Source organism: Lonchura striata, chromosome 3 (genome assembly GCF_046129695.1).
Source record: "Lonchura striata isolate bLonStr1 chromosome 3, bLonStr1.mat, whole genome shotgun sequence".
Lineage (NCBI taxonomy): Eukaryota > Metazoa > Chordata > Aves > Passeriformes > Estrildidae > Lonchura > Lonchura striata.
In genome coordinates, this window is record NC_134605.1 from 27,016,215 (window position 1) to 27,086,017 (window position 69,803).

General features: G+C 42.1%; 3 protein-coding genes across 5 annotated transcripts; 2 read left to right on the top strand and 1 right to left on the bottom strand.

Moving 5' to 3' along the window:
* The first annotated feature begins 6,439 nt into the window (after window positions 1–6,439).
* On the top strand, window positions 6,440–22,025 carry PNPT1 (polyribonucleotide nucleotidyltransferase 1). 2 transcript variants are annotated; one of them, XM_021527534.2, is made up of 29 exons: window positions 6,440–6,624; window positions 8,061–8,121; window positions 8,435–8,509; window positions 8,959–9,064; window positions 9,361–9,410; window positions 9,873–9,936; window positions 10,022–10,069; window positions 10,778–10,891; window positions 11,108–11,294; window positions 11,465–11,516; window positions 12,225–12,282; window positions 12,431–12,527; window positions 12,622–12,724; window positions 13,547–13,617; window positions 14,235–14,271; window positions 15,022–15,088; window positions 15,190–15,279; window positions 15,572–15,625; window positions 15,732–15,838; window positions 16,404–16,475; window positions 16,572–16,635; window positions 17,177–17,260; window positions 17,741–17,824; window positions 18,471–18,577; window positions 18,671–18,726; window positions 19,278–19,356; window positions 19,732–19,779; window positions 20,129–20,287; window positions 21,020–22,025. In XM_021527534.2, the coding sequence occupies exons 1-28, from the start codon at window positions 6,440–6,442 to the stop codon at window positions 20,282–20,284; spliced, it is 2,376 nt and encodes a 791-aa protein (XP_021383209.2). In that variant the 3' UTR covers window positions 20,285–20,287; window positions 21,020–22,025. The 2 variants fall into 2 exon arrangements, with proteins under 2 accessions (XP_021383209.2, XP_077638117.1); XM_077781991.1 differs by having other exon boundaries at window positions 6,585–6,624; window positions 8,065–8,121.
* Window positions 22,026–25,362: 3,337 nt separating this feature from the next.
* On the top strand, window positions 25,363–45,172 carry PPP4R3B (protein phosphatase 4 regulatory subunit 3B). 2 transcript variants are annotated; one of them, XM_021527524.2, is made up of 16 exons: window positions 25,363–25,753; window positions 27,065–27,120; window positions 32,836–32,934; window positions 33,437–34,057; window positions 37,072–37,149; window positions 37,352–37,468; window positions 38,090–38,206; window positions 38,563–38,694; window positions 39,111–39,213; window positions 39,896–39,937; window positions 40,201–40,359; window positions 40,577–40,746; window positions 41,322–41,461; window positions 41,938–42,122; window positions 42,636–42,760; window positions 43,473–45,172. In XM_021527524.2, the coding sequence occupies exons 1-16, from the start codon at window positions 25,612–25,614 to the stop codon at window positions 43,566–43,568; spliced, it is 2,382 nt and encodes a 793-aa protein (XP_021383199.1). In that variant the 5' UTR covers window positions 25,363–25,611; the 3' UTR covers window positions 43,569–45,172. The 2 variants fall into 2 exon arrangements, with proteins under 2 accessions (XP_021383199.1, XP_021383198.1); XM_021527523.3 differs by having other exon boundaries at window positions 25,364–25,753; window positions 42,558–42,760.
* A 1,222-nt stretch (window positions 45,173–46,394) lies between these two features.
* Window positions 46,395–57,950, bottom strand: CFAP36 (cilia and flagella associated protein 36). Its single transcript, XM_021527525.3, has 10 exons — window positions 57,785–57,950; window positions 54,204–54,268; window positions 53,207–53,308; window positions 51,301–51,415; window positions 50,285–50,372; window positions 49,600–49,651; window positions 48,597–48,723; window positions 48,183–48,349; window positions 47,618–47,770; window positions 46,395–46,918 (listed from the first exon to the last, which is right to left on the bottom strand). The coding sequence occupies exons 1-10, from the start codon at window positions 57,897–57,899 to the stop codon at window positions 46,832–46,834; spliced, it is 1,071 nt and encodes a 356-aa protein (XP_021383200.2). The 5' UTR covers window positions 57,900–57,950; the 3' UTR covers window positions 46,395–46,831.
* Window positions 57,951–69,803: the final 11,853 nt, after the last annotated feature.

Genomic DNA, 69,803 nt, shown 5'->3' on the forward strand with positions numbered 1-69,803 from the left:
GCTACAAGGCTGCTGCATTATTTCAAGTGTGCTGTCCACCACACTCTGCACTGCTGCAATTAAAAACAAAAACAAAAAAAACCCAACCAACCAACCAACCAAACAAACAAACAAAAAAAAAAAAATTTCAGTGGCTGAGATGATGCTTTAACTATGGACAAGTTGTGGTCAAATAAACCTCTCCTGTCTTTCTCCACTATCTGGACCTTTCTGCTTGGCACCTCCAGCAACTTGGTGGTTTCCAGAGCTTTGTTCTTTGTTAGAGAGGCTCTGTGAATCAGTGTCTTGCTTTTGCTTCTCTTACTTGAAAATGCCTCTTAAAATTAACACACTAAGTTTAAAAAAAAAGCCCAAGCAACCACTAAATTTCAAAATGTTGCATTCACAGGTAAATAATCACAACTTTTCAACTTGGGGTTTGAAGAGCCCCAAATTCACCTTTTTGGACTGATTTTGTGCCATCACCCAACACACACCACAGATCAATCACACTTTGCCCTTCAATCACTCAAGGAATTCAGGGCCTTGGGTCATTTCAGACCTTCTTATATTCCTTGGTATTTGTCATAATTCCCATCATATGCATTTAATGGAGCTCTGTCTCTTCACAGCCAACAAAGATCAGGGTGACACAGAGAGGAGCCTGGAGCAGTGCTGAGCCCTCAAATGGATTTTTGGAGTGTTTTCTAGACTGCAAATCATTTTAACTAGGGCACCCAAAAACTGATTTGACAGAAAACAAGCACACACATCAGGAAGTTTTGTGCATTACACATGATGTTCACTCATAGTTTTTACACTACAAGTCAAAGTCATTTGTAGTGTTAGAAGTGGTGCTAATTTAGTTTAGAATAGAGGAATCTGAACATTACCCCACACATACAGAGTGTTCTTGCATCTAGCTTTGCTCAACTCCTTTGTTAAAGGCACAGCATTGAATGATCAGTGTTCACAGAAATGCTTAAAAAGGCTTAAAAATCGCACCTCTAGGTGCTCCTCTTTAATTCATTAATTTAGGGTCTCTTCACTCTCCACTCTCATTGCAGACAAAAAGGAAGAGCACTGACCATAGTAAATTCTGTACATTTTTACTATTTCTGTAGATCTGTCTCTTTGCTTCTGTCTCTTTAGTTCTGTGCCGGTCACTCGCCCATGCAAATTAAGAACTGACATGAAAACCAAACCGTTGTTTTCTATTACTCCCTCAATATTCAGGGTAACCTTGGAAGTTTCCAAGCGAGCCACGGAGGAGTTGCGTGGGCAGAAGCTGCGCCCTGCAGGCACCACCAGGAAACAGCCAGAACGAAGCCGGGACCGCGGCGGGCGCAGCACAGCCCGGGCTCAGCTCACCAGTGCCACCGTATGGCACAGGCTTATTTTCAATAAAGACACACCAAATCACACATTTTAAGGTTTTACTCTGCCCAGAGAGCGTCCTGGCAACAACGTGGGCACGGTATTCTCAATTTCTGTACTACAGAAAAGCCAGGGCATGGTGAAGACCCCCCGAGAAAAGGGGAGAATTAAAATGTGTTGTTTCACACTGCCTTGAACACTTGTTTTTCTGTGAATTGGCTGGGAAAAAAAAAAAAAAAAAGTAACTCTCACTGTGGTTGCTCATCCCTCTGATTTTCTGGTGAAGCCAGTGTTCCAGGCCCATCTACTAATTTCTTCCCTCTGTCCAATGCTAGGAGCAGCCCCCAGCACACACCTGACCTCCAGCTCAACACCCACTGCCAAAGTATATTAACCACTTCAAATAAAACATTTATTTCAAAAACATGCTGCAAATAAAAAACACTTGCAGAATCTCACATATTACAACAAACAGGTCTATGTATTTAACAAGTAAATATATACAAGCAGAACATCCACATGGTAGCTGACTTGGAACATTCCTGGTTCCTGGGGAGTTGGTGAAAGAGAAAGCAGCTCAATAAAGAGGTATCAAATTCAAAGGTAACACCTTTAAAAGGACTGAGTTTGTTAGAGGGAAGAGTTTTCCTTTCGTTAGATAGAAATACACATTAATACAATCTTGCAGCACATGTACATAATTATTTCAGCACAATCCAGACTGAGCAAGGGAATTCAAGTGGTTGTAATTGTCAAAGAACCCAAATCCACAGCTCCCAGAAAACAGAGTATGTGGTCAAGGACACTTAAAACTCCTGGAAAGAAGAACAATATAGAGGCTGTGTATCTGAGTAATATGGGGGGGTTCCAGTTAGACTATAAAACTGCTACCCACTACCCTGTAGAACTGCCCTTGCCAGCTCACAGAACAGGTTTGAGTCAAATCCCCAGCACAGCTACAAGGTCCCTGCAGCTGAATACAGAAATTCCCACTACAACCCCTCAGTTTCAGAGGCTGCTCCCACCCTTTGCATCTGCTGAGCGTGTTTTGACCTGCCAAAAGTTCCAATTGCCCTGGTCTAGGTTTTTCCTTCATGTGAAACCCCTAAAATCTGGCCTATGGAGACACATTACATCCCATACACCAGCAGGAAGGCTTCGTTTAACCCAGTTTATTGATTTATAAGATGCTTTAACTCTCAATTTAAGATAATAAATAGGACAAAAGAGAAGTCAAAAAAACATGAAGGAGTTGACTCTACAAGTTCAAGTAAGGAGCTCATATTTTCTTTAGTGTTATACTTCTGTGGTCTCCTACCACAAGGAGGAAAAAAAAAAAGCAACCACTTTCCTGAAGTCCTTCACTAAGTTTAGGCTGCACAGCAATAAAAATTAGGACTCAAATGGTTTCAAAGTTTGCTGCTGAAGCAAAAAAAAAAAGATGACACCTTATGTATCTATTACACTGTGGGCATGAAACACAGGCTTTATATACACATGCACTTTGACTACTGACACATCCAAATAAATCTTCTGGAAAATAAAAGTTTGCTCTGACAATTATTCAACCCTCTACCTTACTTGCTCCTTATAGAGTGCAAAAATAAAACATAAAATAACCCCAACACACCAGATCACTTTAGAAAACACAGCACTGATTTGGGAAAGGGAATTTGCATTTTCATCTCTTTCACATGTGTTCAAGCAGTCCCATAAGACAAATGGTTGTAGAAATCTCCAACTTGCTTGCTAGGGCAGCACAGCTTGGGATGAGCACAGGCTTCAGTTTACTCACCTACACCTTCTGCTTAAATCCACCTTCCATTCCCAGGGAATACTGCAATTTCACATCTGCTCAGGGAGCAGAGCAGCACAGAGCCCTCAGGAACTTGGGAGAGAAAGGAAGGAGGGGTGGTGCTGCTCTAAAATAGGATGAGACACAGACCAGACATTTTGATTGCAAAGTTCATCCACCTGAGTTTTCTGAAGAACACTGAGACACTGGAGTTATACCAGCTAAGGAAATCTAGTGGCATCTGAAAGCCATCACAAGAGATACAGCAGGAAATTAAATCAAAGTAGAGCTAAACAGAACAAGAATGAGGAAAGAAAGCCAAGTGAAAACAAGTCGCTTTAAAGTAATGCAATTTCAGTGGATTCTCCTAAGGCTTCTTTAGAAAGTTAGGATGAGAGATCTGTATCCTGCTAAAACATTTTTATCAGCTCCAAAGAACTTACTTGCTCAGGTGCAGCATCCAGGGTTTTCAGGAATATTTAATGATGCCATAATTGTTCTTCACAGTTTGCAATAAATCCAGAATAGGATGCCCCACCTGGGCATGGTGGAATGGCTGGAACACCACTAGGAATCTTTCCTGGAACAGCTGTAGATACAATTTCTTATCAGCATTGTCTTTGTTGGCAATGATGGAAAAAAGGAGGAAATAAATCACTGTCAGGCTGTTTGTTGGGTTTGTTTTTAATTTAAATTCTATATTGAGCTGCTTTTATAGGGCTAGGTCTGTACAATGGCTGTCTCTTTAAAAAAAAATCTAATAAATCAAATAATAAAAGTGTAGAGCTTTATGACAAAATATGTAAGGGGCTCAATTTAATCTTGTTTATGAGCCCAGGAAAAAATAGAGCCATGAGAAGCCATCCAGTGGAGGAGTGCATGGAAAATGCCTCTTCCTAGGGCAGTTGGTTGCATGTTTACTGTTCCTTAAAATAGCCACACATCATTTTTTAACAAGTGTCTGTAGCACTTGAAGCAAGAGATTTACTGAGCCGCAGGATGGGGATGGATAAAATTGGATAATCAGCTACAGATGGACCCTGACCAAATAAATAAATGGCTTAATAAATGGCAAAATAAAGAAGTGGCTTGAGACTATGTGGATCATAACTAATTCCCTCAAGGAACTTGTCAAACTTCAAAGCAGAAGAGCTCTCTGCTGCACCAGCACACCCAGTGAGCTGGACAGGAGGGGGCACAGACAAAGTGGCCAAAAGGGAGCTGCTTAAGCTGCTCCTAAATAAAACCCCTACTTTTATTAGCAATCAGTAGGGCCCATACAGCATAAAACCATGAAATAATGTCACAGGGTGGTATTAAACATGTTTCAGTGTGGCAGAGGCTGCTAGAAAAGGCTCAAAAATTATTGCTGCTCTCCAAAAAGCTTTAATCATGATCCGATTTTGTGCCTTGTCTGGGGGTTTTTGTTTGAATTTTCAACAGTGGAATTAAAAAAAAAAAACAAAAAAAAAACCAAAGAAAACCCCACAACAAAAAAAAACCCCAATAAACAAACAAAACAAAACAAACAAAAAACCAAAACCAAAACAAAAACAAAAAACAAACAGAGGTAATGAAGAGGGAAATGAAGTGCAAATCTTTCTTAATAGATGAACCATAGTTTTGGTTTCTTTCATGATGTTAAACATTCATTTTGTTTGCTGCCTAGTATCTTGAATGAAATCCAAGCTCTGGTATCTTTTTCCTATGACAGTGATATGGCCATAGTTTGTCAGTCCATGACAGTGATGAAATATTCCCTTACCATCTTGGTATGAGAATAGCAATCGTAATAATTACACAAAAAACATTCCAAATAATTGTCTGTTTGTCAGCAGCAAAGTGAATGTGAATTCAAGAGACTATGGGGGACATTTCTGCTTTGCCAGCTAATACATTCTTGTACCAAAAAAACTGTACCAATAAGTAGTAAATCTGGATAAAGTTAACAGTCCTTTTGCCCAGGCCAAATCCCAAGTTCAGATCATTTTACTTCTTTCTTTTGTGTCTTGCCAAAAAGATAAAAAACATGTTGGCACAAAAGAAAAATTATTGCTTGGACTATTCTCCCAGTCTTGAATCTGTTTCCAATAAAAGCAGCTTGGGCAGAAAACTCCAGTTAAGTAAACAAACATCAAAATAGCTTTAGAAATAAAATAGTAGTAAATTGTTAAGATTTTTAATAATTAGTTGCTAAATTTAAATTGTTAAATCCAGATTGCAGATGAGTTTAAGGTGATGCGTGACAGATACATGTGGGATTCAATGAATATAAACTATCTCATTTTTGATGCAATCAGATCTCCATAATCACATTATTGTTTGCTCACCTCATTGACGTAAGTAACACTAATTACTAATCTATTTTGCATTACACTGAGGAATAATTAATAAAGTAACAAAACCACTGTCCCGAGTGACATTCTGATGCACTCTGAGCATGTAAGAGCACATGAAGTTTGTGATAAGCAATATCTGTGTTCTATTCTTCTTGCACAGTACAGATTATTTTGGTATTCCTGGTTTAAAATTATGTTTTGGTTGGTTTTTGGTTGTTTATTTGGGGTTTTGGTGGTTTGTTTTTTGGTATTAGGGGTTATTTTGGGGGGTTTTTTTGTGTGTGGTTGGTTGGTTGGTTGGTTGGTTGGTTTTGGTTTTTATGGGGTTTTTTGGGTTTTTTTTTGTTGTTTTTTTTTTTTTTTTTTGTCGTTGTTGTTGGTCGGGGTTTTTTTGGTGGTATTTTTTTTCTTCGTTTTTTGGGTTCTGTTGTTGGGGTTTTGGTTTTTTTTTTTTTTTTAATTTTGGTGGCTGTGTTACAGAACAAGGTCTGCGGAATAAATTAATTGCAAAGGCCCATATTTTTCTCTTCCTGAACTGAAGGTGGCTTTCGGGCCTGTCCCCAAACAGGGTCGGGGCCAGCCCGGCAGGCGCCACCCGGCCTCCTGAGGCGCCAGGGCGGGAAGAGACGGCAGCCCGGTGCCCCTGTCCTCTTCCTCGCTCCAAGCCCCTGTTCGAGCGGGTTCTCCTCAGATTCCAGACCGAGGTGGCTCCAAGGCCGCCACAAGCGGCGCCACGGACCTTTATCTGCCGCCTTTTACCCCAGAATTCGAGAGTGGCGGAGCAGCCGCATTCGCGCGCTCTGCGCTGCCTGACCCTCCTCAGCCGCTATAGCGCCCGTACGGAACCGAAACCGGCGCGGCGACGCCTCAGCCAATCCGCTCCGCTCTTACTGCGCGGCGCCGCTCCCCCGAGCCAATCGCGCGGCCGCCCTTTCCTGCCTGGGGCGCTATGGCGGCCGCCAGGAGCTGCGGCCGCGCCGCGCTGGGCGCGCTGTCCCGGGATGGCGGCGGGGCCGCGGCGCGGTGGCGGCGGGTCCTGCCCCCGGGCCGCCCCGTCCTGCCCTGGGTGCCAGCCCGCGGCGCCTCGGCGGGGCACAAGCCCGGGCGGGCCGTGACGGTGGAGGTGGGCGGCAGGTGAGCGGCTCTGAGGGGTGTGGGGGGGCGGCAGGGCAGAGCGCTGTCCAGGCTGGAGGGTAAGGCAAACGCGAGGAAAAACTGGTGTAAAGTGCGTTGAGGCACGTGTTGAGGTTATTCTCAATCAGGACGTTCTTTGATATCGGATCTTGGTGTGCTGGCAAGCCTAATCAGCAAGAAGGGAGCCCGGAGCAGTGGAATCAGCCTTGTCGTCGCTGAGTCAGGGACATCAGGCTCTGAGGAGCCCTACGGATGTAATAAATCAAGTTGCTGATGGATGTCTATGTGTACATTGCCAACTTAGCAAAATATTCCAGGCCACCAAGTTGATCAGAGGGATGGAGACCTATCGGGTGAGGAAAGACTCAGAGAATGGGGATTGTTCCGCCTGGAGAAAAAAAGCTTTGGGGTGACCTAATTATGGCCTTCCAGGACCTGAAGGGAGCTGCCTAGAAAGATGAAGAGACTATTTGTGAGGGTGTGCAGTGACAGGACAAGGGAGAACGGGTTAAAAATGAAAGGTAGTAAGTTTAGATGAGACATTAGGGGAAAAATCTTCCCTGTGAGGTCCCTCTGAGCTCTCCTGCCTGGAGAAGCTGTGGCTGCCCCATCCCTGGATGTGTTTAAAGCCAGGTTGGATGGGGCTTGGAACAACCTGAGATGGTGGAGGTGTGGAACTCGGTGATCTTCAGGGTCCCTTCCCACCCAAAGTGTTCTGTGATTCTGTAGCTGAACTGTGTTCATTATAACAGTGAAAATCACACCTACAAGTCATAAGGGCCTTGCCCAGGTGTTCTCCTGAGCATGTGAACAAGTTACCTGGGATAACTTGTATAGAAACTACTAACTAATCATAATAGAGGGGCTGTGCTTGGGAAGGGACCAGCTCTGCATTTCTGTGTATAAATAAAAGTATGGAAAGTTAGGAGGGTGTGCGGGGCTTGTGCAATAGCACCCAGCACAGCCCTAGAATAAATAATCCATATCTCACTCTCGAGTGTGCCCTCATTGCCTTGTTGCCCTCCATCCTCTGCCACAAAGGAAGGAGTATTCTGCAGATGTGGTGGGATGTGTGCAAGCAGCTCCCCTTGCCCTTGAGGGTGTTTTCCAGTGGCTAAACCCCAGCTGGAACAGGTGATGATTCACCTTTGTGATAGAGATAGCTGATGTGCTCCAAGGCTTTGCTTCAAAGTAAAGGAAACAGGACACTTAAGTCTGAAGCAGGACACTTGAGACTAAAGCAGTTGAAATTTAAGTGGGTTTGTTCATTTTTGCTCGAAGAGTTTCAATTTTTATATCTATGAAGAATTTTTATATCTCTTGTGAAGCATAGCCTTTATTCTGTGCAGTTGAGGCTACAGGTGAATGCAGAAATTGCTGGGAAATGTAGATGGATTCACTATAAGCTTATGTAACAGATTGTTTCTTTCCTTTAGAAAGATGGAGCTGTCTTCTGGAAAACTTGCTAAGTTTGCTGATGGCTCTGCTGTTGTTCAGGTAAAAAAACAAAAAAAAAGTCAAGATTTGTCCAGCTTCAAAATTTCTGAAACTTGAAAGTCATTGTGTGGGCATCAGAGCCTGTGGGATATAGAGCCTCAAGTGGCAATTTCATCCCTAACAAAGGGACAGCTGTATTGTATAGGAAAAATTGTTTGAAAAGCAAAGACAGCAGTGTGAACTGTGGATTTATGCAGTGGTTTTCTGCAAGGTATAATTCTTAAGAATTACTGGTTTGTGAATTAAGTTTAGAACATTGGAAGTTATTTTCTTTTCTGGTAACTTCAGTTTTCACCTGTTTTTCTTAACACAGCTAGGTGACACAGCAGTGATGGTCACAGCAGTCAGCAAAACCAAGCCTTCTCCATCTCAGTTTATGCCATTAGTGGTAAGTACTAATGACAGAATTAGTTTTGTGCTAATCAGTGATCAATTTAGCAGTCATGGTCCTTAAACAGTGGAGTTCAGGATGCTGGGGAGAGTGAGGAATGCAAACAGTAGACGACAGACCCTGGACTTGAGATATGCAGTTGATGATAAAATCCAGGATCCTTGTGTGGGTGAGGGATGAGCCCTGGCTGTTGCCTGCCTTGGATTTAGTAAGGCTGTCTTCAAAGCCCTTGCGAACTTTGCCGTATCATCCAAGCTCTGGTATCTGGGTTTGGTTGTGTGGAAAGCTGGTTGGATTGTGAGGCTCAAAGGGCTGTGATTGTTAAGGGTGGGAAGTAGATAATTGGGGTTAGAACTGGATGATCCCAAGGGTCCCTTGTGGGGGTTTCTGTGGCTCTGCAGTAAATAATCAGTTGTCATTAATAATCCCTGAATTTTCTTTGGAAGGTTGACTACCGGCAGAAAGCTGCTGCAGCAGGAAGAATTCCTACAAACTATCTCAGAAGAGAGCTTGGTTCCACTGATAAAGAAATTCTTACAAGCAGAGTAATAGGTAGGCTGAAACCTTTTATTTACAATGTACTTCAAAAATGTTGTCATTTTCTTGTGCTTGTTTGAAAATACAGCCATTTATAATGTGTCAGAAACAAACATGTAATTTATTTATCAATGTGATTGAAATTTTAAGGTTACATGTGTCATGCTGAATACATTTTCTATAGTATTGTCTCTTTTTTTTTCCATTTTTGTCAGTTTCTTGTGGGGTCATTGCAGTACAAACTGATTATTAACTACTGAAACCAAATTCTTATGAACTTTTTATTAAAAGTTTGATTATTTTCTTTGCAGATCGGTCAATCAGACCACTCTTCCCTGCAGGCTACTTTTATGATACACAGGTAGGTCATGCTACCTTCAAAACAGAAAACTTGAATATGGCCAAGGAAAATTTCATTACCCAGGCCCTGTTTGAAGAAAAACTATTTTTATTGACATCAAGGAGGGGTTTGTACTTCACAAACAAGTGTAATGTTGCTTTTAATCTGTTTTATCTTCTTGTCTTACAATATTATTTCATCCTACTTTCCAAATTTTGTTGTCAATATGCAGGAGCAAAATTAAAATCTCTGTACAACAGGGGAAAGATGCTAACAGTAAATATTTTATTTGTGATGTGATACAATAGTATCCATTAATGGGGCTTTATTTTCAGCTTTCTATATTAAATACCTGAAAAAAATTTCCATGTGAAACATAGACTTGTGTAGATTCATGGGGTTTTTTAGTGTCCTTAGCTTTGTATTGACAGTTAATAAAAATGTATAGGTCAAAATTATTCATTGTCTTTTATCTTATGCCAGATCCTTTGTAATCTTTTAGCAGTAGATGGTGTCAATGATCCTGATATTCTGGCAATTAATGGAGGTAAGAAGGCTGTGAGAAATTGGTGCTTTGGTGGGACTTAATGAGATCAGTTTTTTTCTAATCCAGGTATTTATCTTCTTTTCAGCTTCTGCAGCGCTTGCCTTGTCTGATATCCCCTGGAATGGTCCTATTGGTAAGTAAACATTTTGAAATGATGTGTAATTTTAATGTAATGGAACACTTAGACCACAAGTGGTACTTTGTTTTTTAAAGCAGAAGCTGAATCTAAACATTAAATTTCAAGCCCTGGAAATAATTTTGCAATGGAGAGGATTATTGCACTTCAAGGGATTACTTTTTTCTTTACAAAATGCTCTTCTGAGAGGAAATACAATATAGAAATAATGTACTATAGAAACCAATAAATTAATTTTCTCTTAAGAGAAACATATTTATTGAAAAGCATAATTTGGAAAATAGCTGGTTCAGAATACTTTTCCTCAAGGAACTCAGAAAGAGATCTATTTTATTGTGAGTATTTTCTGGGAAGAGAAAAGATCTGCCCCAGAACAAATATTGAACAAGTATCTTCCTTTTAGCTGCCTGTTTTTTTCTAGAAAACATGTGCTGAAATGACAAATACTCCCATTACACTCACAGCATTGTGTGTAATACTGGCATTATTTGCCCTATCCAGTAATAGTACTCAAAAGTGCCCATTCTTAGAATGGGTAGTCTTGTCTTCTAGATTTGTTCTTAATATCTAGTCAACATGCTGATATTTTAAAATTAGTCTGTAGCTTTAAATATTGTTATTAGCTGTTTAACTTTCAAAGTAAAGTGATGCCTTAAAGAGCTTCCTTATTATAATAATAAATGACTTTCTGGAGTTTCTTTGCAGGTGCAGTGAGGGTGGGGCTGGTGGATGGAGAGACTGTTATCAATCCAACTCGGAAAGAGATGTCTTCTAGTGCTCTAAATTTAGTTGTTGCTGGAGCTCCACACAGTCAAGTTGGTAAGTAGGTTAATTGTTGTCTGTTGAGGGCTTGGAAATCTTTGCAGATGTTTACCTTATCTTTGAAATGTGGGTTTTTATACAATAGTGGGAGCAAACAACAGTGATAAGTAATTTTTGGTTAAGTAAATTTTCTCATATTTATGCAGTTTAATGTTAGATTGCTATTGAACAATAAAACAGGAATTCACTGAATTTTTATCTTTCCATTGCCAGTTATGTTGGAAGCAACTGCTGAGAACATCTTGCAGCAAGACTTCTGCCATGCCATCAAAGTGGGGGTGAAGCAGACCCAGCAGATCATCCAGGCCATTCAGCAGCTGGTGAAAGAGCAGGGTGTGGTCAAGAGAACTGTCCAGAAATTATTTATTGCTCCTGAAGAGATTGTGGAACTTGCAAAGAAGTAAGTTCAGAACAAATAATGCAGTTCTAGGAATGTTTATGAGTCTGATACTTTCACCAGACTAGTATTTCACCAAATATTTTTCAAATATTTAGTCCTCAAAAAACCTCCTAATTATAAAAGTGGTTTTTAAGCTGTGTTTTCAAAAATTCTTCCTTTTCTCCCTAAAGACTTGCTTCTAACAAGATCTATGCAGTGTTCACAGATTCAAGCCATGATAAAGTAAGTAATCAGTTGTGATACAATTATTTTTTAAATTAAAATAATAATGAAACTGTAGTAGGATAGAATTCTTTAAGCTTTTTAAGCTTTTTTCCTTTATAAGGAAAGACTGGATGGTCTGGTGCCATGGTCTGGTGGACAAGATGGTGATCATAGGTTGGACTTGATGATGTCAGGGGTCTTTTCTAACCTCAGTGATACTGTAATTTAACCTTGCCTCCTTCCCTGCATCTATTTGTAATAATAAATTGTTGTCTAAGTTCTTAACCTGACCAGAATATTTGCTTGTATTATGTGGAGGTGGAAACTCCCTTTTCCCAAGGAGTCTCATGAAAAGGATGAGGGGGAAATGGGTGCAGGTTACTCTTGAAAGGTTCTGGTTGGGCACAAGAGCAATGTTGTCCTTTGGAAAAATTATCAGTCACTGAGATAATCTTCCCAGGGAAGTGGTAGATTGCCCAATGTGGGACATTTTTAGGATTCAGATGGGGAGGGTGTGGGGCCATCTTGTCTAGACTGCTTTTGCTAGGAAGGATTGGACCACACAACCCTTGAGGTCTCTTCCAGCCTCATTATTGGTTTTTGAATTTGTGTGATACTTCTGTTTCTTATTCCTTAAATTTTTGCCGGTCTTTAAACCAAACAGCCCCAAATCTCTGTTGTTGTTCTGCCCTGTAGAGTTAACTGGTTGCAAATCCTGTGTTCTAGATTTCAAGAGATGAGGCAATCAACAAAATAAGGCTTGAAACAGAAGAACAGCTGAAAGGTATTATTTTTGTTAATATTTTGAGAATGCTTCAATGGAGGTAGCACTGCTTGGAGTTAGAGTATCCTCTTTGTTGGAAGCTATTTTAGTAAAAGTTCTATAAGATTAATTTCCCAACTTCAGATGCAATTTTTTTTTCTATATCTAGAAAAATTTCCGGAGGCTGAGCCTTATGAAATCATGGAATCTTTCAATGTGGTTTCAAAGGATATTTTTAGAAATCTAGTGCTAAATGAATATAGAAGGTGGGTGTATCAAACTCCTACTGATAAGATTTCTGTCAGCTTTTAATCCAATACTGTAGTTTAACTGATCTCTTAATTTCTCTTTGTCACTTAGGTGTGATGGGAGAGATTTGACTTCCCTCAGAGACATTAAATGTGAAGTGAACATGTTCAGAATGCTTCATGGATCAGCCTTATTTCAAAGAGGTCAAACACAGGTAGTGTCACTTCAACATCAGAAATTATCAATGAATTATCAAAAGCTGAAAGATTTGGGTCTTTCATTTAAATGCCAGGTTTTCTTTTTCTTCACATTTAAATAGTAATAAGCAGAAGTGGTGTGTAGGTTGGTAAGTACATTGGTGTGTTGTAGGTCACTGCTAAATTGGGCACATCATGAGAAATCTTTTAAAAGCAACTTCATATACAACCTGAACCAACTAAGGAAATTTTACCCAAAAAATTGAAATAATGAGGTGATTTTTTTTCTCTTCTTTGCCAAAAGTGTCAGCTGTTGGGTGGATGGAATTAACATCGTACTCGAGATTTGATCTTCTGTACTTTCATAGCTCCTTTTGCTAGAAGACTGTCAGCTATTGATCTGAGTTAGGATGGCAGTTGCAGACAGTGATTTACTCCTCAGTGTTGTCCCCTCTTATCCCACTAAAAATAACACCCACTGCAAGTCCGTGTGGGAAACAGGCACAAATAACATTGTGGCTGCAGCTGGCCCTGTCTCTTAAATGTTTCTTAGGGAGCAAACTGCTCTTGCCTCCTGCTTAAGGAGCATTAAATTAGTATTATTAGTATTTTAATTAGTAAATTAGTATTTTTAAATGGGATTGCTTATAAGAATGTATGATCTTTGCAGATTGAGTAAGTTTGTGTGATGGAGAGAAAAAGGTTCTACAAGTGGTACTGGTGGCATCTCATTTGCTGCTGAACTCACTCTTTTTGATTCTTCATAAACAGTAAAATTTGTGAAGGCTGGAACAGCTTAAGGGGGGTTTGTTTTTTATTTTAGCTCATTTTCATTTTAGGTTCTGTGTACAGTTACATTTGACTCTTTAGAATCGAGTGTAAAGTCAGATGTTATCTCCACAGCAGTGAGGTATGTATGTCTTGGTGCTCTGGCAGTAGTAACAAGAGGGAGAGCATTTAAGCACATTTGATAAAATTCTCTTGAACTTCCATGTAGATACTTTTTTAGGACTGAAGAATGTGTAAAATTAGACTTTGCAATGACCTGTTTTCCAGAGATCATGGCAGTGAGTTTGTGTTAGGGTGACATTAATTCCAGAATACACATTTGAAAGTGGAGAGTGTTCCAAGTAACATCCAGTCTGATTTAGGTATTTAAAATATTTGTGGAAAATTTAACTTAGGATGTAGCAAGCTGGTCCTTGTGCTTTGAACACTTTATTACTGAAGTGAAACTCATTCCCTTTAAAGCCACACTTCAGTGATGTCACCCCAATGATTTCATCCCAGTGTGGGAGCTTTTACATTTTAATGTCTCAGATTTACTGTAGCTAAATCTTTGTTACCCCAGAAGAGCTTGTCCACATTTTCTAATTTTGGTAACTGTGGGTGATCAGCAAATACATTGATTTGTTGGTTTTAGCTGGGTCCATTTGTAAGCATAACAATATTAGTTTGAATTGCCTGTTGTGTGTAAAACATGTTTGGTTGCTCCTGTTTTGACATGGTCTTGTTTTTAATTAATAGTGGAATTAAAGATAAAAACTTCATGCTGCATTATGAGGTGAGACTTTTCCTGTGTTACAGCTTTCTGCATGATTCACAGAAGGGCTTCATGTCTTGCTTTTAAAGGTGCAGTTGATCACTTCCAAGGTTATAAATTAGCTCTAGATTTGCCAAAATGTATTTGTGCTAATTCATGCATGAATTTATATCAGCAGAGGTACTGGTTTCCTGAAAAGCAGTAGGTAATTTGTAAATTGGCATTGTATACAGGCTTTTAAATGCCATAACATTAGGTGAGCTCCTTCAGAACAGGTTCTTACTGAAAGCAGGATTAACCTGTGCTATTATTTTTAGTAAACTCTATTGATATGTTCAGCTGATGTGACACAGCAATCGTAAATAAGTGCTTTTACTTCTTGCATCTCTCTCAGCCTTTGGAGCTTACCCAAAGTATTTCCTACAGGCAGATCTTGGGATTATTTCTGTGGCAGAAATAACATTTCTGCTAGATTGTTTGACAAGTTTGTTTGGAGGAAGCTTCTTGTGTTCTCTCTTAGGTACCTTACTACTGGTTTATTCTCTTTTGTCCTGTGGAAGTAAAACGTTTACTAAACATTACGTAAACTGGTCCTGGTTTGCAAACCGAGTGACTGATAGAAGTCACGTGGTGGTTTGGTTATTTTATTTTTAATGTATATTTATCTTGAGATGCACCAACACTTCAAAGATGGGGTTTTTTAAGTATATGTTTTAAAATGGAAAAGAAAAGCAGGTTAATTGTCTGTGTACACATTTTTTTCCTTCATAGTTTCCACCTTATGCAACCAATGAAATTGGCAAAGTTACTGGGATAAACAGAAGAGAGCTTGGACATGGTAAGTCCAGACTAGAGAAATCCTATGCTGAAAGTTCCAGTATTTTATCTCATTTTTATTGATGGATCACTTAGTGGTTGTTTTGGGTTTTTTTAAAACAGGTGCACTGGCAGAACGAGCTTTGAAACCAGTTATACCCCAGGATTTCCCATTCACAATCCGAGTTACTTCTGAAGTCTTAGAATCAAATGGTATTAGGATTTTCCTGTTTTTAACCTGGTGCTGAAGGCTAAATTTGGTTCTTAAAAAGCTTTGTTTAGACAAACTTGATTTATAGGCATGCTAAATAATAGATTTCAGTTTAAATGTTCTTAGTAACTTTTACCTGAAATAATTAAAATAAGAAGCATGTTAGTGAAGAATGGGCCTTTCTTGGTTTAATAAAATGGTATTTGGGGGCATTTTTATGCTACAGGATGAGGAAAATAACCTATCCATTTTTCAGTGTTTAATCCCTAGTTTTTTACTGTATTTCAATTCCAGGGTCTTCCTCAATGGCTTCTGCATGCGGTGGAAGTTTAGCATTAATGGATGCAGGTACAAAATAAGGCCACTTACAAGGATAAACTGCATGTGATAATGTGCTAGAGGATCTGGAAATGACTGAAGACTTCAAAAATGGGGCTTTTTTTGCCACTTCTAGGAGTTCCAGTGTCAAATGCAGTGGCAGGTGTAGCCATAGGCCTCGTTACCAAGTGCAGTCAGGGAAAAGGGGATATCGAGGACTATCGCTTGCTGACAGACATCCTGGTGAGTGCTCCTCATATTGTTATTGTTGAAAATATTGTATATTTTCAGCTTACTGCTGAAAAATACCTCTTGTGGCCTTCTGTAACCTTTTGCCCAGTCAATTCTGGAACATCACTCCTGGAAAAATTAGTTGCATCTTTTGTTTTACCTCACAAATTCCTCCCTCATTTTGAAAAATTTGTATGAAATGTCCAGTCATGTTTCTTATTTTTCATGATTTTAGTTAGTTAAGCATTCATAAGCTTTCTCATTCCAATTAATTTTGTCTTTCCTCATGGGAGAAAAAGATTAATAATTTACTGAAAGAGAGTACATATGGGTGGAGAATGAGCACTTGGAAGAGAGTCTGGGGAGGAAAATGCACAGCCACTGACAGTACTAGATCTGCTGTGGATCAGAAACTTGTCCACAAAAGCTCTTGATTTCCAAGGCAAGAAAGGTACAGTGTTAATCCTGAACAGCAAAATAAAGCTGAAGAGAACTTGGAAGTCTCAAAATTTCTCTGTACTTTTGATATAATGGGAGAAAATTATTCCAACTTGGTTTTGTGTGTCTGTGGTGGCAGGGAATTGAAGATTACTATGGAGATATGGATTTCAAGATGGCAGGCACCAATAAAGGGATAACAGCACTGCAGGTATTGTGACATGAAATTTTCCTTAAGTGAAACTCAGGGAGAGTATTAGAAGAGCTTTCCTGACATGTTGATGGCACTTCATTCTTCTCATGTCAGGTTGATCTAAAGCTGCCAGGGATACCAATAAAAATTGTGGTGGAAGCTATTCAGCAAGCTACAGGTAGGTCTGTTCTTGGACTTAGACACATTTTATTATATTAAATGATAGATGGAATTGTATGAAACTAAACAATAAACTATTTATTTCTCATTCTCATTGTGGGAAAAAACAAACCTATGTTTTATGAAATGGGTTTGGCTTAATTAATAAGCTCCAAACCAACTTGAAAGTAACTTCAGCCAGTGCATGATTTGGACTAACACACATTACATGACTTTCTTTAAATTCAGCAGGATAACATTATAAAAATAATAACAGACTTCCTCTCATTTCACATAAATTCAGCTATGTTTACAAGTGAAACTTGCTACCATCTGGATTCTTACATGTGCAGCTAACATATTCTTGAAGCACATGAGAAAATGAAGCTACATGGTTTAATTAGGATTTAGTGAGTTGGAAAACTTTCAGCTGGGCATTCTCCAGCTAAGCAGGAGACAGGTTTTGACAAGGAATGCTTTTCTACTGTATGACAAAAACTTCAGTAATTTTGTATATTATTAAAATAAATATATGGTTTTTTTATTATTATTTCCTCTAGCTGCAAAGAGGGAGATTTTACACATTATGAACCAAACACTGGCAAAACCCAGACCTAACAGAAAAGAAAGTGGACCAGTTGTAGGTAATGTTATTGTGTGAATTCATAGCTTTCATAATTACCTTTTTAACAATAAATTTCTGCTTAAAATACCTTTTTTTTTAAATGATTGATTACTATATATATTTGCCCTTGCCCTGTGGGGATAATTTGTGAAGGGATTTTGGTTATTTTTTGGTTTTTTGATGGGATTTTTATTGCCATATGGGGCAGCACTCCTATTTCAGTGTACACCAGGAAGCACAACTGGAATTTAAGTGAAGTTATGTAAAGCTTTCACAAAATCAGAATTGATGTAGATGAGAGTATCACTCTGGCTTAAGTTAATATACAGTCAGAGAGTATTCTGTGTCTTCATTTATTTCAGTTCTTACCTGTAAATACATCCCTGTTCAGCAAATACCACAGGTAGCTGTAAGAGATTAAAAGCTAAAAGAATGTGCCCTTTTGTGTGATAACTCAAGATTATTTAGCACTTCAAAGGATTTCTAAATGTTCTTTCAGAAACTATCCATGTTCCATTATCAAAAAGATTAAGATTCGTTGGTCCCGGGGCTTACAATTTGAAAAAACTTCAAGCACAGACTGGTGAGACATTCTTGATTCCTGTGATAATTTAGCCTCACGTGTTCCCTTTGTTTCAGACTTGTATGTTGAACTGTTTCAGTGCTCGGTGCAAACTGAAAATGAAAAAATTCTATATCTGTAGAGCACAGGTTGATGCTCTGCTTTGGACCTGAAACCCTTAATGCTGTGGTGAACATGATTAATGCTTCTCAGGGGATTGGGGTGGATAAAAGGAGGAAAAATCCTATTTCCCTTTGGTTGCAAACCTGTCTGGTCTGGCCACAGAATTCTAGAAGGGCAAAGAATTTTGCCATTCTGCTCCAAAACACTTTCATTTCCCTCAGCTATTAGTGCAAGTATTATTAAAAATCTCTGGGAAATTGACTCATAACCCTCAACATTTTATTCAGGATTTTTTTTTCCTGCCTTTAAAGGATTATAAAAATAATTTTGTTGTCTTTTATGGCCCTCAAGCTTTTCAAGATATTTGCAAGGAGGGGGTGGGCATATGCAGTTGTTCAATGCCTAAATTGAACAAGATTAAATAATGATTAGAAGTCTGAGGTCTTAATGAATGTGCAAAACCATTCTGCTCTGAGCATGTCTTTACTGGGTGTCACTTTTCTGCAATGTGCCCCTGACTGCTGTCCTAAATCCCCTTTTTCAGGTGTGACTGTAAGTCAGCTGGATGAAGAGACATATTCCGTGTTTGCCCCCACGCCGGGGGCAATGCACGAAGCCAGGGAATTCATTGGGGAAATCTGCAAAGATGATGTAAGGACAGACTTCTGCCTCTAACTTCTTCAGTTTGCTTTTTGTGACTTCGTGTCTTACTGGTTTCTTTTTTCTTTTTTTTTTCTTCTATAGCAAGAAGTTAATTTGGAATTTGGGGCAATTTATACAGCCACAATTACTGAAATAAGGTATAAAAAGTGCTTTGGAGTTGAAATTAACTTATTTATATAGCTATATTCCTGATACCTAATTATGATGTAAAATAATTGTATTTTTAAGAGTGCTAAACTTATGCTGGGGATATTGGCACCTGAATAATTTCTGATACTTTTTCTGGTGAAATGATTTTGTTTCCTGATGAAACTGGCTTTTTTTGCTGTTTGTTTAATGTTTAGAATGTCTCTAAATTATAAACCTTAAAGCCTTTTTCATCTTTGAATCTGAAAGTGATGGTATGAATTTGCTTTCCACTTTTCATCACAGTACTTGTCTTCTAAAAATTACATTTTGGGTGGTACCCATTATTGAAATAGTGCCCTGAAATAAGAAATTCTCATCCATTTTCAATTAAGGAAAAATGAGAGAGCATGTTATGGTGGATTAAAGATTTTTTTAAAAGGGATGAGTAAAATTTTGTTTGTGAGATGTTTATAAGTGCTTGCTTTGGGGACCATACACAGAGTGAAATGTGGCCTTTTCTTGATGCCCTTTGAAATGACTGTGCTGTTTCCTGCTGCAGAGATTCTGGAGTGATGGTAAAACTGTACCCAAACATGACCCCAGTATTACTTCATATTTCACAGCTGGATCAAAGAAAGGTAAGCCATCCTTTAACAGGTATAAAATGGGCAATTAGATTTTATTTTTAACCAGTTGTCATGGCTGCAACACACTTACTGTTGTTCCACAGTCCATTTCCAGGTTAAAAGCTGTTAATTAGCAGCACTTTTTTGTTCTAATTCTTTCTGCCCTATACTTAAAGCTGCCAAGAATCAACTGTGTCACTCCTGCAGTCATTTTTACACCAAGTTATTTGGCTCTGCAGTACCCTTTTCCATGTAATATTCAGAAGCCTATTGTTTCTAAGGTGGTGCTGAGCCATTGGGTTGAAGTGTAGCATGAAGAGGCCCTGAATAAAGGGATTTTTATAACAAACTCTGATAATTTTCTTTCTGAAAAACACTGTGTTCCAGATTAAACACCCTAGTGCCCTGGGATTAGAAGTTGGACAAGAAATTCAGGTAATTTTTTTTTTAACATTAAAATGCTAACAAAATGCTGTTTGTATTTTAAAACTTGATGTATTTTTTCTAATTATTTTTGTGTTTATGAAGAAAATATTTTTCCATATTGGATTCCCTTTCTGTGCTAGTTAAAGGCCCGATCATTCAAATTAGATTTATTTAATGTCATCCTCCTCCTATCTAGGCACCACAGTATTTGACAGCAATATAGGCTAAAGGGTGCCTATTTATTGCTTTTCTAGCATCAAATTGAAAAAACTCAAACCCAACCCCCCATCTTTTAAGGAAAATGCTATTTCCAGCTTGTGAAGTTGCTCAGTGTGAAAGCACTTTGTTTCCTTACCAGGTTAAATACTTTGGCCGTGATCCCACTGATGGCAGAATGAGGCTTTCACGTAAAATTCTGCAGTCCCCAGCCACCAGCACCCTGAAAACCCTGACAGAAAAAAACAGCATTGTCCTGGGAGGGGCTGTTTCACAGACATCCACCTCATCCCAGTGACAGGTAAGGCCAGCAGAACAGCTTCAGCTGACTCAGGGCTGCACTTGACAGCTCTGCTAAAGAATTGTGCCAGTCTGGGTTTGTACTGAGCAGTTACCCCTCAGTGCTGTGCAGGGACTACTTGGCAGCTGTGTTGGAGTTAGTTGGGACTTAACAACCAGCCCTTCACACACTGCAGTTGTAGAAGGTTTGATATTATAAAATTGGTTCAAATGCCTTGATGGTCTCTGGCAATCTGGACAGGCTTCTCTGTCCTAAACAAACTTACTTATTCAATTCCAAGATCCTTTTTCTCTACCTTTTAAAGAAAAAAGCCCAAAGAGGGCATTGGAAGAGAAGAAAAAATAAGTTGCTTTCCTGATTAAGTCAACAGTAGAGAAGATTTCAGTCAATTAATGAAATGGCCAAAGCTCTTCCTTAGAAGTAGTTTTCCAGCATGTATTTGACTGTTAGAGGGCTTATGCCTCAGCTTTTCCCAAAATTTATGTGAGTTTTCTTGTTCTTGGAAAGCTGCTAGAACAGGAAGGTGTCTGATGTTAAAATCAGGAGCAGTTAGCAAGCTTGGCAAATGCACAGTGCACCAGTAGGAACTCAAGGCAATCTGTGGCAACCTTCTAGGAATGATTGACAGCACAAAAAGAAGGGAAAATTCACTGAATCTCAGTTTTAAGGAACATCTTTGAATCTCATACCTTGATATAATGAATTGGTTACAAAGTGTTTTCTTTCTTTCAGGAAAAAAGGTGTGATGGTGAAAATACAAGTGACCTTTGCTAGAATTTCTACATGTCCTCACAAGAATCTGAAGGTGGATGGTAGTAAATCATATTTATAAAATAGATACTTATTTATGCTTAAAGGTGATGTAGAACGTCAAGGCCTTCAAGTTGATTAAAAACTTGAAAATAAAACCAGGAGCAAGCAGTGCCCTCATCTTGTGTAGCAAGGTTGAGATGAGAATACAAGAACATGGAATTCTGTAGACTGAGAAGATATTTCAGTGCTAAAGGTTATTCTCCTTTGAGTTATCCACTCAAAACTGTGAATATGAGAAGTAAGAACTGAACAACTCTTCTGTGGGAGAAAGAATTATCCTGTATGCTTGGTCAAGAGTCACACTTGGCCAAAGTTTTATTGGCTTTTCAGTGCACAAGAATGTTGAGCAAGTCATAAAGACTTAGAAGTGTCACCTTTAACATGATGGACTCTGTTTTAGATTAATACATCACTCTTAAAATGTTCAGACCTGTAGCAGAATATATCTCAGCATATGTGAGCAGAACTTGGCTGAAACATCACCCCTTATCACCTGGGTTCATTAGCACTGACTTTTAAAATGCATAATTAAAACATTAAAATTAAAATACTTTTTTTGGAATGAACAATTATGTGATAAATCTTTCCCTGAAACACTCTCATTAAGAATTTCTTAGTCCTATTAATTACATTGCATCAGTGAGTTCACTGATTTATTTTAGACTTCAAAACATTTCCCAGGGGCTCATGAGAGTGACTCGTTTTTCTACTGTGAGGTACAGACTTTGAAAATCAAACAGGGTCCTTCTGATGTTCACCAATTTGTATGCAGGACTAATAAAATCAACTTCCCACCTGGTGGCAGGTGGGCTCTGAACCACCTGAAAGAAAAAATAAAGCATGGGGGAGAGAAGTGGGAATGTACAGTAAAAAATTACTCCTTTTTTAATTCTAACTTAAATATTAAAGAAAGAAATTACTGGTATGCTGCTCTGTAGTTGTTCCTGTCTTTCATGATGTAAGATTGAAAAATAGAAAAAGTTTGGAAAGATTGACGAAAGATTTCTTTGGCAATCTTTTCTTCCTCTTTGAAGGCTGTGTCTTATTATTTCTTAGTAAGAATTCAGATGTCACTTCTTACTGTGACAGTTGACTGATACATGATTGTTACATATGAATAGTGTTAATAAAATTATGTAGGTCAATGTTAAAGTCCCTGAACAGAAACTCAGATGTTGCCATTTCTGGTGACTCTTCCCAGAAATGGACCTCCCCAATCTAAGTGGATTTCCAAGGTTTATCTCCCCTTATTGTAGACTAATTTCTGAGAGGCTGTGTTGTGGAGCTGGTCTCAGTAAAGCAGCTACTGCAGTGCTGGGGCATTGTCTGTTTGGTGGATGATGATAAAGGAGCAAAATTACCTTAATGTTGCTGTGGCAGAACCTGTACAGTCAGCCTGACTTTCTGCATCTGGAACCAGCTTTAGGCCCTGTGGGAAGGGGCGGGGGAAGAGCACACTTGGGAGCTGGCTGGGAGGAGCAGAAAGCAGCTGCTCTTACCTGAGGAGAGAAGCTCAATGGCAGCCAAGAGTTGAGTAAGCGTGTGCTGCTCTGACCCTTCCTGGAGGGAAGGACATCCCAGGCTCTCCTAGAGCCGGTGCAGGGCCGTGGCAGGAGGAGCTTGACTCTCAGGTGGGATCAGCTATGATCAGAAACCAGGTGAGTCCAGAGTGCTCAAGAGAACAAGCTCAGTGATTTATTTCTTCTTTCTTACTGCTCAACATAATTAGCTTCTGTAATGACCTGTCTTAAATGGAGCCATTGAGAGAAATTGCCTTGGAGAGAAGCTGGGCAGGTGCAGCATTGCAACAGCTCAGGAGGGCCAGAAATGCCTTTTATTTGACAAGTCTGAAATTTTCGTGCAAGTGCAAAGAGTCAGGAGCTGGTGTGTCTTCAAATGTCAACAATATATATTACAAGTACTATCATAAAAGTGTAAGAGCTGGCCTAATTGTACTTCTGGGATCACCTGCCAGAGGGAATGATACAGTCTCTTAATTTCACTCTAAGAAATTTTAAATTATTTAGGAATTAATTGCCCATCTTGCTTGGGAAAACAAAAAAAGGCATTCCACAGCTCATGTAGTGACACTTGTGAGTTGCTCTGTCTTCTGTCCACCCTAACGAAATCCTTTGCTTTGATGAAGAACAGAGAATTCTCAGCATTGATAACTTGATGGTGGTAATGGGGATGATGAGCTGCTGGCAGGTGCACTGTGGAAAATGTTGCTTTGCTTTGTCTTAAAGAGCAGAGGCTTGGATGCTTTCCTGGTCTTAGCCTGGGTTTAAATGCAGTATGTAACATTTGTTGGGGCAAGTATTGCATGTTTTGTCCAGGAAAGGCCCCCAGAATTGACTTGCTGGTTCTGGGTACCAATGGCAGGGTCATCCTGGGCTTTACAACCCCCTGGATGCTGTTTTGGGTAGAGAGAAGCCCCACATCTGAGTGAGCACAATCCCAATGACTTCTGGAGTGATATTTTCCACAGAAGTCATTGAATTCATGCCTGGAGAGATCATAGATTTATTTCACAGCTGAAGTGTAAGAAATAGTTTTTCATGCTAGTTCTGATGCGCATACCTCCTTTCTGTAATTCACCATAAGAATTTGCTCCAAAATACTATGCTGTGGTTTCTTGCTGTTTTATATATCCCGAGAAGTGCTGCATTTAGTCATTAGTAGGAGTCATGCTTTTATTTTTGTGCATTTGATTTGAAGAGCCAAAAAGCACGCACAGAAGTCATGCAGAGGGGAGAGGGAGTTCATGAGCAGCAGATGTCCTGAGGCAGAAATATGTTGTGGTCATTGGGGTTTGTGTTCCTATTTGTGTGTTTGCTTTTTATTGAGCTTTCTCCAAGGTAGAAATATGCTCAGTTTGTAATGCCTTGTGAGGAAGGCTTGTGTGGAACCTGACTGTAAACTGGTTCATGTGACTCTCAGTCCAGGATTTTGAAACCACTTAACACGGTCTTTTTATAGTTACTGACTCACTTACCCATAATGATGCACATGTCCCAAGGTGTGCTCCTATACAGCTAAACATAAATGTATATTAAAATTCTAAGAGTTGTATCTTGTATTTTCTTGGTGACTGCTACAATGAACATCAGAGCAAAAGCTGAGACTTGAATGTTACTTAGATGTTAAGTTTTTTTAATCTGCCCAGAGAATGTTTGGAAAAGCTGCAGGTAGTTACTTTGAGGACATAGTTTGGGAAGCACTTTCTTTCGCTTGCTTTGGAGCCACATTTGAATTTGAGAGCATAGAAATGCCAGTCGTGTGAATAAGGGCCATACCGGTGTAACTGCTTTCACCGTGAGGCAAGAGCCAGGAAAGTCTGACTTTGTCTGGGAATGAGGCACACCCTGCCCTCAGGAGAACTTGTCCTCCCTCCTTCCTCTTCAGAGCTTCAAGAATTTGGTTTGGAGACACACTCAAGCTTCCCCTTGTCCCCAGTTTCTCACTGTTTCACACAGCTTTACTCCTTGAAAACTTTTGGGTCGTTTTTCCTTATTCCCACGCAAGCACGGAGATGTAATTATTTATTTGTTGTACAGAGGAAACGTGTAGATGGTTTTTAGTGTGAAAAACTTAACAGGTACGGACTCCGCGATGCTTGGCAAGTGGTCTGTGTTAAACTGTATGCTGTGTATAAGAGCTAATTAAGCACGTTTCTCTCATTTTTGAAGATTCCCCAGCAGTTTAGCTTTCAAGCCTTCTGTGGAGATGTACCAAGCAGGCACAGACAGCGTGTTACAGTATGGCTGCTGCTGTAAGGAGTTGCTGCTCACTAACTTTTTGCCGTTTTGTGATGCAGGGGACACCTTTTGTTCCTAAAAATTGAAACTGTTTCAGTTCTGTGTGCTGTTTAAATTTACCCTGGTCGGGTATGGAGCGCGCCCGTCATTTTGTGTGACGGCCGTGGGTGGCACTTTCTGTGGCGTGAGGGACGGAGGCGTGTTTCGTCAGCGGTGGCGCCAGCCTTTAGACAGACTTAAAAAAAAGAAAAAGAAAAAAACGAAGAATTTTTTAAAAAAATTAGTTTTTTTCGGGGGAATATGTGAGCAATTCCCCCTTTAGGGCGTTAAAAGGCAAGTGATGCGCCCATATCCCCTGCGGCGGTCGGCAGCCGCCATTTTATCCCCACCTCCCGTTCCCGCCTCGGCGCCTGAAGGAGCGCGCGCGGCCCCGCCCCCGTGGCCGCCGTCCCGTCGGCGGCGCGGCGGCAGCGCGCGGCCGCCGTAGCCCCTGCGAGGGGAACCCGTGCCCGGGCGGGGAGGAAGAGAAAGGCGGCCCGAGCCGGGTTACAAGATGGCGGCGGCGCTGTAGTAGCTGCCGAGGCGGAGCGGCGCCAGCAAGGCCCGGGCCGGGGCGCGGCGGCGCTGACTCGCCATGGGAAGCGGCGCGTTAAAGGCCCCGCGGTGCCTCTGAGCGGCCCGGCGGCCCCGCTTGCTCTCCGCCGCCCTCGCTCCATCGCCCCCGCGGAGGCGGAGCGGGCCCGGGGCTGCACCATGTCGGACACCCGCCGGCGGGTGAAGGTCTACACGCTCAACGAGGATCGGCAATGGGACGACAGGGGCACCGGGCACGTCTCCTCCAGCTACGTGGAGCGGCTGAAGGGGATGTCGCTGCTGGTGCGCGCCGAGTCAGACGGTGAGAGCGTGGCCGGGGCTGCCCAGGCCGCTTCCCCTCGCCCCCCGCCCGGCTCGGGCCCCACCGCCGGGGCTGCCGCCCGCCATCGCCGGGCTCGGCTGATAGTGCCTTCCCTTGGATCACGCACGAGGATTACTGTTGTTGTTGTTATTATTTCTACTCTCCGTGCCTTCCCTTGTCTTGCAGCTCGCGTGAAGTTTCCTTACCACATAAGCCATAGCAGCGTTTGCTACTGTGGTCCTAGACTTTTCCCCTCCCAGTTGATAGAATTATGAGCTGGAAGGGACCCATCAGGATCATCAAAGTCCAGCTCCTGGCCCTGCACAGACCTCCCAACAATCCCACCCTGTGCCTGAGAGGGTTGTTCAGGCGCTTCTGCAGCTCTGGCAGCCTCAGGACCATTTCCTGGGGAGCCTGGGCAGTGCCTGGGCAGTGCCTGACCACCCTCTGGGGGAAGAACCTTTCCTTGATGTCCATCCTAAACCTTCCCTGACTCAGCTCCATGCAGCTCCCCAGCCTGAACAGAGATGAAGCTGTGACATGTGAGGACATTTTGTTCTCTTTCAGAGCAATAGCCTTTGCTTTTGAGGTGTTCTAGTCTTCCATTTCTTACTGCTGTGAAGAAGTTGTTTTGCTGCCCTTTTTCTCCTCAGGAATTCCCTGGTTGTATTCCAGTCGGGTGGCATCCCTTGTGTTTTATTGCACTTTAAAGTCACCTTAAAGGGTCTTTTTTTAGAGCGGGGAGGTATATGCTCCCCACTTTGTCAGCAGACAGGTGCTAATGTGCTAAATAAACCACCTAAGATTAGTATAAATTGCTCTAGAGCTGTTGCCAGGAGACATACACTACTTGCATACACAAGATGAAGTCCCTGCATTTGTAGTAGCTGGATGATTTACCTCTGAAGGGCAGCTGAAGGGAATAAAAGCAAGTGGCCCATGTGGCTTCTCTGGACAAAAGCATTTTTTATGCTGGGCAGCACATTACCTGCTGGAATTTGCATTAGTTGGCCTAAAAGACCACTAAAAAATCTGGTGCTTGCACCAGATTTCAGAAGGAAAAGAGTGCTACAGTGGATTTTGGAATAAACTAGAAGAGAAAAATGTATTTTAATAGGGATCTTCCTGTTGAATTTTGTCTTATCTGGCTTATTTTAGGAAATTATATTTAAAGGAGGTGGTTCTTACGGATTTTCTGTGAGATTTGGATTAAGCTGAGAGTCTGTTGGCTGGCACGTGGGCATTGGTGCGAGGTGTGTGGAGATGTTTGTTTTGTTGGATTCAGTAAATCTCTCTTCGTACCTTTTTCAGGTTCACTACTGTTAGAATCGAAGATAAATCCAAATACTGCATATCAAAAACAGCAGGCAAGTATTGCTAGGCTTTACTTTCTCTGGTTGCTGATGCTGAGGAATTGTTTTGTGCTCAGAGTAATTGCATTTTTTCAGGAAAAAAGGAAAAGCAGGAGGACATGCAATTGTTGATGGTAAAAAAATTGCTTAGAAGCCTGTCGGTGCTGAACACTTCACATTCTAGAAATTAATATGTGTGTCTTCTAGAAAAATACTTTTTGGACTTCAGACTTTGAAGATAATATATGCAATTTGAAGAGACATTGAAATCATTACAGGAAAGATAGTTGGAAACATGTATGTATAACTTTTGTCTCCCATGCCAGGCCTGAAATAATTAAAATTATCTGAAATAATTAAAATTAGGGAGGCAAAACTTTGACCAGCTCTGTTGAAGTGTATTTATTTATTGATTGAGTTATTTTTCTGGAAATAACATGAAGGAATTTGTCTTTGTGGGATTTCTTTCTTTGTTGTTGCTGTTTAGTTTTTATTTGAAGCCCTGAAAGCTCCTGTTGTCCTAGGTAAGGCCACAAGCCATGGTGAAAGTTACCTTTCCTAGGGGTAAACCTCCTGCAAGACAATGAAGTAAAATAGTTGAGAGCTGTGTTGATAAGTTATTTTTGTTTCATCCATTGAAAAAAAATCAGCTTACTGAATCTCTTCTGCTTTTATTGTTTTCCCTTTTTCAGCATGCATTTTTGATGGCTCTGCCTGCATTGTTCTCATGGGTTTTCTGGAATTTTTTCTCACTGTTTCTTTGCTCTACAGTAGAGTCTCAGTTCCTTCAGTGTTTGATACTTGTTCTTCATCGTTATGGTATCCAGAAGTGTTTCAGCACTGTAAAAAACAGTAATTTTGTTCTTCCCAAGTCACAGAGGGACACATCTCTGAGGATTTTGTTATAGTGACAAGTTACAGTGTAAGAATTTGAGAAAGAGACTTTTTATCTTGTAGACATTGGTTGGCTCATTTTAGGTTAGGCATGAGGTGGAGTTTTGGGCCAGTCTTTCCAGGGGGTGTTTGCTGTGGTTTCTGGTGTTCACTTGTTAGGGGTTGGTAGGTGTAGGCTTTCACTGGGGGGGGTCATGCTAAAGAAGGAGCTCTGCAGAGCTCCAGAAGCCAAGAGTCTTGAACTGCTTCCTGTTTACTAGAGGAAACCTATACACAGTGAAATACAAATGCAGATTTGTTGCTGTAAAGTTTTAAAATGCTTCCTTTCACACCCTGTTTCCTGAAACTACAACTGATTAATCGTAGGCCTTTTTTACTTAAGTGGTAGCAAAGTTTCAAGTGACTTAAGTAGCTTTTGTTACTATTTTCCTTGTGGAAAAGGTAGATCATAGTTTAGAAAAACTCAAGCTGAGGTTTATTTTGGCTGGCTTTTATTTCTGGTTCTAACGCTTTTGTGTCCATGTGGCAGAATGCTTTTGCTTCACTGTTTGCTCCATAAGGTTTGTACAACCTCGTGCAGATTTTAGTTGACACAGAGCACTGTCTTTGAGTTGATGGTCTTGGATTTGGGGAAAGCTGCAGGGTTGTGCATCTTGATGGAGTAGAAACATGCCTTGCCTACACATCTGTCGTCATGTAAATGACTTGACTAAACTTAGAGAGTACTTAACGCTTAATTGTGGTTTGCATAAGGAAACTGAGCACTGATTTTTCAGTGCATCAGTCTGTGACTTCCAGTATTACACCGTTAGTGCCAAGTCGTGCTGTAGCTATTGACTAACCCCAAACAGGATAGGCCTGTTACCTCTGTGCTCCAGTTGTGTTTGTGGTTCCTGGGGAATTCATTCTGTCCAGTTGTTGGGCACTCTGTCATCACGACTTTCCCTTTCTCAAGGGAAGTTTGGCTTGGATGGGTTGGACATAGGTGCCAGACTGCTCAGCATACAATGCAAAATTAGATGAATGCAAAGACAAGAGAGCCTGAAGAGCTTTAGGTCCCCCTGGATTTTGGGGCATAGGCTTTGAGAGTTCCACACCTCTGCTGGATGCCCCACATTAGCCAGAGGGCAGGGTCAGATATGTTCTGGAGGCTCTGGCAGGAGTAGTTTTAAATGTTGGCACTGCACCCATTTGATGTTTCAGCCTCTGCTTGAGGTTACTGTTTTCTGGCAGATTTGGCAAAAGAGCGAGTCCATGGCTGAAAGATGTGGAGCTGCTGCAGAAATCCTCACTAGGTGTACTGCCTTCTGGTGTTACCTTTGCTTTGGCTGTGCTCTGTTTGCAGCTCTGAGATGAAGATCGTGTGCAAATCCTGTCTTTTGCCCAGAATTGCCATCACTCGTGTGACAACAGAGCGCTTTGCTCGAGGCAGAATAGGAGTTCCTGATGGCCAGGATTTAACACATTTGCAGGGGTGCTGTTAAAAGCCAGCCAGAGCAGTTGCCAGGGGGCTTCTTCACTCCTGTTTCATGCCAGTAGCAGGTTGGATGTAGAACTGAGTCAGTTGAAACATGTCTTCCCGCTGGATTAAATTTTTTCCCCACGTGTTCCCCATCTGCTTCCCTGTGCAGCACATTGGTGCTGGCATGGGGACGTGGTGCAGTGCAGGACCAGGGAAGGGTGGAGTAGCAGACACTGCAGACCAGTACCAGCACTGGAGAAGGGTTTGAACTGCTCCGAGTTTCAATTTTTGTTCAGAATTAATCTTTTTTGTCTTTATTGGTGCTTGAGTGAATTAAGGAACATTGCTGTTGCTTGTGGATGGAGCAGCATGGCCTCTAAGCAGGTGGGAGTGGTAGAGCTCGGCCTGGAAGGTGTCTGTCTGCTCTTCGTGGGTTGTCTGAGGTCATGCAGGAAGTGTGTGCCAGATGAGTACGTCTTATATTGGTTTTGGACAATTATTTTCTGTTGAAACCATCTTTCAGTCTTTCTGAAATACTTTTGGAAAAGCTTATATAACTTCTGCTTTGCGTGGGCAGTACATATTGTAACGAGTACCATTCAGTAACTCGAGAATTTTCACAAATTTTTTGACTGCAGTCCCTTGGTGCCTGGAGTAATTTTAAGTTACTGCATTAATTCTCTTATTTGAATCATCCTGGGCTGTGAATAGGGCTGCTGAATGTATGTGTCCTTCTTTGTTCAGTGAAGCACCTTTGAGGCTCAGCTTACCTGGGAGTACATTGATTTTGTGTGTCAGGGCATCAGTACTTGCACGGAATGTTTCAAGATAAGCATTTCAGATTTGGAATTCTGTAGCAGCCATAAAATTGTACTTAAGAATTTTTTTTTTATTAATCTCTTAATGAGAACCAGATCAGGGAGCTGATGAGGATTTTCAGTGCATGCAGTTGATAATTATTATTTTTCTCTTGAAGCCCAGTTGAGTTGTTGACTCTGAAATGGCACACAGTAAATACACAGATCCAGATGTCCTGAGCTGGAGATGAGGAGGGACAGCTGGGAGTGAAAACCATGTTAGCTCTAAGAACTTGGACCAGTTGTGAGTCAGAGCCTGACAGCAGAGAAGCTCCCTATTAATATTTGTGTCTGTAGGAGAAAAGTGCAAGTGTAATATAGGACACTGTAATACAAATAAACAACTCACAACAGTGCTGAAACCACAGTGCATTGAACTCTGTTCTTTTCACAACAAGGAAACTTTGTTTCTCTAAAGAAATGTGTAAAAATTAATAAGAAAGGAAAAAAATGTCTGTGCAAATTCCATTGTTTTTAGTGTGGCCTGTGATTAGTTTGGGAGAAGGAAATGGATCTGTTGGTAGGCATTTGTCAATGGTGATGTTATTCTTAAATTTGTTTTCAAAATAAAAAAAAGGGCAAAGACAAAACCCTCAAGATAAACAACTCTCCATGGACATTGAGGAATTAGGATTACTGTGGAAATGAACTGAAGAATTAATGCTGTATAAGTGCTGCTGATGTTCATCCATGTTTCAGTGATAGTTGTAGCAGCTGGGGAGTTGTGTTTGTTGAGACAGATGTGTGTTTTTCAAATAAGTGCTGATGGAAGAGGGAACCTACTGTCCTATGCCAGCAGTCCTTCCCAAATGTCAGTCCCCTCACACCTGGAAGTAGATATGTGTTCCCTGACCTCTGTAAGCCCAGATAACTGCATTTACAAAGGTCTTTTTAAACCTTACTGCCCCTGAAGCTTCCTAAGGAATATCATCAGGTGTTTCTTTGGGTTTCCTTGCTGAGCTTAATATTTTGTGTTCACTAAAAGTGGCCTAAAAACCTGACCAGCCTTGATGAGTTGTGTGGTGAATATTGAATGTCATAAATGTGGGAATTAAATTACCTTACTGACCATTACGCAAAATCTTGCTAGTGTTTTAAAAACACTTCAGTATTTAAAAAGCTGTGCTAACTTCAGAAAGTCAAACTTGGAATGCTGAACAGTTTTGCTGGAGCTCATCAAATATACTGGAGAGTTAGCAGAGAACTGGTCAGTTCGGGTATTTTTATATGAAAATGTGTTTGCTGCAGGATGAGGAACTGTTCTCCTGCTTTTGTCTGGGACAGAGTTAGTTTTCATCCCAGTAGCTGGTGCAGTGCTGTGGTTGGATTTAGGATGAGAATGCCATTGCTGGCACAGGGATGCTTTAGTTGTTGCTGAGCAGTACTTACCTTCAGTCAAGGACTGATGAGTTCCCCATGCACTGGCAGTAAGGAGCTGTGAGGGAGCGTGGGCAGGACAGCTGACCTGACCAGAGGGATATTCCATACCCTGGGATAACAGGGGCAGGGGATAAACTGGAGGGGTTGGCTGGGAGGGGCTGCTCAGGTGGTGCTCAGCATCACTTCTCTGTCAGGGTTTATTCCTTTCTTCCCCTTCTTTTTTTTTTTTTTTTAATGTAACTATTATAATTGCTCAGTATATTTTATTTTATTTCATTTTTGAAGCAGTTCTTACCACAAGAACAGAACTTTCACCTTGTCCTGAGTCTCCTTCCCATCCCAGTGGTGGGAGGAAATGAGTGAGCAGCTGTGTGGTACTTTTTTGGCAGCTGGGTTAAACCACAGCTACTCTGTATTTGAATTTGAAGGCTTGCATTCCTTACAGGACAGCAGCAAGTGTCCTAATAAAACCTCTTCAAAAACCATTTTAGCCTGTTCATAAATTCCATTGAAACTTCCAGATCTGCAAGTGTACAAATTGGAGACAATAGTAACAGAGAAGAAAAACCTGGCTCAAATGGAAATAACTGGCAAGATGGTTGTAACTTTAGTAAGAACTTGGGAGTTTTGTATTATTCAGATTGTATGGCTTTTAATTCAGAAAGGAATATTTGAATGTTAGCTAGGCATTATATCTCACTTAGCTAGGGCTGTCTTAAATGCTTTCTGAGGGGAAAGCTGAAATCTTAGGGGATTTGTTTCTATCTTACTAAATATGAAAATACTTAACCTGTTACATTGTAGGTGTTCTTAATCTAGTATGTGCATTCCCATTTCAAGACTGTTGGCTCAAGAAATGTATCTTGCAGTAAAATGCCATCATGAGTGGCTTGGATATGAAAAATAGTATCTTTAAATATGTTTTGTGTAAGGTAGTTGTCATAAAATAACAAGAAAGAAAGTTGATGTATGGCAGAGCAGGTGATATAATATCTTAGTGGTTCATGCTTTTTTTGACGAGTGTAACTTTAATTTAAATTATTTATTCTTTAGACATTGGCATTAAAGGAATAGAGGTTAATATGGAGTGCAGACCTGTTTCAGAAACAATTACTTTCTTGGTTTTATCTCAAACAGGACACCCTGATTGTTTGGTCAGAAGCAGAGAACTATGATTTAGCACTGAGTTTTCAAGAAAAAGCTGGCTGTGATGAAATTTGGGAAAAAATCTGCCAGGTACAGTAAACTGAAACATGCTGGTTTTTCCAGGTGTTTTAGTGTCTTCTGTGACTTGATGTATTTGTTCATCCTTTTTAAACCTTCTTGTAAAGTAAGCAAATATTTTTTCTTTTCTGTACAAGGTTTTAAATTGTTCCTGCTTAGAGCACCAGTTGTTCTCATGATTGAATGTCGGGCTTTTGAAAAATCACTGTAATGGTGAGACTCAAGTGGTTGATGTTCTGGGGCAGTGTGATTGTGTTCATTAGAAAGGGACTGCCAGAGTTCCATGCTTTAATTATCCTTCTCCCAGTTGGCCTCAGGAAGCAGCTTATTGGAGTGCAGTGGAACTGCAAATGTGCTGTAAGGAACCAGTGAGCTCAGATCCCATTGCAGCTGCCTTGGGACACACTGGCCAGTTGAGATGTGTTGTTATTTCGGTTACTGACCTACTCATTTTTGGGAACGTTTGGGAACATCCCAAAGGATCAGACAGTAACTGTGTGCACTCTTCCCTTAGGTTCAGGGTAAGGATCCTTCAGTGGAAGTCACGCAGGACCTTATTGAATCAGAAGAGGAGCACATAGAGGAAATGCCTGAAACCAGTCCTCTGATTGACCTTCCTACTTGTGAACTCAACAAACTTGAAGAGATTGCTGACCTAGTTACCTCTGTTCTTTCCTCACCCATCCGTAGGGAAAAGCTGGCACTGGCCTTGGAGAATGAAGGCTACATTAAAAAACTGCTACAGCTTTTCCAAGTCTGTGAGAATTTAGAGAACACTGAAGGCTTGCATCATTTGTATGAAATTATTAGAGGGATTTTGTTCCTCAACAAAGCAACTCTGTTTGAGGTGATGTTCTCTGACGAGTGTATTATGGATGTAGTCGGATGCCTCGAGTATGATCCTTCTTTGTCTCAGCCAAAACGGCACAGGGAATTCTTGACCAAAACAGCAAAATTTAAGGAGGTTATTCCTATTACAGACTCTGAACTCAGGCAAAAAATCCACCAGACTTACAGGGTACAGTATATTCAGGACATCATCTTGCCGACACCATCTGTTTTTGAAGAGAATTTTCTTTCTACCCTCACTTCATTTATTTTCTTCAACAAAGTTGAGATTGTCAGTATGTTGCAGGTAAGTGGTTCTTCATATGGTCTAGATGGATTGTTTGTCGATATCTGTAGCTATAGTTTTAAAATGGATTACAGTTAATCACACACATCATTTGCACAACGTTTTGAATACTTGCCCTGCTCTCTGATACCTTTGATTTTGTATTTTGAAAAGGTACATTTCAGGTGAGTATATTAATATTTTTAATGAGTTGTAAAGCTGAAGATTTTTCTCCTTGATTCCCAAGCAACATACCATTTTTGGTCAAGTTTGCATAGGTATTTAGAGAACAGGCAATTTGCTGTATTCTGTATTAGAGACATTGAGCTGTTTTTGTAACAAATTCTGGATCTGTGATTCTAAAGAGCATGTTAAGAACCATTCTTGTTACACTACTGTTACATCATGGTACTAATTTAAAATGTTCCTGTTGTCTTAAAGATTAACTAACTAGTTGATGGGTTTTTGATGGGTTTTTGTTTTGGTTTTTTTTTTTTTTTCATACTGATATCCAGAAGTAATAATAAATAAATAACCAAGCTGTTACTTTATGAAAAACTGTCCTGCACACTTTGTAGTCAGAAGAGGCTCTGAGGTGGTTGGGACCCTGGAAGGAGCCTTAGTGAAGAGCTGTGTGAATTCATGGTGTTTTGGGGTTTTCAACTGGTGCTGTGTTGTGCAAACTCATGAGTACCCAAATGCCTTTATTATTTTTATTTGTGTCCAAAAATGGTCCATTTGTGTAGGATACATCACATACCCATACTCTTGGGGTGAGTGTGGAGAGCCTCTGTGAAGCACCAAGAGTTGAGGAAAAGAGGAAGGGAGTAAAATGTTGGAAAGAAAGAGGCACTGGAGACATAACATAGCCATATGGAATATACTAAAGAGTTCAGATATGGATGAAATGTGGTAAAGAGTTCAATAGAGGACTGGAAAATAAAACTGAGTAATTGCAGAGAATTGCATGAATATGCTGTTTGGCTTCTTTATACTATCTTTGTGGCTCAATAGCAGAAAGAAACAAAAAATTAAATCCCTCTTGCAAAATTATTAGCTTTGTGTTAAATAAAGATTTTCCTTTAAATTCTTTTGCATATATTTTCAAAAACAAAAAATAAATTTAGTATTAGCTCCTGAGGCCACAGTCCTGTTTGCATTTAGAGTAGGGATTTTGAAGTTTATAGAGTTGCGTGTTTTGTTTTTTTTTTCCATTGGGGCTCTAGAGTACTGAATATTTAATTGTACAGTAACAGAGAACTCTGATTTGCTGTTACCTCAAGTACTCCTTGCAGAAGGTTCTGAAATTCTATGACAGTTCTGTGCTGGTTCTGCCGTGGCTGCCTTTGCCATTATAAATGGAGTATGTGCACACAGGTTTTCCTGCTTATTCTAAAGCCTGTAATTGAGATGTGTGATGATTTACAGATAATGTTGATCCTTGAGAATTACAGGTTGAGAAGAAAGCACACTTGCAGATGTTATAGCACACTTAAAGAAAATTCCCACTTGAGGTCGTGGAGACCTCAGGTCCAGGGCTGCTTTTGCAGGCCTACGGTGTACATCAGCTGGTTGGCCACAAGAACTCCAAAGCTCCTTTGGGTTTGGGGAACACATGGGGCATCCTGTTACCCTAAATACACTGGCAAAGCTCCCTTGGAGAAGGCAGTTTAGAGGAGCAGCAGATTGTGTTTTCCACGGCAGCAAAGCTCCTTTCTACGTGCCATGGAGCACTAGGTCCCAGTGGAAGGACAGCCACATGGGATGGAACCTCCATCTATCCCATGCTTCAGGACACAGGACTGGGCTGAGTAGCTGCCTTAGACAAGCAGGAGGTGTTTCTGTGCTCAGGTGCTCTGCAGTAGGGATTTTCTACTACATCTGCTGTTGATTGTAGTATGGTTTGAGTTGTTGTTTTTTTTTTGTTTTTTTTTGTTTTTGTTTTTGTTTTTTTTTTGTTTGGTTTTTTTGGGGTTTTTTTGGTGGTTTTTTTTTGGTTTTTTTTTTGTAACAGGCTTAATTAAGCTGTTTAAACCAGCAAAGCTTAAAATAAACTACAAAATCTGTGTATGTTGCACTACCTGCGATGTTGATTCCAGGTATCATTTGTAAAGCTCATCTATCCCCACATCTCAAAATTGTCAGGAAAAGATTTGCCCGTCTTTGGTTAGCATTGCTGTAACTGTAAAAATCTGTATTGTTATTCTAATAAAGCAGAGAGATTTTAGTGACAGCACACAGCAAAATAGAGAGGTAAGCACACTCTGTTATTCAATGTAATGTTCATGTGTATTTATTGGAATACTGCTGTTCTGTTAATTTTTGTTCAATGCACAAGTTTATTGAGTTGAATTGGTACAGTGATGCAAAATTTTGTAAAGCTGTACCATGTTACTGTTTGCTGTCAGATTTATATTGTCTTTAAAAGGTAACAGAAACATTTGAATTTGACAGAATGCCAACACAATATTTTCAACGTGAAAGAGTGCATAATGATCAAAGGGCATAATGTGCCCAAACCCTTGAGAGATGCTGATGTTCACCCTGGTTTTTGGGTACCTATTGATCTTATGGGGTAACTGAAATGCTTTGCAAATTGGGTGTTCCTGTATATACTTAAGTATTTCTTAGTGACAGAGGATGTGAATATGAAAAGCCAGTAATAATCCATTAAGTTTCCTAGGTTGACAAAGTGGAGCACGTGCAAGTGGAAGAGGTTGTTTTATTGTGAGTAAGGTAATGGGGACATGGCTGCGAAGTTGTCCCTTGTCTGGCACTTTGGAGTTGTAGTTTTAGGGACCATCACTGAGCTCAGCTTTACCAGGCTCTGCTCTCCTGAAGCTGCTTCTGCTGCTCAGAGGGATTGCTGAAACAGTGCCCTGGTAAAGGTGCTGCTGGATGTGTACTCTGGCATTTGTCTTCTTTGGGATAAATTGGATGGAGAGCTGCGCTTTCTGCAGGTTTGGATCCTGTAGGGATGGAAGTTGTTTTCCAGAGGCGTTGTGTAAGGTGTGTTCCTTTTGTGTGTTACACAGGAAGACGAGAAGTTTTTATCAGAAGTTTTTGCACAATTGACAGATGAAGCTACAGATGATGACAAACGGTGTGAACTGGTAAGTACCAGCTCCCTCAGGTACCTCCAAGGCTTTAGGTGAGAGGGATGAAGTATAAACAGTGAAATTCTTCTGCAGTCAATGAGGGATTCCTGTAGACTCAGCCAACACACAAACTCTGCTACAAAATGTAGCTGTTTGATCCTTTCAGAGAGTTTTCTGACCCAAGTACACCTCTGATCCCTTTTTCCCTGTGTGACAGGTGAATTTCTTCAAGGAATTTTGCGCCTTTTCACAGACGTTACAACCTCAGAACAGAGATGCGTTTTTCAAAACTTTGGCAAAGTTGGGAATTCTTCCAGCTCTTGAAATTGTAATGGTGAGTGAAACTTCAAGCTCATTTTAACCAAGTAGAAGAGCTACAGCCATTGAAGCAGTTTTGGCTCTGCTGAGCCCCTCTGTGTCAGTTTTGCTGTGCTGGGAGTTGATTGGAGCGTTCCCAATGCAGAGGCTGCCCCCAGCTCTGAAGTGCCTGACCTGGCTGCTCTGGGTGTTTTTACTCTGTGTGAGCCTGTGGTCAGCATAGTCCTTGGGACAAGGGGGTGTAAAAACTGGCAGAGGCTCTTTCTGCAGCTGGATTGTTGTTGTGGTTGTTGCTGGCCCAGGGCCCAAGAAGTATTTTTAGATAATCTTGAACTGTTGGCTGGTTCCTCCCAAAAGATCCTGTAATCCTGTTGTTAGCAGATTAATCTGTCCTAACCAGCAGTGGGAAAACAGAATTTCTTTTACTCCTGTGGTTGAAGCAGCTGTTGCTGCCTGAACATTGCAATTCATTTTGCTGGTTTATTGTTGTTTTTCTGTAACCCTATTACTGTGTTTCTTATAGAAACTCTGGTAATGAGATGTTCCCAGAACTTAAAACTACCTATTACTTTCAACTTTACTTGGTAATAAATACCAGCTTAATTTGTTCTTGCTAATCAGTTTCTCTCTTTATTAGGGAATGGATGATCTGCAAGTTAGATCTGCTGCTACAGATATATTTTCTTATCTAGTAGAATTTAGCCCATCCATGGTCCGAGAATTTGTGATGCAAGAGGCCCAGCAGAGTGATGATGTAAGTTACAGTGGTTTGCAGTTAACATGTTGAGTATACCAGTCTTTGGGCAAGCAGGAAACAAACAAAACAGCAAAACAAACCTCTAGAAGTACAGGAAAAAGTAGGTTTAATATACAAACATTTCTGAGCATGTTGGTGTTGTAGGAGTTTATAGTTTTGAAAATCTGACTAACAAGGGTTGTAGGTGTAGAGGGTTGTGCTTGCCAGAATTTCTGTATACAAATGCAACTCTCAATTCTTCAATTTAATTTTAAATTGTCTTCAGAAAATTACAGAGACTTTGGAAATTACTTTCCACTCTTGAAACTGTGTCTAATTGTTTGGTGGTGGTTTTGTTTGGGATTTTTCTGCAGGACATCCTCCTCATCAACGTGGTCATCGAGCAGATGATCTGCGACACAGATCCAGAGCTCGGGGGAGCTGTTCAGTTAATGGGGCTGCTGAGAACTCTGATTGACCCAGAGAACATGCTAGCCACAGCCAATGTAAGGAGATGTGGGGGGTACAGATACTGTACTGTCCCAGCAGAGCTGAAAACCTGACATTCTCTGTGTTTGCTCTGATACTGAATTTAAGCCAAAAATAAGCTTAATGTTTCCATTTTGAGGCATTGTGCATGTGTTTTTTAAAAGTTTTGTCAAGCTTTTTGAGTTGTTGATGTTTTTTCAGAAGATGTTTGCATGGTGGGGACTCTTTGGTGATGGTGAGCTTGGTTAGTTGTCCCAAAATGCAAAAACTGATCTTCCTTGAGCAAAGACAGGCCTGCAGGCCTAACAAATACACAGACAGACCTGAAGAAGCGAGTAGAATTCTGTATGGGCAGTTTCCTATGTTACTGTTCTTTCTTATTTAAAAGCCTGTGTACAAATTCCCATGTTTAATAAAGTTACTTTCGTTTTAGAAAACAGAAAAGAGTGAATTTCTCAATTTCTTCTACAACCATTGTATGCACGTTCTCACTGCACCGCTTCTGGCCAATACATCAGAGGATAAATGTGAAAAAGGTACTGAATATTTCCACTTTCTTTTTCTTCCTTTCAGGCCTGTAATGTTTGGCAGTGACTGACAGTGGTGGTCCCAGGGATCAGCCTGTGATACCAGCTAGGAATGTGCTTGTGGAAAAGTGCTGCTCCCCCAAGGACAGGGCTTCTGTGGGCAGCAGTTCCCAGCTCTTCCCTGCAGCTGTGGATGCTGCTGTAGCTTTGTGCTGTGCTTTTTGGAAGATACACTTCCTTGATGTTAATCATGCTAATGTACAATTGTTAATTGCATTTTAAAAATAATTCCTGTAAAGCAGAGAGTGTCTCTAAGTCTCCGATTAAATATTAAGTAAAAAAAAATGTTTTGCATGTTTTATACAAAAATAAAACTTGTAAAATATCTGTAGTACTCATTTTAATGCATTATTTGAAAAATTTAGGATTGGTGCTTTTATTCTATATCATATTCCTAAGATTTAGGTTATACATTTTCACCTAGATGGATTTAAAACTTTGTAAGGTAAATTAAATACAGAAATCTCACCTGGCTAAGGTCTTACTGTGTATTTAGTCCCTGTAGCTCACAGACGTTTCATTTGACGAAAAATCTGACCACGTGGTAGAATCTATTGTTTCTCCCCATCTTTTAAATCTTGACTATGCTTTGAAAACCTTTTTCATATTTTTTTTATTTTCTCTTTATCAGATGCAGTAGTTGGATCCACTAAGAGTAATACAATTTGTCCTGGTAAGTCTTAATTGACTTTGAGTTTCGAAACTTGTCTTTTGTGCTGTGTATGGTATTCTATTACAAAAAAATAAAGTTAGGCATGTCAATATTTTATTTCTTTTAGTACTTTTTACTGAAATAGGTGCAGGCGCTTTGATTCACTTGAGATGACTGGGGAAGCTGAAGAAATTTTTTCATCTGTTTTTAAGTTAGTGAGTTGTTTTTTTTTTTTCCTAGTCAACCTTGCTACTGAAAGTTGAAATTGTTCATTTTTCTTGCAGATAATTACCAAACAGCACAACTACTTGCCTTAATTTTGGAGCTGCTTACTTTTTGTGTGGAACACCACACATACCACATCAAGAATTACATTATGAACAAAGATTTGCTAAGAAGAGTACTGGTATTGATGAATTCAAAACACACATTTCTGGCCTTGTGTGAGTATGGAGCTGTTGTGATTTCCTTCTTCCAGGCATGGTGGGACTGTGTGGAAGGTGTTCCAGTGTACACTTGAACTTGGAGTTTGTGTTAGGGGGTGTGGATGAGATTGTAATGCTCTGGGTTTGGGGCCCATCTTCCTCTGGGTAACATGAGGGGTTTCAGTTCTTTCCATGAGCATGTGGTTATTAACTCCATGAATTCTTCTTCCCACAGGTGCCCTTCGCTTTATGAGGAGGATAATTGGGCTGAAAGATGAATTCTATAACCGCTACATCACCAAGGGAAACCTCTTTGAGCCAGTTATCAATGCCCTGCTGGACAATGGCACTCGGTACAACCTGCTCAACTCTGCTGTGATTGAGCTCTTCGAGTTCATCAGAGTGGTGAGTGCAGCTCCAGCTCTTACAGGAGCACCCAGCTCCTTGGAAAACAAGGACTTGCAGCAGCTCCTGAGCCACTTGCTGCCAGTGTGTGGGAAGTTTTGCTGGGAATCTTTGTGGTTTGTGAAAGTGAAGGGCGGTTTTTAGTCATAGGATATGGTAGCTGCTGTCTTTTCCAGCAAGAAGAACATTAAGAATTGTAGGATTTGCCTGATAGAGGGGGACTGCCCAAAAGGTTCCTGGTCCCACATGAGCTGCTGTAGGTGCTGAGGACTGGGGAGAGCTGGAGCCTGTAGGGAGGACAGGGCACAGCTCTCCTACATAAAAGATCTTTGTTTAACAGAAGTGTCACAAATAAAATTGGGACACTGCTGGGTCCGTTTTCTGTTTCTGTGGGAAGCCTAATAATTATTTCTCAATCTCATATCTTTTATTAAGGATAAATTTGATTTCATGCTTCACATTTGTACAATATTGTGCAATAATGCTTTGGCTCTAGGCAAGAAATCAATTACTTTCCCAACTAAACTCAAAAGCTTTCTGAATTTCTGCTTGAGCCCTGTTTTGTTCTTCTGCAGGAAGATATTAAGTCCCTTATTGCACATATAGTTGAAAACTTCTATAATGCACTTGAATCTATTGAGTATGTTCAGACGTTCAAGGGACTGAAGACAAAATATGAGCAGGAAAAGGACCGACAAAGCCAGAAGCTGAACAGGTAGGCCCCAGTTTCTGTGTCCTGAGCCTGGCAGGGGCTGCTGCTCTGCAGGGCTGCTCCTTGCTTTTCCTTTCCCAGAGGGCAGCAGGAGCAGGAGGCTGGGACTGGGGTTGGGTTTCGTTCTCGGTGAAAACTTCTTGGATTAGAGGAAAGCCCATCTGCTTTCCTTGTGGCCAAGTGTAGAAGAGCTGATGTTGGCCAGTGGACTAAATGTTATGTTCAGGAAACTCTCTAAGACAAGGGAGAGAACTCTCTAAGAGAAGAGCAAAATGTTGCTCTGTCGCTCTGATTTAGGATTCAGTCAGGCTCGTCATCAGCTGGGGTTGTTGATGAGTCTTGGGGTGAGGGCAGAACCAGAGATGGAGCTGCATTGCTTTCTCAAATGCACTGAATTCCCTCTAAAGCCCTGGAAGGCATTTCTGATCCCGAGCCTGAAACAGCAGCCAAGCTGGAACCCCTGTGTGTGTCTCTTACAGTGTCCCATCCATATTGCGTAGCAATAGATTCCGCAGGGATGCCAGAGCCTTGGAGGAGGATGAAGAAATGTGGTTCAATGAAGATGAAGAGGAAGAAGGCGAAGCTGTTGTACCTCCAGTTGAGAAGTCAAAACAGGAGGATGATTTTCCAGATAGCTATGAAAAATTTATGGAAACTAAAAAAGGTATTTACTCTGAGCTTGTTGGCACTGGAAGTGCTCCTTGGCAGATACGTGGATTATCACCCAAACAAATCCACAGTTTGTGCTCTGTACCTCAAGCAGCAGTACAGGGTATTCCATGTAATTGAGTCATGAGATCCAAATGTGTCTTTGCAAGCCAGTTTAGGATTAAAATGAGTTTAAATGGTATTCAAAAGCAGGACTTTGAATGTGCCTGTGTGCCCTAGGTGAGCCATGTCCCCATGCCCTCAGCATCCAGGCCCTGCTCAGTTTGCTGCTGGTGGGCTCAGGATGGGCTTGGTTGGGAAACTGAGAATTGCAGCAGAATTGGAACCAAAATACCTACCTGCTGGCTCTCGCCCTACGATTGCACTGTGATGTGGATTGTACTCCTTGGTGTGCAGCTGATACCTAAGTGTGACAATGTTTGTCCTGCAGCCAAGGAGAGTGAAGACAAAGAGAATCTTCCAAAAAGGACTTCAGCTGGGGGATTCAAATTCACTTTTTCCCACTCAGCCAGCGCAGCCAACGGTGCAAATGGTGCAAACAGCAAATCCGTGGCAGCTCAGACATCACCAGCAAGCTCCAACGGCTCCTCTTCCAAGAACACGGCCCTGAGCCCGGCGGTGCCAGCCCCCAAGGTGGGAAAACTTGTGTGGGGCTGTCCTGCAGGGTAACCAGCCTGTGGGCAGCAGGGCTGAGTTTGGGATAAATTCATCCCGAGACCTCCAGTGAATCCCTCACTGCTCTGGGGAGGTCTGAGTGGGGCTGGACTCTTCTGGAATCTGGTGGGTGCAGTCTCATCCCACATCCTCTGCATCATTTCATTGTTTACGCTTTTTGTTTCTGCTCAGTTGCTGCTCTGTGTATCTGATGTACAAAGGAGACTGGAGTTTTTGGGAACTCTGTTAGTGCCTTGTTGGCCGGGGAATTACCCAGTGTTTTTGAGGAGACAAATGCAGTGAGTGACCCCTCTGTGGTGCCTGACTCAGATGAGCATTATTGGAATCCTCAGCCATCGAGCTCCTGAGCAGCTACAGAAAAGTGTAGCAGGGATTGATTGCCCACCCTAAGGCTGAGCATCCAGAGGGACGTCAACCTGCACATTGGAGTTCGTGCCTGTCCCACTGGGATGAAAGTGATTTTTAAACAATTCTCAATCCAGACCCAGGGAAGTGAGGAAGCTCCAGTACATTTTGCAGCTTGAGGTTCAAACCTATTTTCCAGACAAATAGGATTTGGAATGCCAAAGACTGGTGTGCCCTGAACAGGGTGGCTGGAGGTTTTGTTCAAAATTTGCACCTTTCTAGGTACTTCAATATAAAAACTTCTTTTCCTTTTTCTAATTGGCAGGGAAGTCTAGTTGGGCTAGTGGATTATCCTGATGATGAAGATGATGATGAAGAGGAGGAGACATCTCCAAGGAAAAGACCTCGTCTGGGTTCATAAAAGAAACCAAAACTTTGGAATAAGAACTTTTTAAATGGGGTTTCAAATGCTGCAACTGTTTTAAGAGCTAAAAGGAATCTGAATCAGAAAGCTTTCTCCCATGAGTATATAAGATAATACAAGGAGTAGCAAAAGAAACTCGGTGTATCAGCTAGAAAGGGTTAGTTCTGTAAACACAAATCTTCCAAGGAACTTAATGTCTTTCTAAAAAGTAAGGAGTCTGCCATTCAGGCTGTCAAAAAAAAAAAAAAAATTAAAAAAAAAGGTGGGTTAGTATTCTCAGAACCTGGATGATGGCTTCTCAGCAAGGAAAGTCTCAGGTGTTGGGAGGGAAAGGGGGAGGGAAAGTTATGGTAACACTTTTTTAAAAATATTGCAGGGTTTCCCCATTGTTTAACAGAACTAGGAAAAAAATTCAAGCTTAAATTTTGAACCCAGTAATCTTAATTTTGTAATGGTGCTGTCAGTTGTGTTCTTTTAGCAATGCCTCTTTTAAAAAAATTTAAGGGAAAACTAACTCTGTTTGCATAAGAACAATCCATATTTTGGGACCATTTATTACCAACTAAACTGCATTTCTCATAATTGGAGGGAGAGGGACGCTGCAGGTTTAGTGCATGTTGAGTTGTTTAAAACAGTTAAAATAAGTTTTAATTTGTATTTTCCAAGAGGAGAGAATGGAAGCTGGATTCAACATGGAAGGTTCTGCTTGTTTGGTCAGTGAAATGTCCAGAAATATCTACGCCAAGGAGCAGGGGCTTCCAAAGGGTCTGCAGGAGCTGTTTGTGTCATGGTGGGGCTGCACCCAGCACATCCCTCAGCTGTTGGCCTCGGGTTGGGAAGAGCCTGAATTCCAGCCGTGCTCCATGGTGTTCTAAGGGCTGCCTCCTCTTGGAGCAGCTGTTTACCTGTTTGGGAGCTGCATGGTTGTGGTGGGAATTTTTCATAGTGATGGACTGAGCAGCATTTTAACACCAAAGTCAGTTTGGACCAGGGTGGTATTATTGCCAGGAGAACACCTTGAGGGCTTGGAGGCAGAATCCACAAGCAGCACCTGAACCTGGGGGTGGTACAAAAGCTGCTTTTTTTAAAACACAAAAGCACATTCCACATAGGTGAGTGAACTGTGACAGGAATAGGTGAGTTCATGGCAAGGTGACAGAGGCAAACAGTACAGGTGTTATTTTCAAGAGCAGCACATGAACTGTAAATATTTTAATGTTTGCCCATATGTGATCTGAGATCATGAATAAGTGAGAAATCTCCCAGCAACTGTGTCAGAGATGTTAAAGATGGAACCAGCTGCAATCCACCACATAGATCACTCTTGTAATACGTGTTATGGGTCCATTTCTCCTGGAATAGTTTTAACTGAAGCAGTTTCTCTGTTTTGGAGATTTTTGTAGTTAGTTATAATTTTAGCTCTTGTTTGGAAAAGATGGGCTGTCTGTGTAGATATGAAGTATAGTTTTTTCCATAAAACAGAAGTTTATTTTGTATTAAAGATGCCACTGTACTTGTTTTACACCATTTGTATACATGTGGTGATATTAATGCTGAACTGTAAAATTCAGGAATTAAAATGTGACCCTGTAATTCCATAATTATTGCTTTTGTTTGGTTTGTTATACATGGAAAGTGAACTCAGACTTTTCAACGTGGCTGTTGTAGGATGTTGTTCAAGGTAAGTTATCCATGCAGGTTTCAGAAGTAACTCCATACCACTGGATGGAATCCCAGAGGGAAGGGGTGAGCTCTTCCCAGTGTTTAAGCAAGATACAGGTGCTCTGATGTACCTGGAAAGCTCCAGGCCACCCAGCACAGGACTCTGAGGGAACACTTGTCAGCTCCGGAGCCAAGGAAGTGTTTGCTGGTAAAGAGAAGCTGCAGCACCATCCTCATGTGCTTGCTCTCGAGCTTCCCAGTGGGTCTTTCCATCAGTAAAGATTCACAGGCCATGAAAGCAGCAGGTACCTGGGATGTGCCTTCACTCACCTGAGGAGCAGAAGTGGCATCACCTGGAGCATGTACCCGTTCCCAATTCTCTTCAACAGCTTCCCAAGCCAAGTTCTCCACAGGAATCCCAAGGAGCGTCAGTCCTTGCTCTGCTCCTCACCACACCAACACCTGCTGCAGTATAGCAGGAGCTTTAAAAACACACTCAAATAGGAGGTTGCTTCACAGCAAAACCAAGGATGTAATGAATTTTTATAGTTCCTAGGAAAGGACTGGGTGAAGTGGCAGTAGATACCCTGTCAAACACCAGCCTGCACTCCCGGGAAAAGGTGACACCCAGGGCTCTCTGGCTTTTCCCTAGGGCTTTCACCTCTCGGTGCTGGTTCCCAGTCTGCCCTTGTAGGCAGCTGCATTTGTTCTCCTGCCTGGGCCTTTCCACTGCCACTTCTGGGGAAAGAAGAGAACATCGGCTAACATGTACCAGTTCTAAATGCTATTTTAATAAAAATTCCATGAAACTAGAAGGGGTGTGTGTGTGTTTGTCTCTTACGAGTAGCTGTAGCAGGTCATGGCTAAGGGCGACCTCTCAATGAGGCCAATGCCATGAGCAAAGGGCGACCTCTCCTGGCTTCTTTCTGAGTTTGTGAAAGCCAAACCTCCAGTAAAGGACTTAAAAAGATTTCTGCTACTCTGGCAGTGAATTGCTGGGAACAGTCCCAGCTTTGCACTAAAACAATTGCAAACTGAGACCTGGGGCCTGGGAAACTGCCCCAAAAGCCTGTAAAGCACTGTAACCTGGAGTTAATTTGTGAATGTCTTGGCTCCCAAGGTACACTGACTTTCTCACAAATGAGGTGATCGAGGGTGCACTTCCTTGTGAAACCAGACTTTATTACACTGCGCAGCTGAAAAAGAGCCATTTCTTCATAATGGACTAATAAAAGGAACCACGTTCTGCACTGTTGACATGAAAAGTTCCAATGTTGAGCTCTGAGCTGTTGCCACAGGAATTCCTTTCCCAGCTCTCCATCAGTGCCTCTGCTCTCAGGGCCCAGGGCTGGAGCAGGGCTGTGCTCTACAGTGATGGCACGGCCTTGCTGCGGGAGTGTTGGGGAGTTTCCAGCACTCTGGAAAACGTGCATTCATGGTGTGTTTCAGTGGCATTTGCAATAGGGAGTTACCAGGTACTGAGCTGCTTGTCTGAAAGTTCTATAAATCCCAGTGCAAGATTGGAAATCCCTTCACTTACTCATAATTTATTCTAAAACATCCTTCTGTTCTTGGGGTCAGCAATGAGCCTCTTAAAACTACCGCTTATTAATTACTTCTTCTTTTAGCTTTTCTGCAAGCATCTTCCTCTTCTGGAGCAGCCTTTGCTTCTCTTCTGACATTTCCTAAAAACAGTGAAAGCAACACTGCAATGAGAACCATCAGCCCCACCATGGATCAGAGGGATGGATGGGGCTCCTGCCACCACCCTGCCCTCTCCCACTGCTCTGATCTGTGCTTTGGGAGCCCCAACTTCAGCTCCTCCTGAGCAATTGTCCTGAAAGCTCCCCAGTCACCAGGATTTGGAGCACCTTCTGAGCATAATATAATGCACAGCAACTGTGAAAAATATTTGAGGCAATATAAAATCTTTGGACCTTAGTTCACGCCCTTAAGTACTTGCTCTGTAAAGGAGAGTGATGATTTTTGGGTTTGAAACAGAGTAGTTACCAACTACATTGTTTTCTAATGTTTTCTAAGAAGGGTTTAAGGCCTTCAAGTATTTTCCTCTTTTTTGAGAGTTTTCAAGCATTTGCAAAAGAAAAGAAAAGCCCTGAGATTTGAGGAGCCCAGACAGTAGGTCACAGACTAGGAGCAAACTGGCATTTTATCCATTCATAAACTGACGTTAATCAGGAGGGTCTGGTGATGCTGAAGCCAACCAATGCCAACTTCATCACCGAAACTTCCAGCCCGAAGCTTCTGCAAAAGCAGTAACTTGGAAATATTTCCCTCCTTGTTCTTTTTAACCCATTCCCACTCTTCAGCAGCAGCATGGGCACCTGCAGTAAAAGCACCTGTGGGTTTACATGAAAGTGCTTCACCTCTTTGGGAGGGGATTCCTCCTCCTTCTGATCAGTGCTGAGTGGTGGTACATTATTTCTTGACTCTTTCTTCGTAGCCAGCAACAGGTCTCGTTTTTTCTTTAGGTAATCCTCACGTTGCTTCAGCTGCTGCTTTTCAGTTTCGGATAAATCCTGAGGGAAAAAAATTAAAATTTTGAAATTAATTTTTTTGTGTCAATGTCCTGTGCAAGAAAAGTACATTTACATCCTATTTGCTTCCAAAATTACCAGGTGAAAACAAATCCAAGTCGGGCTTCAAGTCAGAGCTGTCTCCTAAGAAATTACTAAAGGACTGAATGCTGAATTCTACTCTGAAACCAGAATTCGTAAGCTGAACTTTACGCTAATTAAACTGTGAATAGCATAAAAGAGTGTTTACATATTTGTTTTTTTAAAAAAAAGAATAACCCAAATCCACCTGATTACTATAACAGAAATTCTGTATTTAAATATAATACTATTTTAAATATATATTCTACATATAATCTTCTATTTTTGCATTCTAGTCCTATGTTTGGCTTTTTCAAATTTGTTTTTAACTTACAGATCCTTTCTCCCCAGCTTTCTGCACTGTGTTCTCTGAACCTTTCCCAGCAGACCTTTTCTTAGTGTCTTCTTTACCCTTGGTACAAGAGGGCTGGAGTAAGTTTTCAGTTCCTCTTTGTACTGGACAAACTGGTTTGGGGTCTTTTGTAGATTTATGAGATCCCTCTAAATAATTTTGCATAGAAAACAATTAGAAAGAAGAGAAATACATGAGATAAAAATAATCAATCAGAACAGAACATCATGGAATAGTGAAACATCCCATGTTGGAAGGCATTCCTGCAGGGCAAATACACTTTATTGACAGCGTTATCCCAGCCAAGTTCTTAAAATCTTGATACAAGTGGACTCCTGAATCATTTAAAACCAGCATCATGTTGCCCACGCAGCACTGCACTCCCCCTAAAATTACCTAATGGGCATTTTGTAGTTTCTTCAGAATCCTCAGCTCCCTCAGTGGATTCCTTAACTTTTACAGCTTCTCTTGAATCTCCTGGAATATTGTGGGTAACATCTGGAGCTTTGCGTTTAGCATGTGCCTTGAATTAGAAAACAAATAAACCCAAGTGTTACATTTCCTGGCACTGTACCTCAGGTACTGAACCGTCCATACAAAGCAATCTCCCAGAAGAACTTCCAATTAAAACTGCATTGTTTACACTACAGACAATCCAACTCTTCTCTCAGAATTTCTGCCTAGAAACTGTCTATGCTGTTGATCAACTGTGTCATTCATGTCAGAACCCCCACACCATTCATTAAAATATGAAATTATTTTATGTTGAAACAGTCTTTTAACAAAAAACTTATCACTGAACACTATCACCTTCTCTGGCCAGGTGAACTTGACTGGGGGCTCTGCAATCTGGATTGTTTATCAAGAATATTCATATTCTTGGTGGTCTGTAGAGATTTGGATAAAACTTGCCTGTTTTCCCAGTCAAAAGGAGGTTTATTGCCATGATTCCACAATCTGAACAGTCCCCATTTCCATTCAGTTTCCTTTCTTTGTGGTTTACTCCGATGGACACTAAGGGATGGTGTCTTGAAGAGGATTTCTGGGTCCTGCTGATTAGTTCTGTCTTGTGAACACCTAATTAATAACTACACTGTCTATCAAGTCATCCTGAAGGTAATTCTTATGGGATTATGAGTGCTGTCATCTCCAAGCAGCTTACACTTTGAAGGCTCTTTGATCCTGACAATATCAGCAATTCAGCTGCTCTCTGGATCTGAAATGCTGACACCCATTAGCAGGATTTCAGGATTCAGGTGCTGAGCAGGGAATGTGCTTCTTGTGGGATACTTCATTGATGGAACACATGGCCTGGAAGGGATCTGGGCACAGCCAAGACAGAATATCAGGGGATTTCTTAATCATCCCCATAACTCATATACAAAGGTAAGATACTCACTTCTTCAGTCCTCTTTCTCTCTTGCTCTATTTCATACTCTTCCTTAGATTTTCTGAAACAATAAACATGAGTAAATACTCAAAACTCATTTAGTGGTAGTGATTTTCAGGGAAGTTTAACACTGCTTAAATATTTGAGGAGTATCAAAGCAATTACAAGGTAATGTGAATTTGTCAGTATCTAAAATGTTTCCATGACTTAAGTCTTAATAGAAATAAATACTGGGATAAACACACAAGTGCCCACTGTCCTCAACTACCTTTGTGCTGAAATAATTGTGTAAGAATTTCCAGGACTTACCTACCCCTTTATTTAATTTGCTAATTTGAAGACAGGAAGGGAAGTATTCCCAGAATCCAGAGGGAAAATAGCTTTATCAAATATAACCTGGATGGACTCATCTCCTATTATTTTGTGTCTGTGAACTGGGAGTGGGGGAGAATCTGCAGAAGTTGTACTGGTCTCAAGCATCTCAGATCACAGCAAGAGTTCTCACTCACTATTTCAATATTCCTGAGCACAGCCACTGCCCAGCACCACTCATATTCCCTCAGGCTGGATATTGACAAGAATGTTCCTGTTATCTCTAAGATGATGGCGGTTCCCTGGAAAAGGCTGGAAGAGTCAGGTCCTATAGACCTGTATTTTAAAATAATATACAAAGTTGGACTGATTGATTTCTTACCTTAGAACCTCCCTGAGTATTTTCATTTCTTCCTGTTCAATTTCACTGAATACATCAGAACCCTCTGTCAAACACTCAGGCAATATACCTGGAAAAAAACAAGATTTATTCATTATTCTAAGGAAAATTATTTTGTGCTCCAGTTGGCAGAGAAGAAAATTTAAAAAAAACCCAAACAAAAGAAAATCACACTCACAAAGCCAAAGCCATGTAAACTGTTTCCAAAAAGATCCTAGAGGAAAATGTCCTAAATCCTGTTAAGAAAAGTTAAAGATTTCTGGCAATGAAAGTTTTGACCTCAAAGGTTAAGCCAAATTCTGTATTGACCATTATGTGGCATTTCCTGTAGGCTGCAATTCAGCAATGGCCACCTGAACCACTCTCAAATCTAGCTGTTATATGAAAGGTGAAATTTAAAAATTATTCTCTGACAAACACTCATACAGTAAGAAGTAAGTACAATGAAAGACACAGAAGGAAGGAGTGAGATTAAAACCCTTTCAGAAGCATCAACAGAGCAGTGAAGTTTGGTGTGGATTATTTTCTCTTCATCTTCTTTTTCATGCATGTATGAGCATGATGAAGGCCTTAACTTGTACTTCCTGAATGGATTTTTCAGTGTGAATTGCACAGTAAGCAGACACTACAACATCCTTGCCATGCAGGGAGCAGAATTACAGCTATTGATATTGCTCCTTTTGAGGAACTGCCCTAGCTGCCTTAGCTCAGAAATGTCATTAAAATTCTGCAACAGAAAACTCAGTCAAGTTTCACAAAGAAATTCAGACAAACAGACCTGAAATATCTGTTAACTTTACAGTACAGACAGCTGTCACCAAGAGTGCAAGCCAAGGACTAAGTAATGAAATCTCTGTCCCAGTATCATCAATAGGGTGTTTTCCTGTAACCTGAACTGGAGCAGAACCAGCATTCCACACTCATTTATGAATGGCTTAAAGAGTCATCAAAAGAACACTAAAAACCTTCAGAGAATCCCCACATTCATCACTTCTCACCATTTCTTTCTTTGATGATTCGAATCGCTTGCAGTTGCATTTCAATATTTTTCTGTACCATCATTTTTTTAAACAGTCTAAAATCTTCTGCTGCCAACACTGTTTGCAGAATGGCCTGTGGGAGGAAAGATATGCACAAAATTAAACCCCCCACAGAAATCCTAACCAGCTCAGTCTGTTTGAAATTAGCTGGATTTTTCAATTCTGGGGAGCATGTTTTTAATAATTATATTTCATTCTATCTGTCTGTTTTTCCAGATATACAAGAAGAGCTCATGGTCAAGAAAATAACTTGGTGGGTTACATCTTTAGATCAACATGTCTGCAATAACATTATGACAATATTATAATATTATGACAAAATTGGGTTTCCCAGTTGTCGTGGTTTGACATGGAAAAATCATTTTTCTTGGAAGGAAGAGGTCAATTTGGATATTGACCAATTGGAGGTGGACACGCCTCTGAGAACACAGAGGGGTTGAAAGCAGAATTCCCAGGGGAACTCGCTCTCTTTGGTTCTGGTCAGCGTGCAGTGCAGCCTCTCCCCTGCCCGGCCGTGGCTGGGTGGGGAGGGGAAGGCCCATGGCCTGACTGAGGTGGGCCCAAGGGTAGAGGGACTGGAACCCCCTGCAGATGGAAGGGTGGAGAAAAAATCTGGGATGTCTCTGTTGCCCCCCGCCCCAAGAGTCTCTTGGCAGTGGTGGCTTGTCAGCAATTTCACCGCGGGGAAGGAGAAGAGCGAGCGGGGAGGGGCCGCAAGGTGCCCAGCCACTGCTGTGGGAGCCAGATCCTGGGCAGAGAGCCAGACAGGGAGTCGGGACTTTTAACCCTTCCTTTAGAAATGAAAGCTTTGTGAAATTTTTTTCCCCCTCCTTGGTTTGAAAAGAGAGGAAGAGAGACACCTTGGACCCTGGGATGTTAGAAGGAGAAATTTTAGATAAGAGGGGGACAAGGAGTGGCTTTTGGCTGGACTTTTTCCTTGGTAGCCACCGACTGAATCAATCTTCTCCTCCAAGAGAGACTGTATTTTAGGAGGATGTCGGTGAGCCAAGAGACCTCCTTCAGCTGGGAGAAGACAGAAGTGGAGCAAACAGAGAAAAGTTAGGGAGGTTTGTGGTGGTGCCCCCTGTCCTCAAAGAAGAAGAGAAGAAGATCTCTGTTCTTGGACCCTCGGCCCCAGGGGGAAAATGGGGGGGTACTGTGGTCCCAAAAAATGGAAAAACCTGAACTGTTGTTTTTTCCCCTCTTGGCAGGGCATCCTTGAAAGGAAAATCCTAAAAGCAGTCTGTCCATCCATGCATTGGTGGTGAGAGCACTGTGCATGGAAAGGCGAAGGGTCACCATGGCAAACTTTTTCTCTGGGTGGTGCCATGTGTGACAGGGAAGCACAGGATGTGGCAGCTGTATTTCTTGGGGGGTCTGTGGCACAGGAGAGGCTCCTCTCTCCCTCAATGGACTGAGTATTGATTGTCTGGAGAGTGGAAACCTGATTGGGGTCCAGATTGTGTCTTGCTGTGGTTTGTTGGAGTTGGGTGGTGGGAGGAGGAATGCTTTGCAAGGTTTTAATTTTGAATTTTGTGTGTGTTTTTTTTCTTTTTCCTTCCTTTATTTCTTTTATAGTAGTAGCTTAATAAAGTTTTTTTTTCCCTGTTATTAAGCTTGGGCCTGCTTTGCTCTGTTCTGAATTCCATTTCACAGCATTTATTTGAGAGATTGCATTTTCATGGGGGCACTGGCATTGTGCCAGTGTCAAACCATGACACCAGTGTAAGCAAACAGCTGTAGTTCAATTGAAAACAACAATTTCACCATTAAAACTTTTCCAAGTTTCATCTCCTGCCAGCTGTGTTAGGGAAAACATCAAGCTGAGAATGAAATCCATATATTCCTTAATGAAAGCAAATACCTGGGAGGTGTGGGTCTTTGCAAGAGGAGAAGAAAAAGCTTCTTGAAATTTCTCCTCATTAATTCCAACTTCTTTAAGGTAGTCCTCTAGTAATCTCTCCACCTGTAAGAAAGTATAAGCCTTAGCTTCTAAGGTTTTTCCCTGAGAATCAGAGGAATTTTTGTCATGATTGTCTATTCTTTTCTGCTGATGTGGTTTATAAACTCAAAGGAAAATCACTAAATAGCATAACTGACTTTTCTGATTTCAAGCTTTATTTGCTTTCATGCACTGTTCAAAATGAGCATTTTTATTGCTAAATTTGATGATTCCTTAACATATCTTCTCCAATTTCCAGGACTCTCACTCGTGTACCTTTTCCCCAGATTCCTGGCTATTATTTCTCATGGTTTTTTCATGAAAATAAAAGGCTTTTTGCCAGTCTATGCCTGAAAGCCTTAAGGGTCAGAGCAGAAATGAATGTTGGTTTGTATTTCTTCAATCAAAGCTTTTTAGTATCATGTATTTCCCAGCCTCATTACAGAAAGTGTTAGAAATCTGCAAGTATTATTTGATAGGTATTTAAGCTTCAAAACTTTCCTGTCATTTTTTCTGATAATTGAAAGATAATTCGAAAGATTTCCCAGACTCATCGGTGAACAAAATACAAGTTGTGAGTGTTTTCAGACATCCTGCTGGTTGTCATTTTCATTTGATAGAAAATAACATTATCAAGCTTGTAAATACAATCTTGAAGGTTGTGGATATATTAATTTTAATGATGAATATATAAAACAGCCTAAGAGCTATGAGTGTGTCACAGTTTCTTTTCTATGTACCTAGTCTTTAGGTATATAAATGCACATGACAACTACAACTCACAGGATTTCTGAATAACATCTGGAAAAATACTAAATAACAATAATAACCCAATTAGAAGTTCATATAAATACTCAGTTAAATAACATTTTAAATTCTTTTGCTTAGAAATTTACCACAGACAGTGAATAATGCTCACCAGAGCTTGGTACTCCTGATAAATTTCTGTGTAAGACAACTTGCTTTCTTCTTCATCATCAAAAACTGAGGAAGGGGAAGAAGTAACATTTTGCAGTCAGTGTACAAACCACCACAAATTAACTTACACCCTAAACAGCAAGATTAACCTTTAGAGGGTAATATATTTAATCAATGAAAATATAGGCCATGATTTATCAAAGTCCTCTGTTTTTCCACAAACTCAGGCTAAGTGTGTGCTTTTGATAACTGAAAGCAATTAAGCTGCATAATTTAATACTGGGAAAATGTATCTTCATAACAGACTTGTAAGCAAGTTGAGGATTCAGCAGATACATTCACTAAAAGGTAAGTTTTAATATAAGAACTACCCCCTATGATTCTGTGTAAGGTTGTTCTTTGGTGGCAGATGACAGATCTGGAGGGCAGATCAGACAGGAAATTTCTTACTCTCCATGTATTTACATGGAAGAGATATTTATTAATGACATGAACCATCTTTTAAATGTCATTCATGTAGTGAGAAACCAAGGTGATACAGGGAAATGAGTCCCTGCCTGCAAAACCAGATAAACCCAAAGAGAAAATGTGGTGCAGTTAAGTGATATTTTAGTTAAATCAATGTAATTTATGAAAAATGGACATTCCGATACTAAAGTCCATATTAATCATATTAATGTAAATTCACATCAAAATCCGTAACTGGAACTACTCAAGCTCATGATCTCTATGCTGCAGAATATCTGGAAGAAGCTGAGAATGAGAGGAACTGAAAACTAAGGGGTGGGGGGGTGGTGGTAATGTACATTTTTTTCATGCCAACAACTAAGAGAGGTAAAGTAAAACCTGGCAATTAAAGCAAAGGCTTAGAAATAAGTCTGCCTCAATCCCCTTCAAGATTAGCCACTTGGACAAGTCACTTGCCAGGAACATTCTTTGAAGTCATTTGAAGAATGGGAATTCTGCTTAAATTGGTGAACGAGTGTGATTTATTCTTCATGTACATGTGACATCTCTGATGGTGGTGATGCCGTGGAACCAGTGCAACCTTCACACAAATTCAGAGTGACTTTTTTTTGAAGGCATCCAACATCTTTCCCAGTTGGGACAGCCCTGAGGCCACATCACTCCAGACCTGGACACAGTGTGAGCTGAGGTGGCACTTCCTAAAGCAGCATCACTTTCTAACACAGAAGTGCAATAACAGAAATCCAATGACACATTTCAGGTCCCCCAAAAGCAGAGGAAAATCTGGTTTTTAATCATACTTTGGAAAACCAACATTGCTTGGGGGTTTTGCACAAGGCAAAATTTTTAATGAAGAAATTAAAATAAAAGGCTTACACGTATCTAGGATTAAATTCAAATTATAGGGAAGGTATTATAGATATCAGTTCTATGCAACCACCATATTACTAAACTTGACAAGTGAAGACACTTGACAGCCTCTGTTGTCTCCTCCTGGCTGGGGATTGCTACCAGCTATTGCAGACCCCAGCTTTCACCTTGGCTTCTCTGTCCCTTTTTCCCCCACCCTTCCTGCCCTGGGGATCCCAAGCACAGGGATGTCACCCCTTGGTGACAGCTGGCCTGGCACTGCCAAGGCGATGTTCCTCCTGCAGAGCAGAGTGCGAAGCTGGCACACTCTGTCCCCGGGCTCAGGACACAACGGGATCAAGTTCAGTGCCAAGTAAAGCCAGCTGCAGTCAGCATCTCCTCTCAGCTAAGTGGCTTTAAGGACTACTTGGAACAGAGACCTTGGATTTTCTTGAGTCAGGGCTTCTGAATCACGTAGTCATTATTCCTTAAGGTTTTGGCACAGCCTTTGGTCGCCCACCAGGAATAAAAATCTTAAGAACCACAGTATGAAGACAAGCCAGGGGACATAGAAGTCCCGGGAGACACTCATTATCTTCTTGTTAAAACTGAAGATCTTGGCTAGGACCCCTCAGATGGAATGATACACACCCATCTATTTAATTTCAGTTTGACGTAAAAGCAAGTTAACCAAGCAATAAGAAATTAATCAAGTTCCCAGAAAGAGGGAGGGAGAGAAGCAAACACTTGCTAACAGATAGAAAACCATTACAATAAGTTTAGAAGTTGAAGTGCAAGGACTTGGCCGAAGTAACTACAGTTGTAAAATGAATTCCTCACATACTGACTACCAAAACCTGAACTGTATTTTTGAGGAGTCACAAATTATTGTCAGTTAATCAGAGTGCTCCTAATTTGCTAGTCCAACCCAAAATCAAATGTTTTGGGAATGCAAAGGACTCTGTCCTGACAAAGTATGTCAGTACAAAACCAGCACTGGAATCAGCCCAGCAGGAAGTGACCATTACGAGCCTGCCTCACACTAGGTGGAAATTTACAGCGGTTCTACAAATCTTCTTACTGTCAGTAAATTCCGCTCAACCTTCTAAGGAGAAGGGATCATTGCTCCTGAGAGGGATAAATCAATTCCCTCGATAGCTAAACCTTTGCAAGACAACCAGAATGTTAGGCCCACCCTAAGTTTTGGCAGACTTCCCAGGACAAAGCTTCCAGTCTAGGTTTCTCTAGCCCGTCCTCGCCGTGAAGGCTCCAGGAGCTCTCCCTTTCTCTTTTCCCAGTTTTAAGAGGGAAAGGCATATGGACTCATTACAGTCGTGCCTCGTGCAGAGTTTGGGGGGGGCGGGGGGGGGGGCGGGGTGTAGAAACGATTCAGGGAGAAACTGAAAGGTGATTTTTTTCCAAAAATCACAAACAAAAGCTGCCTTTGTTTTTCCAAAGGGCTTAGGCACTGCTTTCAGACCTGCCCAAATTGTCATTACTTTGCTACTGTAAGGATCCAGGTGTTTTTTGGCAGCAGAAGTTGTTCTGTAAACCGAAGTAATTTAGCCAAATCTCTGCATCAGAGAGTCTACTTCCTCCTTCCCCCTCTGCAGATACAAACCTGCACAGGCCTCCCCTGGCCACAGGGCAATCCTGGCCCCCCCTCACTGCCTGTACTTCCACTTTACCCAGGCTGCTCCCCAGATTATGCCTTGGTTATCTCAAGAAGACAAAGGAAGAAATGGAGGTCTGAACTGGAGTTACTTCCAAGCTAAACTCACCCACAGGATCACCTACAAAACGTTGCCGGTGATCACTGACAGTTTTGACTATCATTTTTGCGAGCTCCTAAAATTGAGGGATTTTCACCTCTTAATTGACAACGTTCGCATAATTGCAGGAATTTAACTTTGAGCCTTCTCTTCCTCTGTTGCACTGACCGGATGGCGCTCTCGGTTGTCCAGACCAATTTCCTAAGGACAGCTCCCGGCTCTGGGAGAGCTTTGGAGGCCGTGCCGGGGTCCGAGGCGCCGCAGGTACGGCGCCCGCTCGGCGTCAGCCGTGAGCTCACGCCATAATCCGAGGGCGAGCTAATGGATGCGAACGGCGCCTCCGACACACGGCTGGCCGGCCCGGGGGACGCGGCGGGCGCCGGGAGCCCGGCGGGGGCGCGGCCGGGCGGGCAAGGGCGCTCCCGCCCGCCCCGGCGCCCAGGGCCGCCCCGCGCCCGGGCCCGGCCCCGCCCGCCCCCCTCACCCTCCTCACCCTCGCAGTTGTGCTCCATGAACTCCAGGATGGGGATGGACCAGGCGGGCCCCCGCAGGAACCCGGCGATGGTGTCCACTACCCACTCCACGTCGTCCTCCTCCTCGGCCGCCATGGCCAGCGGCGCGGCCACTATGGCAACCGGCGTCACGGGGTGGGTCCTGGGGCCGGGAGCCGCCCTCACGGCATTCCCGGGAAGCGCGGCCGGCGGCTGCGGCGGGCGGGGAGTGGGGAGGGCGGCAACGGGAGCGGGGCTGGCAGCGGCCGCCCGACTCGCGGGTGCTGTACAGCAATGGAAAGGAAAGAAACGAGTACTTTACGGTGGTTGTTAGTCGCCAGTGTTGAGGGAATACGGGAACAGGCGGCTCAGGCAGGCTTCCCTCTGCCTGGGGATAGCCGGGATATGAGGGGCACGGCCCTGAGAAGCCGCCTTGCACTGGCCCTGCGCCTCCCGGAGATCCCCAGGTGTTCTAGCGCCTCTCACTCGCACTTTCACAGTACAGTCCAGGTTGGGCTTGCATATTTGAATTTTATTTTAAAAATATCCCAGATAATGGAAAATTCCTGTTATCGCCTATTTTATTATGTGCAGAAAGCAGTGACATTGTGGAGAAAACAATAACGTGTTCCATGTCAGTTGTTGAAGGTGGTGCTCTAATTCTCATGTTAATAGCTCATCAGGCCTTCATAAGAACACGGACAACTTGTAGTTTAGTAATCTTGAAAAAACCGTACAGTTTAGAATTAGGAAATAATTTACAAGGCGATGGGTAAGAAGGATTAATTAACACTTAATCATTTGGGTATTTCTTAGGGCTGGTGATTGTGGTATATTCCTTTTCTCCACTAAAATTAAGGTAATTTCTCTCACTGTCCTCATCTTTTACACTGCTGACACACTGAAAAGTTTTTCTCAAAGTTTAAATGTATGTTCTAATACTGGATGATTGCTTGTCTTACTGGTACATGTCACTGGTAAGTAAAAAAAAAAAACAAAACAAAAACCCAAAAAACAAACCCCAAAAACCCCAACAAACCCAAAAAGAACCTCTTCATCCTTTTTGAAATATTTTAATGAGCACAAACAGTGGCAGTTCTAGTTCATTGCATCAGGATCAGGCTTGGTCTTGTTCAAGAGCTCTTGTAGTCATTAATGAGATTTTACCTACACAAAGTTTCAGTGCTGGGTAAAGTCTTATTTATTTTCTCACTGTTTTTTCTCAAAGGTAACAATCCTATGCTCTCAGAACTGCAGAGAAGTACCTGATCATCATTTAAATAAGAATCTGCACTGGAAAAACTTCAGATTTTCCTTTTGCAGGCCACTTTTTTTCACCATCAGCGCTTCCATTTCTGTAGCTGGTTTTGTGGTCGGAGAGCATCAGCAATATGGCAGGATATTCACTTCCTATTTGTTGCATAAAAAGTTAAAGCATTTCATTACAGTTACAAGAAAAATTGCTGCAGCAATGAGTATGAGGAAATTCTGTCCTCTGCAATCAAATCCGTTTTATCACCGCACAGGAAACTGCCTGATATGATCATGTTCTGTCCATAGATGTCAGGCAAAACACTGGAGTTGGTGGTTTAGTTGTTAACAATACAAAAGATGGAGCAGGAAATGCTCCCTTAGCTGAGTCACAAAAAGCATTTATTGCTTGATTTTCTGTCTGCTCTGAGCAAGTTGCTACTTCAGACATTTTGACGTACATACAAATATATATATATATATGTTCCACTGAATTCTTTATGTCAGTATCCAACTCTCTTCACATCCAGTGGGTTCCACTCACAAGCACAATAATAAAGTTTGAAATTCCAGAATCTTGAGACTGACTTCTTTTTGCAGAAAGCCATTTTTGATCTGTTGCTGAATTTATAAATTTATTTATCTATTTATAAATAAAGTGGGAGGCAGATAAACTTCTTAGCTAATGGCAGAGGTGGTTTTTACATCACTTCTAATTTCTTCAATGTGGATAAATTTGTAGCTTTTGAGAAATTTAAAGGATACTGGCAAAAGTGCAATTATCAGATTAACAGTTAAACAGTATTATTTTTATTTACTCTTTTGTTTAGGCTTTAATTCTCCCATCCACCTAGTTTGTAATAGTCTTAATACTGCAACAGCTATAAATATTTTTACCTTAGTAAACTTAATGCAACTTTTCCAAATTTTTTTTTATAAATTTTAGTTTTGGAGGGATTTTTTTAATAAATCTGACCTCAAAGAGAACACCGAGCTCAAGCTTCTGAAAACCTATGGTGCAAAGACCTTTTCTTTCAGTCCAGTAGACAGAATTAAATGTGATTTCTGTATAAAAGGTTGAAAATTAAAACACTAATCACTTCATGCTCATTGGCAACAATTTATTGTGGAGATTTTTTATTAAGTATGTTATACTTAAGGGACTTCACTGCACTTTAGTTAAAGCTTATGTTATACTTAAGGGACTTCACTGCACTTTAGTTAAAGCTAAACTAGGAGAGAAATTGGTTCTGAGCAATGCAGACACATTGAAGAAATGCCTAAAGTCAAGTAAGGTATTGTGAGTTATCTTCGTTTTCCTCCTCTCTGGGATATTGAGCTCCTGCTTGTTGCCTTCTGCTGAGAAGGCAGAAGACCTGGTTTCAAGGGACAGCACGGCAGCCCGGCCTCGCCCGGGCCACTCAGGCCACAGACATACACAGACACCAATGTGGTGGATGGTCAAATGGCCTTTATTACCTTATCTCGTGAGGTTAAATAGTCAAGGGGGCTTTGCTACGTCAAAGGAAGAAGGTAGGGTCTCTAGGGTTAATAAGGGGTGGAAAACTACTGGGTTAGGAGGGGTTACCTGTCTCAGGGGTGATGGATTACATATCACAGGATGAGGGGGGAAGGGTCTTGCTTTCTGTTACATCCCAAAATCTTCCATTCACCTGTCCCTATCTACCACACTGCTGGAACTTCTAAAGATCTTCCTATTTAGGTCATTTTCTTTCATTTTATAAAATTGTTCTTTTCTCTTGTGACTTGAAGGTTTTATACAAATGTAAGGCTGTAATCACAGGATCCATTCTGCCTGAGAGGCCATTCGTAATATAATTATCCAATAATAAGCATATGCCATTGCCTTTTCTACAATAATGCTTCTTAGCTAAATTATCTAATCTTAAAAGTATCTCAAGTGTCCAACATCTAATACATTCTCTTTATAGCTTGTGAAAAAAAGACGCTAAAACTACAAGAATATTATTTCTTCTATTTTTTAGATTTTTTTTCATTTTTATACTTTCCACAAATCATGCACATTTTACTCACACGTTTATCCGAAAGTCTATTGATACACCTAATTTAATATATTTTCCTGAAGCAAATTTTGTTGTCTATTTAGCAACAATAGGATTAATTCCCATGTACACTTTTCATAGGGATTTTCTCCGCACACATTGACCTGGTGTTCTAGTAATTGCTGCAGTGCTTTTACCATTGCTTTTTCTGTGGTGTCTACACCTCTTGAATTCCAAAAAGTCTGGTAACAGTTTAGATTTTTCTGTCCAATTTCAGCTGATTGTTATTGATGGAAGATGAACTACGGCAAGGTGAAGCCTGTGGTTTGATCTGAAGCCAGTGAGTTTTGTTATTCTAATCTCTTCTGGCATGGAGTTCTGCAGCCATGAGCAGGTTAAAAAAGGAAAAAGAAAAAGCCCTGTGACCTTTCTTTGGAAGTGGAGAGTTTCAATGAACCAGAAAGATGGCATGTGTGGAGGATGAAATGGTATCAATAAGGGTATGAGATCGTTAGAAATAGTAAAATAATAAACTGCCAGATGCATGGGCATTTTATTCATTGTGGAATAAGTGTGCGAGAAAGGTCAGGGAACATGGTTGCCACAAATCCATGATAATAATAGGTAAAAAAGAAAAAATATAACCTTCAGTTGTGTATTGATTTTGGGGAAAGATCTTTATTTCTGAGCTTAGGAGACTTTCTACATAAGTCCATCTTCTAACACCTTCAGCCAAGAGTTATGAAAGCTATGTAGAAAGACTCCTACACACAAACACATTTCTCTTTCTCTTCAGTTTTTACCACTGTGAGAATTGTGCATTTTTAATTTCTTTGTAGAACTTCTCTTAAAAAGGACTCCTCAATATTAGGATTACTGATTAGTGTTACCTGGGGCTATGTGTGCAGTGGGACTAGAAGAGGTCTGAAGGCTGCCCAGCCTTGGAGTTTCCTTGACTGCACAGTGCAAGAGAGAATTTATTTAAGACATGAGTTTGGTTTGAGTCATTTAGTGTTACCTCAGGGCTTGGCTTACAAGAAGGTATTTAAAGACAAAGTGCTGGTTCTGGGGGCTCTGGGGAAGACTGGAGTTTGCATTTCTGAGTTTTATTACCCACATGTTTCAGTTGCCCCCAAGAATGTTGGCTAATTGCATTGTATTGTTGATTATAAAAGACAAAGAAAAATCCCAAGGAAAACGATACACTGGAGTGCCTCACAGAAACTGCTTTCTACTGCTGAAACAGAAATGTTGGGAAGGATGGATAAATATAATTATTAATAAATAATACAGCCAGGATGAGAACAGTCCTCTCTGCTAGCCAGACAATGCCCTTGCCTATGGATGGGTCCAGGGGTCAAGTGGACTGTTCCGTCTCACCCCCCAAAATGTATGGCTCACCCCACACCTGTAACCCTCCCCTAAAACATCAAGTGCCTGTAACCCCATTGGCCCAAGTCTTGTTCCAGCCCACCTTGAAGCCCCCTGATAAGGGGTCTCCGAGGGGCAACACCCTCTCTTGGATCTTCCCCCTCATAGGACCTCCACCCTTTCCTAGAGCATCCTCCTGTCTCTCCCCTCCCCCATCTCCTTAAGCTTCACCACGTGCTGCATCTGGCAGCTCGAAGCAGGACCTTTCTGCATCCCTAATAAACCTTATATCCCAAGAGCAGCCTTCAGAGATCTCTTGTCTCCATTCACCTAAACCATCCTGCTCACAGTGTACCCTACAGACTGGCGCCCAGCGAGGAATACGAACCCACACATCTCTGGAAACCTCTCCAGGTTTTTTACCTGTGGGAGACTTCTCCATGGACGGTAACTAAATAACCTGTTGTACTCCCTCATCGGTGTCGTGAGCACGGCATTTCGTTGCCGGAGCTCTTAAAAAAATTGCTGAGGCAATCCTCGAGCACCATGACTCGTTACCAAGTAGTGAGTTTTCGGAGCTCTTGGAGGATTCTCCGCCTTGAGCACAGGGAACGCTGCAGAGCAGCAGAGACCCGGAGCTCTGTGAGGAGCCCTGTGGCACACCGCCACGTGCAGAGAGCGCAGAGAGCACTGCCTAGCACTGCCCGCGCTGGAGCCCTGAGGGGGAGTCTGGGGGTCCCGAGCATGGAAAAGCCATCCCTGAGAGACGCCTGATACTGGAGATCTTGAGGAGGACCTCCCACAGAGTCCTGAGCACTGACTGGACAGTACGTCGGAACTCCACAGAGGATCCTGCTTTTGTGACATTGAGGTGAGCTACACAGGTCTCCCTCTCGAATCCACGGGAACAGATGCCCTGTGGAGCCTGGCCAGCTGGGCAGTGGGGCGAGGTGGGCAGAGGGAAGGAACTTCTCCTCAGATCCCGGGGGGCTTGGAGAAGCTCCCACGTGAGTCCAAAGACGAGCTGGTTGCACAAGCAAAGGAAAGAGGCTCTCTCCCTCAGGATTAGTTCCAAAGTTTAATGAGGGCCTGGAGAGATCCCAGGCCACATCTGGCTTCGAAGGACATCCAGAGCAAGAGAGAGGGTCTCCCGGCCCAGAGAAGCCAGATATAGGGGAGCGGGGAAAACTGAGCAGGCAATGGGGGAAGGACATGGGAGCGGCTCTCTGGGGGCAAGGCCTCAGAGTGACCACTGAGGAGGGGGTTGGGGAGGAGTTCCAGCCAGGATCCAGTTACCTGGTGACCCTGGGAGAAGGATCTGGAAAAAGGGGAAGGGTCACCAGGTGATGGACACATCACCTGGGAGGAGACGGGGATGGGTTGGGGTTTGATGGACATACAGGTACTGATGGGAAAGCTGGGATGAACCAAACAGGTACAAAGAGGGGATATGGAGGGACAAACCATTATGAGGGGATATACAGTGCACACACAATTCTACAACAATCCCACTCTGCCCCTGATACAGATCTCTATAAGCAACTTAACCATGTCTTACGTAGCCGTAACAGTACTTTGTCTAAGAAAGAGTTAAAAAAACCTCCTGGAGTGGATTCTGCTTAATTTCCCCAATGCTGACCGGTCAGCTGTCTTTACCAGAGAATTTTGGGACTCAGTTGGAAATAGACTTTTTATTGATATTTCACGCGGGGATCCCGATGCTTGTGATTTGCTCCCGGCTTTTCGGACTGTAGCCAATTTGTTTGCTTCACGGAAGCCGGCGGCAGCCGCTTTGCTGGTTCGCGTGGTTTCTGATGACCCCTGTGTCCCCCCGCAGCCCCTGTGGCCCTTGCAGCCGCCCCACCCCCTCCTCCGCCATGGGTCCCTTGGCCGCGCCCGTCCCCTCAGTGGCATCTTTGGCAGCAGCGTTCACCACCTTTGCTGGCCTGTTACAAAACCACGTGGCCGCGTTTTTTACAAGCAATAGAACCGGCGCTTGCCGCAGCCATCTCGCTGCCGCCGCCGTCTCCCGCAGGTATCCCTGAGGCCCGGGAAGCAGCGTCACCCGCGCCGCGGAACCACGCGACCATACCCCCGGTCCCAGCGCCGCAGCAGCGTCTGGCTGGAGGCCCTGCGCTGCCACCCCAGCCCAACCACCCCCAACACAGGGAGATGCCGCAGGGCTCCGTAACGTGCCCCTGATACCTCCCGCACCTGTGAACACGCGGCAGCCCTCTGGCCACCCGGCCCCAACACCAGCCCCTGTGCAAGAGCCCTCTGGCTGCCTGGCCCCGACCCCGGCCCCCGAACCTGAGCCCTCCAGCCACTCGGTAGATGCGGCCACCATCATGGCTCACCAGGTGGACCTTGTGACGCGCCCCATGCTTGTGCAGTTCGCGTTACTCCCCGACCACCCGCTCCAAGCCACCCCCACTGCGCCTCTGATGCAGCCCCCTGCTTCCCACGTGCCCCATGCCACGGTCTACGCCCAGCCGACGTCCCCGCATCCCCCCACAGCAGTGCCAAAGCCTCCAGTTCTGGCCGAAGAAGCCCCGCCGCCACCACCGCTGAGAACACCACTTCCAGGCTTGCCGGCTCTGCCACCGTATCCATCTGCACAGCCAGCCCACCCAGGTCTTCTTACAGCCTCATCACAAATAGTCCCCCCGACATTGCCTCCTTCGCAGCTCCTGGAAACCCCAGCCCTACAGCCACCAGCAGCTCCTCCACGACCGCAGCCTCCAACCTCCCCCCACCCTCCAACCAGTCTGCCTGCAGCACCACAACATGATTCTACAGCATCCTCTGCACACCCCTCTGTGTCCCTTCCTCCGCTGGATCTACCTTCTGCAGCTGCAGCCCCAGCTTCGAGATATCCTTCTGCACATGCCGGTTCTTCCCATGTGCCTTTGCTGACAGGCTCCACTCCTGCTCCTCTGCTCCAGCTACCAGCAGCTCCTGCAGCCGGTTCACGCAGTACCCCACCACAGCTTGGCACGCAGCGAGAGGGAGAAGGACGGAACCTGGAAGCTGCTTTGACAAATAAAGGACACACTGAAAACTGTAGTCCCCCTGCTAATGCTACCCCCACTACCTCGATTTCACAGAATTCCCAGAAAGGTGTTGATAATCGCCAACTGATAGACTGGCATGGACTCAGACGTGATAGTCACAAAGAGGACAGTCTGAATCCCCAATCCATGCCTGTGGCATTCAGCCAGAAACCTGGTGGTCCCAGAAAATGGACAGCTGTCCCACCTCAGGATGAGAAAGAATTCCTAAAAGCAGTAATTGACAGTGGTATCTGCTCTTCCTATGTTACACAACTGTTGAGAAGTACCATAGAAAGAACATATCAAACCCTAAAACGCAGTGTAAATCTACAGAATGGGGGAGTTTATCAGGCTACACCTCAAAAGAGGTTAAGGCTCTGTATGTTTACAATTTTTTAAATAGCTCTGCAGAAGAGCCTGATCCCCTGATTTATAAGCATTTCCTGAATAATAAAAAAAGCAAAATAAAAGGGCACCCCCCAGTCTTAATCAAAACCTTAGATCCAGGACAAATAGAAGGACCATGCAAATTTATAACATGGGGAAGAGGGTCTGCTTATGTTTTCACAAGTGAAGGACCCAAATGGGTCCCAGCGAAGAATGTGAAGCCTGCTGGCACCCCCACACCAGGTAGTGCTTCTGCAAGTGCAAGCCAAGAAGCAAGCACCCAAACTTGAACTACACAGAGTCATCAAGAGGAAATGACCTGCCAGAAACAGCTTGAGAAAAGAATGGAAAATTATTGTTTGCATGCGTGCATGTTGCTTTTGTTCCCTTGTTTTAATTTTTGTATTGAAGTTTTACCTGTAAGTCAACCAAAGACAAAAGCCTGGGTTGCTTTAGCCAAGTCTGCAGGCTCTGGTACCATCTCTCTAGCTGACACAAGCCCTAACAGACCTTTTTCAACCTGTTTAATTAGAGGACATTTTCCAGAAGGTTTGATAATGCTGCCTCAGTTAAATTCTTCCATTACACTAAAGCAGTCAAACAAGTTAAGATACTGGCTCAGTAAAGAAGTAAATGCCACCTCTACTATAATCACTAATTTAGCTGAACAGTTTATTTGATGGTTTGAGCTTTGCACCTTAGCTAAAGGAACTCTGTAAAGTAGGTTTGATTATTCTAAAAGTAATAAGTGTAGTTTCAGTAGCAATACCCTGTATACTTCAGAGTGTGCAGAAAATAGTAGTTAAGTCAATGTTTAGCATTTCAAATGGTTTAACAGAACAGGGGAATTGTTGGGAAGGATGGATAAATATGATTATTGATAAATAATACAGCCAGGATGAGAACAGTCCTCTCTGCTAGCTGGACAATACCCCTGCCTATGGATGGGTCCAGAGGTCAAGTGGACTGTTCCATCTCACCCCCCAAAATGTATGGCTCACCCCGCACCTGTAACCCTCCCCTAAAACATCAAGTGCCTGTAACCCCATTGGCCTGAGCCTTGTTCCAGCCCACCTTGAAGCCCCCTGATAAGGGGTCTCAGAGGGGCAACACTCTCTCTTGGATCTTCCCCCTCATAGGACCTCCACCCTTTCCTAGAGCATCCTCCTGTCTCTCCCCTCCCCCATCTCCTTAAGCTTCACCACGTGCTGCGCCTGGCAGCTCGAAGCAGGACCTTTCTGCATTCCTAATAAACCTTATATCCCAAGAGCAGCCTTCAGAGATCTCTCGTCTCCATTCACCTAAACTGTCCTGGAGCACAGCGCTCCTTACACAGAAAAATCAATTGGATGTACAAGAAATACTTTCATAGAGATACAGATGGAAGTGCTTTTTACAGAACCTCATCAGTCCTGTTTCATGGATTTCAGATGTATATGACTTGTAGTAACAGGATATTGGAAGAATGACACAAATTAGGTTAGCAGAGTACATCTACTGGAGAGCAACAGTTTATCCCATGTTCCAGGGTGTGTTACCTGGCTCCCAGGTGCAGAAGGGACTCCACACTCTCAGCTCATGTGCTTGCTGTGCCAGCTCAATGTGGTGGAGCCCCGTGTTCAGATGACACAGGAGTGTCAGGGTTCTGAGATCTGAGCAGAGCCCAGGAATTCCAGACCCCTCACTCCACTCCATTAACTATCCTCATTGCTGCAATTGGCCTTCCAGCAACTTGCAGGTTTGGGGGGCACTGATCAATAAGGGGTTTTCCCATAGAGCTGGCAGTGGGGAGAATAGAGGTGCTGTTAACATGCTGCTGCTTCACTTCCCTCTTGCTGTGCTATTGCCTTTTTATTTTCTAAGGTGCCATCTACTCAGGCTTATAGCAGAGGCTCTGTCTGGAACAGAGGAAGAGTTCTGGGGTGTGTTGGACGTGGCCAGGGGCTGCTGAGCTGTGTCCCTCTGTGTATCTGGATACAGCTGTCACACCAGTAGGTGTGACCTCAGGAAAGCATAAAAACCAGAGCTGTGAGATGAAGAGTGGAGCTTTTCACAGCTTCATAAACAGGCTAAATGATAGCAGCATAAGCAGGGCTGCTTCTGTTCTTACTTGGAGGACACACTGTAGGATTCCAGTATATGCATGGTTTTCATTAAGCTCTGTAACTTAATAGTTTATTTTTATGAAAGCACCATGAGTTATTTATTAAGTAGTTTGTATTTGCGGACTATGGGATTTTTACTTGTGCTTTAATGTTATGATGTAAAAAAAAAACAAACCAATTTGGCAACAATGTTTTTATAAAATTTTTATTATCAAATGATACTGTGTGTAACTGTGGGTTATTTTGTGACTCAATCATGGATTACCTCACAGTGGAGCTCAGAGCTGGGGGCTGTCATTGCAGAGAACTTACTTCACCCTGCATGTCTTGCTCATGCTTTTTAACCTTAAAACTTGCCAAGTATATCAAGTGTATGAAACTTGTCACCAGTCTTTACAAAGGTGTGAACAAGCAGGCTAGTTAGATTTTGTAGGAAACTAAGACTGGGAATGAGGTGAAATGAGTACTACAAAAAATTGTGATTTCAAATTAGTTTGACATCGGAAAACAGTATGAAGTTACCACTGCACAAAGCTTTTTGCCCTGGATTTTTCTGTCCAGTCCTAGTTCTACTTTCTGGAGAGGAGTAAAAGCTCCCCAGGCTTTCAGCTGAAGGGCTCAGAAGTCAGCCATGAACATTTTTTTCAATAGCCTGTGAGGAGAAAGGCTGACTGGACAGCCTTGGAGATAAACCACTGTTCCCAAAATGAAAGAGCTTCGGGAATCTTGGCAGACCAGGATTATCACCCCTTGTTTGTTGGTGGTTAGAGCTCCTGGAGTTTTATTGTCTTGGGGCTGGGGTTTTTGGGGCTGGGGTGGTGATTACGATGTTTTCTTAGCCAGTTGCTGGTACTGGCTCCTCAAAGCTCAGTGTCTGTTCAGAAGTGTTTGCCCTGATGATTCTATGCGAGGTTTTATGGAGTTCTGCTGGTTTGCATATGCCTGCAGTGGGCTGGCAAATGGGGCTCTGAGGCTCACGGGGTGAAGCTAATCCATGCTTCTGCACTCTTGGCAGAAATCCGGGCAGGGCTTTAGGCCATGAGGGAAGTTGGATGGAGGACAAGGGTCAGGGGGAGGTTGGAAATTGCATTTAAGACTCTGCTGGGAGTCTTAATGCTGGTAATGTGTTCACTGAGATAAAGTAGGAAAAGTGCTGGTTGGGAAAGCTGACAAGAGACCAGCCAGATCCATTTTGGAGCTAGGGATCAGAAGGCTCCTTCCTGACACTTTGCTTGGCTGGACAGGCTTAGTTTACTATTTTAGAGCAAATAACAAAGCAGCTCTGCATTGTGGTGCCAGAGTAGTAATAGAGAACTTCCTGCACTTGAAATTCAATTTTGCATTCCCTGCAGAAATACACATGGTTTTTGCTGAAATTGAGTTTAACATGTTTGGTATTAATATTACTGGCTCCTTGCTGTTTGTATGCATTTTTGTGCCAGAATACTTTTATATGAGAAAAATATGTCCTGAAAGCTTTTGTAGGGCTGAAACACCATACTTTTTACTTGGAAAAGGCCTCCAGAAGGTCTCATGTGGTGTTGTGTATTAATCTGTAATAGGAGTGATTCAAACTGACCTTCACAAAGTGTTTAGCTGAGTGAGCACTTTCTGTGATAGGGTTTTCATTTGTAAATCCAGGATGCCAGAGGGAATAAGGGATGGGAAAAAGAAGGAATGAGATAAGGGAGTCATTGAGCAAAAGGTTCAAATTAATAAAGTGGGTTTTTCTGCCAGGCCTTCACTGTTCACCACAGAATACTTGAGTGAGGAGCTCTGACACTAAGTCAGGACAGGGAGCTTGGAAAGGGAAGGTGACAGTTCCTTACA

What these genes read in the sequence shown, in the direction of transcription:
- PNPT1 (XM_021527534.2), top strand. Translation starts at nt 6,440, where the DNA reads ATGGCGGCCGCCAGGAGCTGCGGCCGCGCCGCGCTGGGCGCGCTGTCC. An exon ending in AACAGAAGAACAGCTGAAAG is followed by an intron (nt 12,283 to 12,430) that starts GTATTATTTTTG and finishes TTCTATATCTAG; the next exon opens with AAAAATTTCCGGAGGCTGAG. An exon ending in AGAAAGTGGACCAGTTGTAG is followed by an intron (nt 17,261 to 17,740) that starts GTAATGTTATTG and finishes ATGTTCTTTCAG; the next exon opens with AAACTATCCATGTTCCATTA.
- PPP4R3B (XM_021527523.3), top strand. Translation starts at nt 25,612, where the DNA reads ATGTCGGACACCCGCCGGCGGGTGAAGGTCTACACGCTCAACGAGGAT. An exon ending in ATGACAAACGGTGTGAACTG is followed by an intron (nt 37,150 to 37,351) that starts GTAAGTACCAGC and finishes CCTGTGTGACAG; the next exon opens with GTGAATTTCTTCAAGGAATT. An exon ending in ACATGCTAGCCACAGCCAAT is followed by an intron (nt 38,695 to 39,110) that starts GTAAGGAGATGT and finishes CTTTCGTTTTAG; the next exon opens with AAAACAGAAAAGAGTGAATT.
- CFAP36 (XM_021527525.3), bottom strand. Translation starts at nt 57,899, where the DNA reads ATGGCGGCCGAGGAGGAGGACGACGTGGAGTGGGTAGTGGACACCATC. An exon ending in ATCAGGAGTACCAAGCTCTG is followed by an intron (nt 53,309 to 54,203) that starts GTGAGCATTATT and finishes ACTTTCTTACAG; the next exon opens with GTGGAGAGATTACTAGAGGA. An exon ending in ATACTCAGGGAGGTTCTAAG is followed by an intron (nt 49,652 to 50,284) that starts GTAAGAAATCAA and finishes TTATTGTTTCAG; the next exon opens with AAAATCTAAGGAAGAGTATG.